The sequence below is a fragment of the Elaeis guineensis genome, chromosome 14, assembly GCF_000442705.2.
Source record: "Elaeis guineensis isolate ETL-2024a chromosome 14, EG11, whole genome shotgun sequence".
NCBI lineage: Eukaryota > Viridiplantae > Streptophyta > Magnoliopsida > Arecales > Arecaceae > Elaeis > Elaeis guineensis.
The window spans coordinates 56,258,921-56,319,390 of NC_026006.2; the positions used below are offsets into that span (position 1 = coordinate 56,258,921).

The 60,470-nt window shown below is 36.8% G+C and overlaps 3 protein-coding genes, 1 long non-coding RNA gene and 1 other non-coding gene across 6 annotated transcripts; 2 read left to right on the forward strand and 3 right to left on the reverse strand.

Annotated features, from left to right (window-relative positions):
• The first annotated feature begins 7,895 nt into the window (after positions 1-7,895).
• On the forward strand, positions 7,896-13,152 carry LOC105057708 (large ribosomal subunit protein uL1). Of its 2 annotated transcripts, none has more exons than XM_010940402.4 (6): positions 7,896-7,984; positions 8,239-8,303; positions 9,225-9,444; positions 9,895-10,060; positions 11,847-12,052; positions 12,843-13,152. In XM_010940402.4, exons 2-6 carry the CDS (start codon positions 8,299-8,301, stop codon positions 12,894-12,896), a joined length of 651 nt encoding a protein of 216 aa, XP_010938704.1. In that variant the 5' UTR covers positions 7,896-7,984; positions 8,239-8,298; the 3' UTR covers positions 12,897-13,152. The 2 variants fall into 2 exon arrangements, with proteins under 2 accessions (XP_010938704.1, XP_010938705.1); XM_010940403.4 differs by having other exon boundaries at positions 8,243-8,303.
• A 1,580-nt stretch (positions 13,153-14,732) lies between these two features.
• LOC105057709 (uncharacterized) lies at positions 14,733-28,395 on the reverse strand. Its single transcript, XR_834022.3, has 3 exons — positions 28,381-28,395; positions 15,420-15,760; positions 14,733-15,047 (listed from the first exon to the last, which is right to left on the reverse strand). It is a non-coding gene; the product is annotated as an uncharacterized lncRNA (long non-coding RNA).
• On the forward strand, positions 22,364-22,481 carry LOC114914810 (U6atac minor spliceosomal RNA). Its single transcript, XR_003802599.1, has one exon. It is a non-coding gene; the product is annotated as a U6atac minor spliceosomal RNA (small nuclear RNA).
• A 2,151-nt stretch (positions 28,396-30,546) lies between the features above and the next one.
• Positions 30,547-38,043, reverse strand: LOC105057710 (E3 ubiquitin-protein ligase MIEL1). Its single transcript, XM_019854658.3, has 12 exons — positions 37,875-38,043; positions 37,692-37,779; positions 37,521-37,559; positions 37,367-37,399; positions 37,164-37,241; positions 37,024-37,067; positions 36,879-36,919; positions 35,125-35,207; positions 34,962-35,053; positions 34,779-34,848; positions 31,827-31,868; positions 30,547-30,954 (listed from the first exon to the last, which is right to left on the reverse strand). The coding sequence occupies exons 1-12, from the start codon at positions 37,928-37,930 to the stop codon at positions 30,829-30,831; spliced, it is 792 nt and encodes a 263-aa protein (XP_019710217.1). The 5' UTR covers positions 37,931-38,043; the 3' UTR covers positions 30,547-30,828.
• A 1,530-nt stretch (positions 38,044-39,573) lies between these two features.
• On the reverse strand, positions 39,574-47,601 carry LOC105057712 (uncharacterized). The gene is made up of 5 exons (XM_073248775.1): positions 47,041-47,601; positions 45,638-45,697; positions 41,336-44,753; positions 40,109-40,290; positions 39,574-39,911 (listed from the first exon to the last, which is right to left on the reverse strand). Exons 1-3 carry the CDS (start codon positions 47,323-47,325, stop codon positions 44,727-44,729), a joined length of 372 nt encoding a protein of 123 aa, XP_073104876.1. The 5' UTR covers positions 47,326-47,601; the 3' UTR covers positions 39,574-39,911; positions 40,109-40,290; positions 41,336-44,726.
• Positions 47,602-60,470: the final 12,869 nt, after the last annotated feature.

A 60,470-nucleotide genomic window follows, 5' to 3' on the forward strand; every position in this document is an offset into this window, starting at 1 on the left:
ATGAGTGTCCAACACAAGATCCGACACAGAATCAGTCTATAAAATAAAAATAAAACAGTTAATATAAAACAATCAGTATAGTGTACAATATAAAACAAAAATATAACACAAATAACATGAAGTAATTTTCGTAATCTTACCAAAAGACGTACAGTAGAACTCTCGCCCTCGTATCCAGAAACTGCATACTGAGACTGTCCAATGACTCGCACCGTAATGCTAAAAAACCAAGCCATGTAGTCATCAGTATATGAACGGCCTCTCAAAATAGGATCACCATGAACAATGTGATCTCGACGTGCATCCCAAATATCGATGTATTGTGCATGTCTGATACGCCAGTCGATACGAGCTCTCCCTCGTCGATCAATACGATGAAGTCCCTGGCTGGTATCAAACTGCTCTGGGATGCCCTGAGTCTGACCAAACTGCCGCAGGACACGATCGGGAAGATGCCACTCTACCACATCAAAACAAATAAGTGGCACCCTAGCAGTCCATATGTCGTGTCCAACTGTACACATCTGCGGCAGTATAGCCAATATCCCATCTGTATATGGCTCCCACAAAAATTGATATAATATAGTTAAAATAAAAAAAAATTAATATAAAATTATAATAGATTATGAATACTGTAAATTGATATTTGTAAAAAATTTAAAATTTACCCGTCTAGATGTATCAACTAATGTATCCAACTGGCACCTATAAACCCGTGCCACTCTTGTCGATACGTGATGAACGTTGAATGCAACGTTCCATCTGTTTCACAATGTACTAATATTAAATAAATTTAAAATAATAAAATTTAAATTAAAAAAAAAAATTTCGATACCTGTATCCTAATGGTCCGTCTAGTCTGAATGGAACATCAGGATCCTGCTGCTCTGATGGCATCTCGAGCAACTGTCGTCGTAATGGACTGATAGTCGGCATACGCTCCCATACCCAAATCTGCAAAATTTAAAAATTAAATAAATGATATATCGAATGTAAAATATAATTAAATATTAAAAATTAAAAATTTTAATTCATGTACCTGTAATAATACAAGATAATCGCCAATCTCGCTCTGATCAGCATAGGAACCCCGACACATAGCTCGATATAGACAAGCTAGTACTGCACTGCCCCAACTGAGTCGACGAGCGAAGTCTAAATCTTCTAATAATGGCAAAAACATCAACTTCATCTTATTCGATGAAGTATCAGGTAATAGGACACCACCTAACAATCGCAGCACCTGACCCCTAACATACTGCTGCACCATCTCCTCTGGTGCATCATCCGCAATATGAAAATGACGATAACGATCATCCAAACACTCAATCCTGAGTCGTGAATGATCAAAAAAATATGCGTCGGGCTCAAACCCTAACAATCGCAAGCACAAAGCCTGCCACTCCAGAATGGTAAGTGTGGGATCAACTCCGGTAACTGGATCTCCATCAACTGGTAGTCCAGTAAGGATGCTGACATCCTGTAAACTGATGGTCGCCTCACCAAATGGAAGATGAAATGTGTGTGTCTCTGGACGCCATCTCTCAAGCAAAGCAGTAATAAGACCAACATCCATCTGTATACGACCGATCCGATATACTCCATAAAATCTCAGATATCGTAAATAATCTAACACTCTATCTGGGATGTCCTCTGTCCTCCAGAAATCTGCATCGGATCGTCGTAGACGAAGATGTCTGGACTCCTGCAATAAAATATAATAATTAGATAACGTACATGATTTTTAAAATAAAAATTTAAAAAGTAAATAAGATTGTAATGCTTACGCCGCCATCTAAAATAGTCTGTGATCGATGGTGCTCCTGCAATGTAAGAATGCTGCTGTCTCGGGGACCGGGATATCGTGGATCGTAAGCCATAATACGCTGTCTCAAGCAATATTATCACAGATGTATTAAAAAAAAAAGACAATATATTTTAATTTTTTTTTTAAATACAATATTATCACACAATACAACTTAAACACAAAATTCAGTTCATCCCAACATATTAAACACGAAAATTCAAATACAATCCCACAGTAATTCATAAAACAATGACAACAATAAATTGTAGAAGCTTTCAATTTCTTCCACTGCTTGAAGTTAAAGTATGTTGAAATATCTTAGGACAGCGACGACGATCATGACCCTGTTCCCTACAAATACCACAGTGGTTCTTATTTCTTATTTACCTATCATCCATCTCATTTCGTAGTCTCGTTGACTTTGGTCTACCTTTCTGCTTCGGTCTCAAACGATGATGATCAGGCATACATTTGAACATACATGTATGCATCCAATAATCTTCATGTGGTAGTGGATTGAAATTACCGCTCCAAGCATTCATGTATGCTGTAATTGTATATGCATCATCCACAAAAGCACTAAAATGTACAGCAATTTCTTGACACACAGCTAAAACATGTGAACATGGATATTTGTACTTGCTCCACTTTCCACAAGAACATTTTCTTTCAGCTAATGTAACAGTATGAGAATTTCCTCCACCTCGTAATCCTCCGCTTGCTCTTCTCGTAAGCACTTCATATATACCTCTTTGAAGGTTGAATGCTGTTACTCGGTGCTGGTTAGCCTTAACTTGATCTTCAGCAATTTTAATTGCAACATGAGGAGTAAAAAGATTATTTTGATTCTCCTCTACATATCTCAAGGCTTGGGCATGCCTCGTATTGAAATATTTGACAAGACGATAAAATGTCAGTTGAACACAAACTGTAATTGACACATTTCTAGCTCCTCGTAAAATATTGTTAAAAACCTCCGACAAATTTGTAGTTAAAACACCATAGCGTAGGCCATCATCATGTGCCAATGTCCACTTCTCCTTTTCTATCTCGGACAACCAGCTCCAAGCTTCTTCATTCACTGTTCTAATCCTACCCATGATAAAATTGAATTTACGAACTTGATGAGCACTTCCTGCTTGCCATACTGCTCTTTTCAGCTGCACATTTTTAAAATGAGTGTTGAAATTACTGCAGATATGTCTTAAACAGTATCGATGATAAGCACGTGGTGGACTCCATCTAATAGACTCATCTGCGATGGCATTTAATATACCTGGATGCCTGTCAGAAATTAAGCATATTCCATTTCTATCTTTAACGATATGTGTTCTGAGCTGGAAAAGAAACCAACTCCAACTTGCAATATATTTAAAAATTTAAAATACAACTGGATCTAATTAGATAAAGATAAAAATAAAAATAAATTAATGAGATAAAAAAAACGAGCGTCGGAACCCGTGGGCCCCACCGTCATCACAGCCCATCGCATCGGAGCCATTGCCATGCGGGGCCCACCGTCAGGGCATGCGGCCCGACCAACCGTCTGGGCCCACTGCCGAGACGCGGGGCCCACCACCGGGAGAGGCGGGGGGCTGAGGACTGCCGTCGGGGCGCGGGGCCCGCCCTGGCCATCGGGGCGCGGGCCCACCGCCAGCCGGGGCTGGGGCCGGGCCCACCATCGGGATGCGGGGCTCGCCGTCGGGAAGCGCGGCCCGCCGCCGGCCGTCTGTGGCCGGCGGCCAAGGAGAAGGGAGAGAGAGAGGAAGAGAGAGAGGAGGGGGCCGGGGGCCAAGGACGGGACGTGGGACCCACCGCTGGGGCGCGCGGCCCGCCGCCGGCCGTCTGTGGCCTGCGGCCAAGGAGAAGGGAGAGAGAGAGGAAGAGAGAGAGAGGAAGAGAGAGAGGAGGGGGCCGGGGGCCACCGTCGGGATGCTGGACCCGCCACCGGGATGCGCTGCCCGCCGCCGGGACGCGCGGCCCGCCGCCGGCCACAGACGGCCGGCGGCCAAGGAGAAGGGAAAGAGAGAGGAAGAGAGAGAGAGGAAGAGAGAGAGGAGGGGGCCACCGCCGGGACGCGCGGCCCGCCGCCGGCCGTCTGGGCCGGCGGCCAAGGAGAAGAGAGAGAGAGGAAGAGAGAGAGAGGAGGGGGCCGGGGGCCATCGCCGGGACGCGCGGCCCGCCGCCGGGACGCGCGGCCCGCCGCCGGCCGACTGTGGGCGGCGGCCAAGGAGAAGGGAGAGAGAGAGGAAGAGGAAGAGAGAGAGGAGGGGGCCGGGGGCCACCGCCGGGACGCAGGACCCGCCGCCAGGGCGCGCGGCCCGCCGCCGGCCGTCTGTGGCCGGCGGCCAAGGAGAAGGGAGAGAGAGAGAGGAAGAGAGAGAGAGAGAGGAGGGGGCCGGGGGCCACCGCCGGGACGCGGGATCCGCCGCCGGGGCGCGCGGCCCGCCGCCAGCCGTTTGTGGCCGGCGGCCACGGAGAAGGGAGAGAGAGAGGAAGAGAGAGAGAGAGAGAGGAAGAGAGAGAGGAGGGGGCCGGGGGCCACCGTCGGGATGCGGGACCCGCCGTCGGGACGCGCGGCCCGCCGCCGGGACGCGCGGCCCGCCGCCGGGACGCGCGGCCCGCTGCCGGCATGAGAAAAAAAGAGAGAGGGGAAGAGGGAGAGAGAAAGAGGAAGAGGGAGAGAGAGGGGGGAAGAGCTCACCGCCGCCGAGACCTCGCCGCCGTGCCGTCGGAGAGACGCCGGAGAAGGGAGAAGGAGAAGAGAGAAGGGAGAAGGAGAAGAGGGAGAAGGGAGAAGGAGGGGAGAAGGAAGAAGAGGGGAAAAAAGGTTTGGGAGGAGAAAACGCCATTCTCTATGGCGTTTTCTCCTTTTTTTTTTTATTTCTTTAATTATGTATTTGTAATCTTTTAATAAATAAATTAAATTAAATAATAAAAATAATAATTTAAATGATAATTTTTTAAATAATAATGTTTAAATTAATTTAGTTATTTAAAATATTATTTTAAATTTTAATTATAATTTTAATTCTTATTTCTTAAAATTAAAAATTATAAACTTTGTTCTTCAATTACAATTACAATTTCTATTTTTTTTCAATTCTTTATCTTTTTATGAATTTTTTTAAGATATTTTTAAATTTTATTTGAAAATTTTTTAATTAAATTAATTTTAATTTTATAAATTACATTTAAAAAATATTTTTATTTCAATTAAACTTTAAATTTTTTTTTAATTTTTAATTTATAATTCTTATTTTTTGTGACTTTTTAAAAATTTTCACTTTTTAACTTTTTAACTTTTCCTCATTTTTTTAAACTTTTTAATGTATTTCTTTTTTTATCAAAATTTAATTCAAATTTAATTTTTTTAAGTCACATTTATAAAATACCCTAAAAAAGAAATTGTAATTAATTTAATTTAATTTTATTCTTTTATGATATATTTTTTCTAATCTAATTTAAAATTTTTATAATTTTAAATTTTAATTTTAGTTTTTTTTCATTTTTATCTTTTTGATATTCTATTACATATTTTTTTCTTTTATTTATAATATTTTTAAAAAATTTATATTTAAATTAATTTTGTTATTTAAAATATAATATTTAATTTCATTTACAATTATAATTCTTATTTCTTAAAATTAAAAATTATAAAGTTTGTTATTCAATTACAATTATAATTTCTATTTTTTTTCAATTCTTTATATTTTTATAAAAAAATTTTAGCCTATTTTTCAAATTTTTTTGAATCTTTTTTAAATTAATTATTTTTCATTTGAGAAAGTAATTTGAAATAATATTTTAATTTCAATTAATCTTTAAAATTTTATTTTTTTTAATTTTTACATTATAATTCTTTTTTTTGATTTTTTAAAAATTTTAAAATTTATAATTTTTTTAAAAATTTTTAGGACAAGTATTTCGAATGATGTTTTTCAATTAAATTTTAAATTTTTATTTCTTTCATATTTTTTTCTCTTTTTTTTATTTTCTATGATAATTTTTTTTTAATTTCTTAACATTTTTTTTACATCTTTTAAAAAATATTTTAAATAAACATTCTAAATTAATTTTTTTAATGAATTACAAATTCAAATCTTTATATTTTAAATTTCAATCAAAATTATAATTTTAATTTATTAATTAATTTTAAATTTTAAAAAACTAATTTTCTCATTTTTTGATGATTTTTTCTCTTTTTTTTTGTGGGAAAATTTGAAAACGCCATTCAAAATGGCGTTTTTAAAGACGCCATTCCAAATGGCGTTTCTTTTTTTTTTTTTTTTTTTTGGGACGATGCCACCGTGGAAATGGGGGGTGACGTGGAAGGGAAAAAAACGCCATTCAAAATGGCGTTTTTCCCTTTTGCATTAGTTTGGTAAATAAGTTTCGTTTTGATATATTTTGATATTTAAATTTTTTTTTATATTATTCTGGAAAAGAGCTCCACTTTCTATCCCTATACATCAAATCACTCATTCTAGCAGTTGGAATTATAAACTTAAAATATGACACCACTTTAAAAGTGATTTTCACATGTAAACATCAATCCTTTATATTCTAACTTTTTTTCTCCATTTCCAATCCACATTCTCAATCGTGCTTCAAGTACTGATTTTGTTTCCATATGATCCTCCATGAATATGATGGATTATATCCCAAACCAATTTCTTAAAAAAAAAAAAGAAAAAAAAAAAAGAAAAAGAAAAGTATATTACTTTATATACTTGAAACAAGAGATAAAAGTCTAGCGGCCAATCCTCTCATCGCCTGATCGTCGAGAACGAGCACCTGCAAGAGAAGTCCACACTGATCGGAGATGCCTCCAGCGGGGACCCTCCGACGGTCAAGTTAGAGAGGAGACTAGGCAACAGTAGAAAAGAATCAGGGGAACTCAGCGGGAGAGAGAGAGTCCAGGAGCTTTGAAAGAACCTCCTCAGCACTGTTGCCTTCTCCGTTTTATAGTAGAGTGCGGCGTGGTGCCGCCATTAATGGTGCAGACAACTGGGAGAGTTGTCAAATCGTCGGAGGCTGTCAGAGTCGCTGCGGACTGTCAAGTCACCGTGGGCTGTCAAATCGCTGGGATTAATCTATGTCCTTGTCAGGACAATGTCTCAGGGCGGCCATGCCGCATGCCCTTGTCAGAACAGCAGCCCACAGCAGTCGTACGGCGTTTGGGGGAACCGACCGACCATACGTCGGTGTTTGGTTGCGGGACGTCGGGTGAAGACTCGGGGACACCATCAGCTAGTCTGACGCATTGCGGGAGTCGGACGTCGGCCACCATCCCCATCTGACAATGAGTCGGTAGAGTCGGACTCCGCCGTTCGACTAGTCGGAAATAGAATGGATCTGTCCGACCGACATACCTTCGATCGATAGTGTCGGCAGTCGTCGATCGGTGCGATCGGTAGAGTCGGACGTCGGTCGGACAGGTCCGAAAATGAGTCAGCATAAAAAAGATCAGTCGATATGTCTCAACAGTCTCCATGCTTTTTTGTGCTAAGATACCAGTCTCCATGCTCTGACAATATAACTTTGTTAAAGGGGTGTAATTTCTTGAAGCTTGTATCCCCTCACTCCTCTTATGAGGAAGAGCTTCTTCCAACTTGCCTAATGGATCTCATTCTCTCATTGTCTTTACGTCTCCACCAAAACCTTCCCATTAAAGAATTTGCGGCTTATCAATTTAGCTTTCAGTCCAAACCTCACCTCACTATTAAATGGTTTGAGTCCATAGAAATTATATGATTCAATCAAACAATATATCAAATTCATAAACTTGATTTTGATTCTTCAGACTCTAATCCGATCATGGATCTAAACCTAATTGTTTAAATTGCATGATAGGAGCACAGCTTTCCATTAATTTAGACAGAAAGCAAAAGTTTATTTAGAGAGAGAACCTGGAATACCTAAAGTATTTTTCTTTCACTTTGTGGTATCAACCTGATGATGGATGACCAAATATTTCCAAGGAGGCGAAGTTTATACAAACAAAGCTATTGCACAGGAATTACACAATAAAAGACCATGTGGGAGATAACTGGTATTGAACAAAAGATATGAGCAATATGGTAATTTCGAGATGCAAACCTTCGTCTAGGGTTTAATACGCATGGCCAGAACCTCCAGGGGACGCTCTCTCTGTGACTGGTGCCCAAACCTAAAGTATACTTCTTCCCTTTCGCCTCTCCCGCTTTTAATTTTTTTCCCCTTTCCTAAAATCCTTGGAAACCCTCTAATCCTGCATTTTTTTCATATAATTTTTGATGGATCTTTACCAGATCTATGCGCCAATCTGATATCAAAGTTGTCAAAATTTTCGATCCATTTTGATTATTTTTGTGGATTTTTTTAATGAGGGTTTCTGGGATTTGAGCTGATGGATGCTTGTGTCTGTTCGATTTGTTTTTGTTTGGAAGGAAGGATAGAAGCTAATAGGGCAATTCCTTTGAGGAGTCGTCCAACAAAGGAGAAGAACCATGAGGTATTTGATCTTATCTGTGACCGTCATACGCTTTGCTGCTAACTTGCCTATGATCTTATCGGTGTTGTGATACGGGCTGTTTGTTATTCTTTCTCGATCTTTTTAGAAAAGAAAAATGCGAACTTGTTCGATAATCTTATACTATTGCTTTGATGTGCATATTCCCACATTTAGATTAAAATTTTAGTCATAATATTTTTTGACTTTACTGTCTATGTGAAATTTGATTTTGTGCGAGAAAACTCGGCTCTTTCTCCAATTGCATCTGTTCTTATTTTCTGGCATCGCTGATTTTTGTTACTGATCGAGTATAGCAGTGCACTATCTTTTTTGGCTGCATTTTTTCCCTTTTATTTTGATTTTTGCTAATTTATTCAGCTTTTGATTTTCTCAGCTTTGATTTGGACATAATATAAAATCCTTGCTGTATTGGAATTTTTAGTTGAAGTTGGGCCTTGGGGTGGATTTTTCTTGCTCTGAGTGGATATAATAATACAATGACCGTCACTACCTGGAGCATATGCTGTTATTAAATTAGTCACTATCATTGATAAAAACTACTTTTAGCAGATATTGTAGGTTAACAGCATTGTATCGATATTTGTAAGGGAGTGACTTGACTATTTAGTTTATATAGACAACTTTGCTTTAGAGACATGGTGATGTGAAACATTATTACATTTGAATTCCTATCAATGATAATTTGAATGTCTAGAACTATTTAAATGCTCTTTATAATTTGTGTAAAATTATTTTTTTTTTGTATGGACTTGACGTAATCATAACTTACAAAGATGTACCTTTGAGCTTGTACTAAAATCGCAATATACGTAGTTTTATGATTTTTGGTTAGAAGAGATAATATAACATGATGACCTGTTTGTAATGATTTTTGGTTGCATTGTCTTTATTCTTCTGTAGCAAGCTGCAGAGCGATGTGTTAAGAGAGGCTATCTCTCAGATTATGAATGATACTAAGGAGAAAAAGCGCAACTTCACTGAGACCATTGAGCTGCAGATTGGGCTAAAAAATTATGACCCACAAAAGGATAAGCGGTTTAGTGGTTCTGTGAAGTTGCCACATATTCCGCGTCCGAAGATGAAGGTTTGCATGCTTGGTGATGCTCAACATGTGGAAGAGGTACATTGATTTGCCCTTCCTTGAGAACTTTTATTTCTTCTTATGGGGACATGTTCTTACGTATGTAATGGAAAATTTTTTCTGTGCACAACCTATAAACTCTGGCTTTTCATTGATCTATTCAGTTAGCATTATCTGTGCGTCGGTGTCTACACAGTCATTGTTATCTCCTTGTTACATGTAGTATGGACAAAATAATAGACATGCTATGTCTCCATTTAGTGGTGTTCTCTCATTTGGAATGGAATGCGGAGCTCTTATTTTCTTGAAACCTTATCCAGATAACACCTTTATTACCACTTTAATTTGAACTTTGTGATTGCTTTGAGATGAGTCTGTTCCTGTTTTAAAATCCACCATTAATAGGACAGGAGAATTTCTTGAAACTTCCATTAAGCATGATCCACATAGTTTAGTAGATGTCTCAGAAGTAATTTCTAATATATGCAGGCTGAGAAAATTGGACTGGACTACATGGATGTTGAAGGGCTAAAGAAGATGAACAAGAATAAGAAGTTGGTCAAGAAGCTCGCAAAGAAATATCATGCATTTTTAGCATCTGAGGCTATTATTAAGCAGATTCCTCGACTTTTGGGCCCTGGTCTTAACAAGGCAGGCAAGCACTTTTCTTGCTATTTTTGCAGTGAATATTAAGTTGTTCCACATGCTATTCTCAAGTGATCATGCTGGATGATTGTACTAAAGAAATTGTTGATCTACAAAATTTTTCAAAACCTATTTTTGAAAAAAAAAATCCTTTCATAATCATTGCTAAGGTATCTGATGTAGCATAACTTACAAAATCTTATCTAATGAATCCTAAGAAGCTCTTTTGTGGAATTTCCTGATTAATATATCACCCCCAATGATTGTCATGATTTTAGATATCATCCTTTCTGCATGTGCATATTCTTTTACAGTTTACTGTATGGCTGGTGGTTTTGTGTTCGGTCACATATAATCTTTAAGCTCAATCTGCTAGACTGCTAAAGAACATTGTTTTGTCAGGCTAGCTTGCTTAAGCATTCTATTCCTGCTGCATCTCATTATGGTTTGGGCAATCATGCTTTGTTCAATCACTCTAGGATCTGTCATATTGTTCACGTGTCTTCCTAATTTATTCCATGCGTTCACTGCCTTTGTGTACATTATCACCAATCAAGGCTAGTAAAAGTATTGACAGATATAATGAAAACCAATTTTAGCATATTAAAAAAATTGAAATACATTAAAATTTGATTTGACTATAGTCCTCTATAACCATTATGAAAACTAATCTCACATGGACTTTCCAATTTCAAGACTTTTTAACAGCTGAAACATTTGGACTGTTGGACGTGAGACAGTAGAATAGTATTTGGAAACTCAATAGGGGTTTGCCTTGCTTATGTTGGCTAGAAGTTTTGTCATGTGGCTTAGCTTTTTGGTGGTTTTGCCAACTGATGTCTAAGTGGAACACATGGCACACTAACTCTTATTATTTTTCCACTAGGATGCTTCTACCAGAAAAGGTAGAAAAGGTATATACCACTTTCCCTGGGAGCCTCGCAGTAAAATGGAGTAACTTGTAGTGAAAAAAAGAAAAAAAGAAAAAAAAAAAGAGAGCATGCATATCCTGTTGATGATGAATCTGTCCATTCATGCTTCCTTCTTTTTTCCTCATTTTCTTTTAATTGAAGTAGTTATTAATTTATCTGATATGCTCAGCTCTTGCTCATGCTGTACCAGCTATTACCATTACAAAGACCTTTCTAGACTTCTAGTATTGGGAAATATAACCTGTTTGAATCCTTGCCCCTATATGGCTGAAGAAAATATTGGGATGTCCACTGGCATGCATGCACACAGTAGAAACACATGTTTTTGCATCTAATTAATATCTTCTTGCAGATGGCAAGTTTGTGGGCCTCATGAGCTCCATTTATCTGCAAGCGGCAAGATTTTGGGGTCTAAGACTGTTATGCTTAAATTACTTGTCCCATGATGCAAAAAGAGAAAAAGGGATATGAATGATATGTTTTTTTCATTGACCATGTTTACTTTCTATGTATGTATATTGGTTATCCATGTTACAAGCTGACATACATTATACCATTGAATATTTTAAGGCATTATAGTCTCCTATCATTTGATTGCTAGTTTTAGAATAATAGAAAATAATTAGAACAAAACATTTAATGCTTAATCTTTTATATAAGGCACCAAATAGTCGTGCTTTTATATATGCCTGGATATTCTTATTATCATCACCCTCTGCCTAGATGTTCTTGTTATCATTACCCTTAGCGTTGTTGATTCTTGTGAACTGTTTGCATGATTATCTGCTTTTTACTGTTTACACATTTATTAACCTTCTTTCCATTTCTTGCTACCAATTTTTGATGTATTGATTTGTGATGCAGGTAAATTTCCAACATTGGTTACACATCAGGAATCTTTAGAGGCCAAAGTCAACGAGACCAAAGCAATGGTGAAGTTTCAGCTGAAGAAAGTTCTTTGCATGGGTGTTGCTGTTGGGAATTGCGCAATGGAGGAGAAGCAAGTATTTCAAAATGTGCAACTCAGTGTCAACTTCCTGGTGTCTTTGTTGAAGAAGAATTGGCAGAATGTATGTCTATCTTATACTTTTAAGTTTTAACTATTCTTTCTGCTAGTTTAGCAAAATATGCATGCAACCTGCAGGCCTTGATTGTGTGAGAGAAGCAATAGTCAAAATTTTCTGCAATATTCAGAGCAGTAAAGTAATGATAAGCTATGCACTGTTTCAATACATTATTATGATTTATGATTCTCTAAATTTTTGTTTAGTAGGGCAAAAAAAGAAAATTTAGAAATGACAGGTGTTCTTGCTGCATCTGAATACTGAGTTACATACAGTATAATGTTTCCCTGTATCTGATTGTGCAGTCTAGAGCACCTCCGGTTCTTCCACGTTTTTGTTTTTTCTGTAATGAGTCATTTGGTGCTTGCTTTTCCATGTTTGTCACAAGAATGTATTAATTTTTGCGAATACAAGGCGTGCTTCCATGAGAGGTCTTGGTGATTTTTTTTTTTTTGATCAGCATTTTTTTGTGTGTGCATCTTATATGGTTAATGCAGTTACAGCCATTTTAGTTCTTGATTGCATATCTAATTTGCATTGGCTAGTGGCATGGTTCTAATGAATTATCTGCCAGTGAGCTCCTTCGTAAACCAGGACACATGTCCTTGATGAGTAGTTCTTGCAACTTTTTGAATGTGATTCTATTTTGTTATTCTGTTTCATGTGTTATTGCTTTGGAGTGTATGAGTGGTTGCTATGTTTTGAATGGTTTTTGCTCACTATTTCTTGTGATTCACTATTTTTCACATTTACCATGACCATTAATCCAGTTCTACCTTTGTTGTGTATAAAACAGGTGAGATGCTTGTACTTGAAGAGCACCATGGGAAAACCTTACCGCGTGTTCTAAGAAAACTCTTTGCAAATCTGATGGTTGATTAACAATGCTTGGGTTGACCTGCCAGATTTCTTTCTTTTATTATCATTATCATGCCAAATCTCCTCTCTCCCCCCCCTAGTTCTTTAGTTTGAACTTTCTTTAAATGTTCATCTGTTAAAATGAGAGTTGTAGGTCAAGTTTTTTTTTATTTTTTTGCTTATAAACTGAAAGTTCTGTTTTGGCCTCATATTTGAGAAACTTAGTTGATGGTTATGGTTCAAATTCAGATATTGTTATACCAGTTTGGTTTGCCACCATTATTAAATGATCGGTGAAATTCACCATACAGAGCCATTGTTTTCTACATGCATCTGGCCCTAGAATTTTCATGTTACAATATGTTGAGAGAAGCTTACATGCTTCATTCTGACAAAATTCTAATCCATAGAAGCCTAGAGTTGCGGAAGAGTGGGTTATGGGGGATTTGTGTACCAAGTAATATATTGCTGCTAGATTCCTTTTTATTCTGCCTTTTAAGCTTCGGGGCAGTAAATCTTCTACAAGAGATCATAGCTAGATATTACATACGGGTTATAGATGGCTTGGAACTAGAAAATCTGTGCTTGAGCCAAATGGATTTCAACAACTTGAGCTAAGTCTCAATCTGCCTTGAACTAGGAGGCATTGCAGCATTACCATATGTTAAAAACCTATGGTTTCTCTCATTCTCAGTTGTTGCCTGCAATTAGGCTTCTTTGCATGGGATCAATGAAGAAAAGAATATAGTTCCATGGATGGCGCGTAAAATGCACAAATCATTAACTAGATAAATGAATTCCTTTTCTTTTCTCCTGATTTTGTAAATATTTTGGTGCAGTCCTTGCGAACTGTGAATGCTTTTTCATTAACAAATGTGATGACCAGGAAAGCAGACGTGTATCTTCTTCTTGGCCATTGTAGTAGAGATTGATGAGAATTAGTGTCCTTTCTCCTTCATATATCGAAGATACATGCAGGCAACTTTTGTAAGCTTTAATGTACAGCTAGATGAGAATGGAAAGGAACTCTTTCTGATGCACCATATATCAAAGGTGCATTTAGACAACTTTAGTGAGTTTAAGTCTTATGGCGAGATAATTATCTACTGATTTTCTACAATGATTTTATTAATTTGAGATGTCTAACTAGCGAGAATGATATATGTGTATCACAACCCAATGATCTTTTAAACACTTTCTGACATAGCAGATATAAGATGTGTCTTTAGGCAGCTTTAGTGAGCTTAAGTCTTAGAGTGAGATGATTGTTTACTGATTTTCCACAACAATTTTTAGTAACTTGAGATGTCTGATTAGCGAGAATAACATAGATGTAGCACAACCCAATGATCTTCTAAACATATGCAAAGGAAGTATCTAATATACCCTTTGATCACAGGTTACAGCGAAACTAATACATGTGATTAGGATGCAAGAAAATACACTGTTCAGTGATGATAATATGCCCTTTGCTCACAGATTAGTGACTTGCATTTCAAAAGATTAGGTCGAACTGGAAGTTGCATCAACTTTCCTCCTCAAGTAATGATTTGTTTTTCAAAAGACTAGAATGAGTTGAAAGTTGCATAAACTCAACAATTAATGATTTGTTTTTCAAAAGGCTAGAATGAACTGAAAGTTGCATAAATTCAACAAGGCAGACATGAAGGCATTCTCTCCCCCTTTCTAGAGAGCATGTGTCCTCCATGGTCCATCCTGAACTCAAACTTACAAAAAATCATAAAGGACAGACTGCAGAAATACCAGCAAATTCAGATGTCAATTGTTGAGCCATTCAATACTATTGACAAAGAAGCAAACTCTCCAATGGAACAAAGGTTGGATTTTTTACATTCATGACAAGTAATCTGACATAGAAGATCTCTATGGTAGTAAACTACAGCGTACGTTCCAGGATGAAGGATACAAAAATAAGGCAGTGGCCCATAGGAACAAGGACATAAGAGAGCTGTAAGCACTTTACTGTTCTACATCTACTTATTTGTTTGCATGTGTGCCTTTCATTTGGTTGGACTGCTTAGATTAAAAGAACGGTCCAGGCGGTCCATGGGGGCCTGGAGGCCCACCAATCAAGGGTCCACAGCACTCTTGCAGCAAGCAGCAACAGCAAAGGAAGTAAAAGCTGCCAAAAAAAAAAAAGTTAGCGTCACAGAAGGACATCTTCAACCTACAGGGAGAAATTTCAGATCCATAGAAGTCATAATATTATGAGATAGATCTACATCAATGGCTGAGTCCAACAGTAAATGCCAATCACATAAACCATGTTTCCACTGCCAAATGATGGCCATATAACAAAAACAAAAATTTAAGGTAAGTAATTTTTTTTTTTTTAAATGCTTTGATGAAATCTAAATGCAGGAGAGGTTTTAGAGGGGAATAACAAAGACAGGAGATGGAAAGAGCCTAAAGTGAACTTTTCTGAATGACCTTGCATTAACAAGTCCCACCCCATCTAAGTATACCTCAGGTTCCAAGGTCTATCATAACTCACCATGAGCCTAGGAGGCCACAACAGCCAGGTCCTCCGAACGGTCCTCCAGGTCCAGGGCCCCAACCTGGGGGGCCACCAGGCAGAGGAAACCAACCAGGGCCACCAGGTCCTCCTGGACCACCAGGTCCCATCTTGATCTTCTAACAAGAAAAAAGACCACAAAGGAAGAAAGCAGGCAAACAAGGAGGGATGATGATGAATTGCTTTCAGGCTGCCCTGAGTGAATTTATAAAGCCGAGGAGTCGAGCAGATCAGCTTGCCTCACCTGCAAGCAAACTGCTACAGGCCTATCCATGACCCAACTATTCAACAACAACCAAATCCCAGCTGCTGGTCTCCAACTACATTTCAACAAAGTTTGGCATCATTGATTGGTAGCATCACAGGAACATGTATGGTGCAATACAGATGTCGATATATACATTAAGGGAAAAAGATAACAATATCCGGCCCGGAGTCATTATGTCTCAAAGAAGCCAAATAGCTATAAAACGATGGGTTTGGTTTACTAGAACCATCAACTACAATTGCAATATAAGAGCACCAAGCTCTACCCATTCACGAGGACTTTCGATTCTATATCCAAACATCACATGCCAAAAGATGTAGTCATCATCATAGATAATCGAGATATTGTGTCTGGAAAGATAGATAGATAGGACTACGCCTTGCCGGTTTTCTTCTTTCTTCGATAATAGAGCTATCTCCACGGCATTGATTGTACAAATTCGTAAAGAGGGCTGGATGAGTAGAATAAGGGAAAGCGGTTATATTTCAAAATAGGATAGGATAAGAGAATCCAAAGGACAAGAGAATAGGATAAAGTTAGACCTGTAACTATATCATCTCGAATTTCAAAATAGAATCCAATTATCTCCGCCAAACAAAAGTGAAAAGACCTCCAACTCAAAGTTCGATTGGATGATTTTTCATGTAGAACCCTAAAAGAAATTCAACCACTACTGATCGGTATATTTATTGCAATTATGCATGGATCAGATATCATGGTCAATTTAGAAGATTCTTCCGCAATGAACTCTGATAAGTGAGATTTCAAGCGATATATGACAGAAAAATTTTGTCATAATGGAAGTGGGGAGTGAAAATACCAATGCAGCCACAAGAAGAAGGCGCTCAAATGCGCTCACAATCTTATCATCACATCCTATTAGAGGATTCCAGGGGCCTTTCGGCACCAGAGCTATAGCTAGACCACAATACTGTTCCAAAGTTTTCTTTTAATCTTTTCTAAATGAAAAGAGAGAGGAGATATCCATGGCAGCCAACCATGGATGGACCCATACCCAATGTCCAGGCACCAGGGAACAATCTCAAAGTCTTCATCAGTAAACAATTTCTTGCCACCAATGATGCTTCTAGACACAAACCCAAACATCTCCAATGCGCTCGTTATGTTTTTTGTTGTGTTGTCAATTCCATTGTTTCTTGCATTTGGCATCGTAGATAAGGCAAAGCACTTTCTTTGAAACAAGCATCTAGTTCCATTCTTCCTTGTTTTTGTTAACAGAACTATACTCTCGCCCTGTACCACCGCATGCGATAAGCCAAACAAGCTTTAACCCAAGAAAAAGCTTCTGTCAGCAAGCTGATGTCCTCATCGAGCTTGAAACCGAGATTAGTGGTAGATCAATCGGAAAGGTTGAACCCACTTCCTTTTTGATATGGATGGAACCTTGTCAATTAATCAACCATTGACAAAGCTCCATCTCTTAGGGGGGAGATTTCTTTCCTTGGTCATTGATTGTTTGGAACCACGATGAATGGACCTCCTCTTTGACACCATCTTGTCATCCGACCAACAGCTTCGAGAACAGTTTTTTAGAACCTATGGATAAATATCATGAGAAAATTCTCATTGACTAATTTATCCATGTTCTTACGTTTTTCAAGATGAATAAGTTACTTTCCTATAGATAGCATTTACTCATGAAATGAAGAAAAATCTTACCCAGTCAAGGGATGTCTAAATCATTTTCCCATCAACTGAAAAAATAATCTTTCTAATTCATTCTTAATATATCTTTAACCTTATTATATAATATATTATTATAATATATTATAATAATATAATACTATAATAATAAGATAATAATTTAATATATTATAATATACTATAATATATTATTAATATAATATAATATTATATATTAATATAATAATAATATAACAGTATATTACTATATATTAAAATAATATATAATAATATAATATGTTTATATATAATTATATATACTAATATAGTACATTATATTATATAATATATATTATATTAATCTAAGATGTTAATATAATATATAATATATTATTATAATATATAATGATATAACAATATAAGATGCTATAATATATTATTATACATTATATTATCATAATATAATTATTATATTATATTATTATACATAATAACTAATCGAAGACCCGTGTGTTGCGCAGGGCCGAATGTAGAAAAATAAAACATATTGATTGCATCGTGTTAAATAGTTGCACTGAAAAAGTGTTCTTTCAATCTATTTGAGAAGCTGAGTTGGCAACACTCTAATACTTCCATCCATGTCTAATCCATTTTCAACTCTACGATCATATAACCCATAAGTACGTTACAATCCCTCAAATGACAAATCAAATATATCTAAACATGTACTATAACTATGCGAGCTAACATATTATTTTTTATTTTTAAAAATAATAACATGCTAATTTATTTTTTAAAAAATAATATTTTTATTATTTTTTAAAATAATATATTTTAAAATCTGAATCGATCTCCCGAATCAAATCAAACTTGATAAATTATCCACAAACAAAACATAGTACTCTATCGATTTTAAAGCAAAATCTCTGCATTTAACAGCCTCCGAGCAAAGGGGCGGGCTCGGTTCCGCCATCCACCCCTTGCTCGCCCATGGTGCCTTCATCACAACCTTTTCTCCCGGATCGGAGAGATAGAAAAGTCCGTAAATCCTCCACTTACACATTATCCTTTTTATATATCATTATTAATAAAATAATAATATTTTATTATTATTACTAAAATAATTTTTTATTATTAATCAAATAATAATAATTTATTATTAATCAATAACAATAATTTTTTATTCAAATTATTATTAATAATAAATTAATATTTTAAATTAATAATAATATTATTATTTTAAAAATAATTTTTTTAAAAATAATGTTTGATTATTATTTTTTGAAATAATTTTTTTAAAAATGATATTTTATTAATTTAAATAATATTAATTTTAAAATAATATCTTATTATTAATTTTTTGAAACAATTTTTTTAAAAATAGTATGTTATTATACAAATAGTATTTTTAGATTAATAATAAAAATATTATTTTTTAAAATATTTTTTATTATTATTTTAAAATTAATATTATTTTAAAATAATAATATTTAAATCATTATTAATAATAAAATAATAATATTTTTTTCTTTTTTCTCCCTTCTCAAATATATTTTTTCCTTTTTTTTCCTTCCCATCCCTTCCTCTTGCCGCCTCCCCCCACCCCCCGCCCCCACCGCATAAGGTCTAGGTCACTGCCGTCCGTGCCGACCCCACCACAGGCCCGCCCCATCGCTATCGTCGCATCCACCATCCGCATCGCACCAAGCTCCGTACGACCACCAAACTCCCTCCCCTCCCCCGACTCCATCACCACCAAACCCCCTCCCCTCCCTCGGTTCCAACACCACCAACCCCCCTCGCTTCACTTTGGAGCTTTCTAGCATCAGCACCAGCACCGATGATAATGGTCCCATCCTTTCCTCCTATCGCCTCCCCACAACCCCTGCCCTTGCCGTGCGAGGCTTACGTCGCGACCGTCCGCGCTGCCCCTATCACAGCCCCGCCCTATCGCCGTCCACACCACACCTGCCATCCATGTTGCACCTGCAGTTCACGCTGCATCTGACTTTGCACGACCACCAACCTCCATCCCCTCCCCCGGCTCCAGCACCACCAACCCCCCTCCTCTTCTCCAGCTCCGACACCACCAACCCCCCCTCACCTCACTTGAAAGCTTTCTAACACCGACTCCGCACGTGACCTGACGTAATTAATTTGCGCAAGGATTCTTAAATCCCGAAGCAAAAAACCACCGCCGAAATCGATGATAGATCAAAAGAAGATGAAGGCTGAAGGGGAGAAAGGTAGAGGTGATCGTTGGAGGTGTCTGACAATAGCATCGTCACGATCTTCATGGAGGATGCGAGAGAAGGAGCAAGAGCTCCTTAACCCAACCAATTAGAAGGCTTGAGCGATCGAATAAAGAAGCTTAGACGATGCGTGAGGTTTTGTAACCACATGCAACTCGCTCTTTCTTTGAAACCCTCCATGCAATCCATCTTTTTTAAGGTACACGTAGTACAACCAAACTCATCTGAGGAGCTGAGTTGGCAACACCACAATATCCCTCCATAGAGTATCATTATATATATATATATATATATATATATATATATATATATATATATATATATATATATGATATTTATATAATAAAAAATATTATAAAAAATATGGATAAATCTTAGTAACTTATTTAAAAAACTAATAATACAAAAAGATATGGATAACATATTCTTGAATCATTTTCTAATGCATAAAAAAAAATAAAAAAATTATTTTTACTTAAATATTGTTAAAAAAATTTTATCTAGAAAAATATAAATTCCTAAATAAATTTTTGACCTTCAAAAAAAACAAATCCTTAAGACTTCCTTCTTCCTGTTTGATCCTCTTGTGGATAAATTAGCTCTTTTTCTAAATAAAAGATGTCACCCGGAAGCTCATTTTCAAAATACAAAATGGAATGTTTGAGGAGATCTTTATGCCAAATTGCTCTTACCGACAATTCAAAATATTCTACTTGGGAGCATGCCTTAACCTCTCCCACATGACGGCCAACAAGAAATCTAATCTCAAATTCTTTCTATTTTGCTTTAATATTGCACGAACATCGATACCAACCTCCCACATACTCTCAATTGTCTGTTGCTTTATGTTAACATTGCATACTTACCTATACAGCAATTGCAGTAAACTAGCAGTCCAGCATGACAAAATGCCCAACTCCCAGAACTTATGTGGTCAAGTTCTAGTCGTAGCCAACATCTCCCAACCCAATAGCAGAAGACGACACACAAGAAAGCCTGGAATATTTCAGAGTAACTAAACACTCTACAGAGATATCTTTTAGACTCATGACTTTTTTGGGTAAGATTTAGACTAATGATTTTGTCAGACTACATGCAGAATTATTTTTTATTTGAAAGAGAGAGAATACATACTAGGAACTTTGAGCTTAAAAGATTCAGCAATCTTGTAACACTTGTATAAAAAGGACAGTGGATTGTTGCAAGTTTTTTTCCCTACCATCATTAGTGAATAAGGACATGCAATCACCAGTAACCTCTTAGTCACTTAATAGACTAATAGAAGCATGCTAATGATGAGATTTTGTCCAATTATATGCAAGAAGAAATACTTGACCTAGTATTGAATTGAAGGGACCACATGAGGTGCAGGAACAAGCATGTCCAAACCTCCTTGGCTATCAGTCCAAAATAGTATCGATCTAAAAGCTTTGACATGCCGTTCAAAACTTTGGATTGTAGGAATTGCAAATCTGTATGTATTTATTGACATGCAGGTAAGCAATACCCAGAGCAGCTTTGTAGAACAAGCAGCATCTCAAATTTCAGGTATGACATTGACTATCAGCATAGCCAACAACTGACAGCAGGCCTAGTAAGGAATTCAATCTGTTTCGCACAGCAATGCCAGTTGCATGACCAGCATCAACCTTATATTTTGCACTGCCAGGCTCTGCCACTCTCCCTATAGGTATTTGATGTTCCAAGCCTTCCATTTTACAGCCTTTAGTTTTCAAAAAATCTCTAGTTTTACTGCCCAGCACCTCTTAAGGAAAGAAGGAAACCTCATTTTCCTCGTTATTAATACCATATCCTGGGTAGTAAATGACAAGAATATAATTGCAAAATTTAAATATACATGCTACTCATGAACATGGCTACTTTATGTGAGTCATGCTGGCAGCTCGTCTATTTTCACTTCATGCGTACGCAAGGTTTGACATGGTTTTCAGCTTTGTGTGGTAGAGATTTCCGGAACATTCACAAAATAAATTATAGATGAGACTTCGGCTAATGATTAGTCGACATATAACTGTGTACAAATTATATTTTATGATGCAATTATGATACCGTACATGGTCTTGTAAAGTATAATGCAATACAGAGTAACATGAATTAGTAATGATGCGGCTATAATACCACACATAATCTTGTAAAGTATAATGCAATACAGTATAACATGGATTGTAATTTTGTACTATATTAGTACATAGTAGAGTATAGGGGTATCAAATTTGATCCAAACCCACTCAATCAGAATATGTAACCTGACATATGTAAATAGTTCAACAAATATGGCTCGTCTGTCTCATTGCTTTTGTTATATAATGACAGTTATACTCATTTCTTAATCCCAATAGCGAATCCTCATAGTCAAGAACAATATAATTTTCAACACATATTCTATGAAAAGTATCAAACCAAAATTTTGATATTAACCTCCAAAGGGCTTCCGCTCTTTCAAATGGTAGACCAGCATAATCTTCATTTTTCAGTACCATAAATTTATCGTCCAAGATAGAAAGATGTTGTGCCATACCATGTTCCGGTTTCATTTTATATTCCATAATTGATTGAAACATATCTCTGTCATGTTGACCTCTCAAAGCACTTCTTTATCCGTTTCGTTACAACCATTTTTCATCATAAAATAAACATATATATTAGATTTAGCAACTCATACAATCTAAACTCATAGGGTCAAAGAAAATAAACTTAAACTATTCCAACCAAAATCATGCTTTTTTTGTTTTTAATATGTGTTGAAAGAAGAGACAGTTGGCATCTCTCTTGATTGGACAGGAACAGCCTTTGGGCTTTCCTATTACACACAACGGTTAAGGCTCCATGCTCCGGCGGATCTTACCTGTTTTTTTTTTATTTATACAATTGACCAATAAAATCCCTTTAACTTCAAACCTTCATAACTTTTAGTGTAGTTATCCAAATTTGATGTTCTTTATATCGATGGAAAGCTTATTCAGAGAACTTTCAAATGGTATAAGTCTCATTATTTATTTCGTATTGTGCATAAAGAAAAACAACTCAAAAAACATGGATCCTAAAACGAAACCGAAACTTATTTGGATTATAACTTCGCTTGCACACATCCATTTGAGACGAAAATTTTCAGAATTAAATAACTACTCAAGGGCTACAACATAACACAATATTTGGATGACTTTACGTTGAGATGCCATGATGTGGTTCTTAAAAGCTTTAAAGTGAGAATTTTTCAAAAACATGGCAAACATGCACTTAATTAATCAACAAATACTACGAAAATCATCCATAGAAGCCATGGATTCAATCTATAGGCTCTAATACCAATGCCGAATATGAAACAAGTAAGTTTTAGGATTACCTCTTAATTGAAATTTGGACCGAAAATAACCATGATCAAACCACGTGCTTGCATGGGACTCGTGTGTGATTACACAGTTGAAAAACACTCAATTTTCACACCCCAAATGCTCAGTTTACCAAGATTGGAAGAGATTCCTGGATGGTTTTTTTGGGAAACAGTTAAGAGAGACACCCCCATTATTTTTGTTAGAGAGAGTCTTTTGTATCTCATGTGGGCATATCATCGACGGACCCCATCCAATTTCCAACAGAAAGTGATTCCCAAAGCAAAACTTTTAAAAAGACAACCACATCAAGCAATAGCAGTATAGATTCAAACATTTCAAATAGTTCTCCATAATATCACTAAGCATTGCTTCATGGCTCATGTGTTTAGGAAAAAAAATGTTAGCAAAGGGATAAAGGCTATCATGACGGAATCAAAAAGGTTATCCAAATATCTGCAAACTTTTCTCACTTTTTTTTTTTCATTTTTCTTTAGAGAAAGTTCAGAAAATAGCAAGCAATATAAAGAACAAAGCTAAGTCATGTCAAATATACAGATTAAAAAGTGAGGCCTCAGATCAGCATTATGGCACATTCATCCTTGCCAACAACAACCCAGGCTAGTAAAAGCTGGTGCGCAAATGTTGTTGGGGCTCATGGCTATGTCTATCATCAAAGGCAAAAACCATGAAAAGCGCAATTTGATCAAACAAGCTGATGTCATTTTTATCCCAAACACACGTATAAACCCACTAGCACAAACATAAAACTGAAGGCATACTGCACCATAAAATAGACAGGATTAAATTCCAATACTTCGGGGGAAAAAGCCTTCACCTATAATACAAACTAAGACTTAATTTCTTACCCATATAAAAGTCACTGATGAGATAACTCAGGTAAATTTCTGAAATAAATTGAGTTTGATGTGAAGAAAAAAATGGAAAATCAACTTTTCATTTAAAAAATCTCAAAATAAGGAACAGACACATCTCAAATGAAAATCTGTGAACTCACTACAATAATCATTATATTGGATTTCATGATAAACACATATCAGGATTAGGATTTTTAAAAAATAAAATAAAAATTGTAAAATTCAATTTATCCTGAAGGGGTAGATAGAAGCAATATGCATGTAGTTGTTATATTTTCATGTCTTTAAAAGATATGGCTCTTTTATTTTATGTGAGGGACTGCAACAATGTTTTCTAATATGAACTGTATGATCACTTTCATGTGGTCTCCACTTCTTTAACAACATCTTACATGCGATTGGCCTAGGAAACTGGTCCACTAAACCTTCAAAAATTGAATTTTCATCTCAAGAGGGCATCAAGTAGATTACATAGTCATATAATCAACTATAAGCATAATGATGAATGAAAATATATCAACAAAAAGTAATAGTTAAACTTGCCTGAAAGCAATGGTACCAATCAGGACTATAAATCCTGTGGGATGAAGGTGTCCCGATATCTCTATGGAACAGGATGTCCCATCCTGTCCCTGTAGTTGTTCTAGTCATGCATCCCAATAGATATCCTCCGTTTCTCTCCCCTTTTTCTTTCTTTTCTTTTCTTTTTTCTTTCCTTCATTCTTTTTTTTTTCTTTTTCTTCTACCTTTCTTTCTTTTCTTTTCTTTTTCTTTCTTTTTCTTATCCCTTCCTTTTTTTCTTTTTTTTTTCTTTTCTTTTTCTTTCTCTTTCCTTTCTTGCTTCGCTCATTTCTTGTCCTTTTTCCTTTTTTTCTTTCATTTTTCTTCTTCTTCTTTCATTTCACTTTTTACCTTTCATCTTCCTTTCATTCATTCCTCTTTATTCTTCTCTCTCCACGTGGATGGGTTTTGGAGTCTCGACCCCATCTCCGTTTCATTTTCTCATAGGAATGGGAATGGGATGGCCAAGACACCCCCGTCTTGTCAGGACATAAATTCTTGGAAGATAGCATGACTTTAGACAGAACATGGAAGGCAAAATAAGATATAAAAAGGCCATTGTGTCAGAACATTTCAAAGATATCCCTGTCAGAACATTTCAAAGATATCCCTGGTAGCACTTCTGATGACTGTTGAAATGACATAAGTAAATAGTTCAACAAGTATGACTTTTGAAAATAAACGAAATGACTCTTTGCAGAAAAATGAAACAAAATTTACTTAGGTCATATCAATGATCATAGATGAAAGTGATTCCCAAAGCAAAAATTTTAAAATGACAACCATATCAAGCAATAGTAGTATAGATTCAAAGATTTCAAATAGTTCTCCATCATATCACCAAGCATTGTTTCATGGCTCAGCTGTCTAGGGAAAAAAATGTTACAAAGGGATAAAGGATATCATGACTGAAATATACCGATTAAAAAGTGAGGCCCAGATTAGCATTATGGCACATTCGTCCTTGCCAACAACAACCCATGCAATAGTAAAACCTGGTGCATAAATGTTGTTGGGGCTCATGCCTATGTCTATCATCAAAGGTAAAAACCATGAAAAGTACAATTTGATCAACTAAGCTAATGTTATTTTTATTCCAGATAAACACGTATAAACACACTAGCACAAAAGTAAAACTGAAGACATACTGCATTGGAAAATAGATAGGATTAAATTCCAGACACTTCGGAGGAAAAAGCCTTCACCTATAATACAAATTAAGACTTAATTTCTTACCCATATAAAAGTCAGTGATGAGATAACTCAGGTAAATGCTTGAAATAAATCGACTTTGATGTGAAGAACAAAACATTTGTATCAAAAATCTCAAATAAGGATAGACACATCTGAAATTAAAATCAGTGAACTCACTACCATAATCATTATATCAGATTTCATGCTAAAACATTTATCAGGATTCAGATTTTAAAAAATAAAATAAAAATTGTCTAACTCAATTTGTTCTGAAGGGGTAGATAGCAGCGATATGCATGCTGTTGTTATATTTTCATGTATTTAAAAGATATGGCTATTTATTTTATGTGAGGGACTGCAACAATGTTTTCTAATATGAACTGTGTGATCGCTTTCATGCAGCCTCAACTTCTTTAACAAGATTGTTTACATGCAATTGGCCTAGGAAATTGGTCTAGGAAACCTTCAAAATTTGTATTTTCATCTCCAGAGGGCATTAAGTAGATTATGTTGCCATATAATCAACCATAAGCATCATGAAGAATGCAATTATATTGGTAAAAACTAATAATTAAGCTCGCCTAAAAACAACAGTAGAAATCACAACTTCAGACAAAACATGGAAGTTAAAAATACTGGAAAAGATATGAAAAAAAATGGTATTGTATGACAACATTTGAAAGATATCCTCGGTAACACTTTTGGTGACTGTTGAAATGACATAGGTAAATAGTTTGACAAAAAATATGGCTCTTGAAATGAAGGTAATGACTCTTTGTGGAAAAGGAAACAAAAATTTACATTAGGTGATATCAATAATCAAAGGTGAAAATGATTCCCAGAGCAAAAATTTGAAAAGACAACCATATAAAGAAATATCAGTATAGCAAAAATTTAAAAAGACATCCATATCAAGAAATATCAGTACAGATTCAAACATTTTAAATAGTTCTCCATCATATTACTAAGCATTGCTTCATTGCTCAGGGGTTTAAGATAGATAATGCTACCAAGGAAATAAAGGATATCATGACGGAATCAAAAAGGTTACCCAAGAACCTGCAAACTCTTCTCCATTTTTTTCTTTTTCCTTTTTCAAAGAAAGTACAGAAAATAACAGCAATATACAGAATAAAGCTAAGTCAAATATACAGATTAGAAAGTGAGGCCTCAGATTAGCAATATGGCAGATTCATCCTTGCAAACCACAACCCAGGCAATAGTATAACCTGGTGTGCAAATGTTGTTGGGCTCTTGCCTGTGTTGATCGTCAAAGGCAAAAACCATGAAAAGCACAAGTTGATCAAACAAGCTAATGTTATTTTTACCCAAAATAAACACATATAAATCCACTAGTACAAACATAAAACTGAAGGCATACTGCACTGTAAAAGAGATAGGACTAAATTCCAGACACTTTGAGGAGGAAAAGCCTTCACCTATAATACAAATGGAGAAAAGTCACCAATAAGATAACATAGGTAAGTGCTTGAAATAAATTGACATTGACATGAACAATGAAATGGAAAATCAACTTCGTATTAAAAACCTCAGAATAAACATAGACAAGTCTCAAATGAAAATCTAGGAACTCACTGCAATAATCATTATCTTGTACTTTTAGAAATATATAAGCAAAGTTCGCAATCTTGGTACAGAACCCCATATCAATACAATCTTGGTACGGTGTCGGTACACCTACTACGGGGCTCGGTTTGGTTTACCTAACTAGATAGGCTCCCCTTAGCGTGCATTGGTATGATATTGTATGCGCGATATCCGTTGATATAGATCAGTACAGTGCACTATACATATGAGGATTCAGATTAAAAAAATAAAAATAAAAATTACCTAAATTGATTTGTTCTATAGGTGTAGACAGCCGCCAATATGCATGAAACCAATAGAGCTATTTTATTTTATGTGAGGGACCACAAGAAAGTTTTCTAATATGAACCATGACTTTCACATGGTCTCCACCTCTTTAACACAACAGCTTACATGTAATTGGTCTCGGAAACCTTCAAAAATTGTATTTTCATGTTGCGAGGGCATTAGGCAGATGCCAAATTCCAGTGAGTACTCTGATTGAAAAAAATATGGAGTTGAATAAAATAAAAGACGGTTCTACTAGTTATCTCACCATCTCAATAAGATTCCCAAATCCATAGATCAGCACAGTAAGGCGTATAAAGCAGAGGAAATGAATCATAGTTCACTCTATTCTGGTTAAAGTTGATCATGGATTCCATTATTAATATGGTAAAGATCGGAACCTAGCAATGGCTTCAAATATAACATCACTATAATGTATTTTGCTGCTCTATGTTTCTTGAACTAATGAGGCAACACAGGAATGATGTTTATGCCACCTAACAAAACAGAGTTGAGTAATGACCAACTTGATTATTACAAGCAACGTTTTTGACCTCGTCAATACAGCTCTGAAAGTACGATGGACGCATAGATTGATATCTATGATCGTATCCTTAGATGAAACTATCTCCATACTCACACACTATCTTAATGAAAAATAATAGATGAGAAGGCTAGCATTAGAAAATATCAAGCAAGAGTCGTCAGCGATCTAAAAGTGTGGATTGTTCTACTGCGGACTAAATTGTTAATTTTTTCTACAGATTAATAAATCGGTATAGAATCAAGAAAGATGAACTCCGACGCATCCCTGATAAATTTCCAACGCAAGAAATGGAAAGGAACGATTTTTTGTTGGAAAAAAAAAAAATCATATGTACACTTCCGAATACGAGCGAGTAGAGGGAGACAGCTTACAGTCGATTTCACTTTAAGGTCTCCAATCTTTACCGCTGAAGAGAGAACTAGGGAGGATCACTTCTCGTTCGCCTCCTCTTTGGGCTTGGGATCCATATACCAGTGAACGGCAGCAACATTAGGGATGGCAAAATCATTTCGATCCGTTGAATATATATTCTATCTAAATTTGATTAAATTTAAAAAATAAAATTTGACAGAATTTAAATTTAAATTTGGATAAAATTTGAAAACTATAAGAGTGTGGATAGTGCTATTTTCTATTCAAATTCGAACACGAATCTACCGGTATGGATAATATTCGAATATATATATTTATAATTCTATTTTGATAATTTTATTTTGATTGATAATATGTATAAAATTATTTTGATTATTTATATGTTCCATGTTGAATTGTAATTTTATTTTTATGTTTGATTTTTATAAATTTGGACTTATAAATTATGTTTTATGTTGAATTGATAATTTTGTATTGGTTGATAATATGCATAAAATTATTTTGATTGTTTATTTTTTTTTGATATGGGATAGGTACAGTGCGGGTATGGGTTGGATATGGAAAAATAAATTATCCGTGGGTATCTCCGAACTCATTGGATATGGAGATGGATATCTCTTTTCTTATCCGATCGGATATTGGGTAGGATTTGGGTATAAGGTATTAAGTTCGGATTTGAGGATAAATAGTATAATATCCGATCCAAATCCTACCCACTGCCATCTCTATGGAGCACCTATTGCTGAAAAGAGAACTAGGGAGGATCACTTCTCGTTTGCCTCCTTTTTGGGCTCAGGATCCATGTCAGCAAGCGGCAGTGGCACCGGCAAATGAAAACGAGCCCAAACTCTATTAGGACTGCAAATGGTCCCTACCCTATTAGATCCAACTTGATAAGTATTTGAAGACTTGTGGGTTGGATTGGGATCAGAAATTAGATCCGATCTAAAATCAGGATAGATTTTAGCTCCCATGTTTTCAATCTGATCTGACCAGATAGCGCACATATGACTCAGGTTTGATTTGGGTCAATAAAAATGGAGCTCCAACCCAACCCAAATCCGATCCTGCTCTCTGCCCAATCCAAAAATCATACAGATCTCCTTCTCTTTTATTGCAAATATCTTTCCCAAATGGACTGCCATTGCAACTAATTCATCTTTAGTCATCTTAGCAACCCCATCTCTTCTTAGTTTTCACTTAAGTATATTTGAATATTCATAATTATTTGCTTTGTTGAGTATGTATGTACGTACGTAAGTTTTGATTACTTGAATATAGTTATAAGTTTCTAATTAAAAAACAAAATTTTATATTCAATGACATGAATATGATTATATATATATCAAGGTTTTTAGTTTTGATTAAAATTTTTAATCATTTAATATTTAATCATCAATTGTTATCTTTTATATATAAAAAGAATAACTAGGCGCCTGACTCAAATTATAAATCTAAGACCATATGATCCTAACCCAAACTCGAGTATTTTAAGCCGGGATCATGTTATAACCCGACCTACTTAGCTAATAAGATTGGGTCTGAATCCAAAATCATGACCGGGATATGAAATCTAATTGGATTAGGATTAAAAATACTCTGACCCAACCGACCTATGTGCAGCCCTAATCAGAAAATGCTACTGATGCAAATATTTTTATTAATGTTATTAAAAATATTAATTAATAAATATTTTAGAAAGGAGTTGAACTTTTGACATTGGTAGAAGCCCAAACGCTATGGACTTTGGATGTAAAGATTGTTAGAACCCACGGTCAGTCCATATGAGCTTGTACAAGTGGGCAAACTCCAAGATGACTTGGAATTCAGAATGGGGCCATTGGGGATGGGCTGAGGCCTAGAGCAATATGACTTGACCTAGCCTGGTCCAAAATATTTTTCAAAAGCTACGCAAGCAAAATGCTGATAAATTTTGAAGCAAGTTGAAAAGCAAGAACAGATAAAATAAGAAGGAATATTTTGGGCAGCATTGCACCATAGTTCATGAAAACATTGAAGCCAACTGGACCAGACCTGGTCCATATCTAGCCTAACTCAACCCAACCAAATCTACCTTCAGGTACAACATAACTTACAACACCCAGCTTCACTCTTTTCAAAGAGCACCGGCAATCTTGTGATCCAACCAAAAAAAAAAAAAAAGGTCATTGGCAAATTTGGAACATAAATTCTTTTAGAATGAACCAGGTGGAGTTCAACATACAGGAAATTATTGGATTCACCGGCCGATCCATTTGGGTCACACTAAGACAACACCATGCATATAAAAATCAACATAACAACATATCTGATGAAATAATACAACTACAGCAAATCGAAAACATTAAGAACCAGCTTTTTCTTGGCAACAGCACTAGGTGTGGTGGAGCACATGTGAAGGTGTTCAGCTGCCCATGAATGCAGATGTTTTGAGAAACTGAATCCGATCACCGAGGAAGCACTGGAGGAGCAACCACTCGAGTGTTGTAGGACTGGCAGTGACCGCACTTCCGGCCAATGACATGAAAGAAGACTTCAGTCGTATCATTGCAGTCATTGCAGAGGATCCACACCTATAAAATCAACAGATGTTCAAGCTTCTTGTTGTGGAAATCATGAAAATATAATAGCCAAAGGGAAACAAGACTTCATGGCCAAATTTCAGAATTAAGCTCCATCTGGTGGGTCTGGATACGGATAAATTTGGCCACAGCTACGGACCATGAGACCTGAAGAGCTCAGAGATGATAGTTTCTAGCCCAAGTGCCTGGATAAGACCCCAATGGCAGCCATCTGTTTTAATTTGCTTCTACCTAAATAACTTGTTGAATCAGTTTCAACTGGGTCCAGAGCAAGATCAATAGGATTGTCACGTCAGATTCATACTAGCACTGACCTATTTCTACTACACCCATCTAGCAAACATTGCACTTAAACAAACTGCAATACCAGTACACCTGTTTCTTAGAAGCTTTGACAAGCAAAAATATCCAAAAATCTTACTGTTTTTGTGAAATTCTTCCCATGGTAACAAGGTAGGATGGACCAGAAATATGCCTTGGATGATGATAGTAAATGGTCTGGTTTAGGAATTCACTGCTAATTGATGGGCAAGGCATCAATGCCATGCACACAGTTGAGTCAGAACTCACCGGTTCTTGGAGCGTGATTTCATCATTGAACTTGGGAAGATCATCAGAACCTCCATAAAGAACAATGTGGATGTAACTGAGATTGATGTTGACAAAATAGACTGAATCATTGTCCAAGGCATATTAACTTTTTTCTGAAGAATGGAAGGGTTTAAAAACTCAAGAACATAATTTTTTCTAGACAACTGTGTGATTGATAGGGACCATTGTGTTAAACATGCCTATCAATTAAGAAAACCCGACAGACACCTAGAAAAGAAGTAACAGATAAAGGAAATAATGAAGGCAAGGACCTTCTTGTGCCGATAATTCTCAGGCATGAGTGTTGCTTCAATCTGCGGAAGTAGAAAATTAGTCAGTATGCTGATGTAGTTGAAATTAACTAACAATGCGCGTGAACATGTAAATTTAAGAGGAAACTTATGTAAATTTAAGAGGAAACTTAGATCTGACTCATTCACTTGGTGCATCAGGTCTGGTTCTATCTTCAGTTGGATCTGAGTTGAGAAGGTTGGACCTAGACCTTTGAACAATTCTATCAAGTCTACTTAGGTACAGCAGGTGGTTTAATTCTGAAAGTTTTGTATCTGTTCAGATTCTGATTCAGATCTCTGAGCTTGCCTTCTAAGAGTAGTACTCTTATTAAAATTGATGTATTGAGAACTTGTCATTCTGATAAGCAGGATTTTTGCTTCCTTTTTTTTCTTGACCATGTAATATGTTAGCTAGCAGAGGTCATGGCACTTTTTCCATCCACTGTAGCAAATTAATGTGACCTTTTTTGATTCAATTCATTCCACTGTATCAATGAGTAATACTCTTTTCTCTTTTTTATTTTCTTTTTATTTTCAAGGAATTCAGTGCAATTGCCACCTTCTGGTCCAAACTGCAATAGTTGCCGCCATATGCACTGAGAGGGTTCACTAAGGGAACCTAGTTTTTCTCATCGCACATTCAAATTTTTGTGTTAATAATTTATTCTTCTTGAGTTGGCTCTACCTTTTGCATCATAGTTTGACGTTCACTGCACCTATGAAAATTTTCACACCAAGTCAAAACCCATTTTGATTGCTCATCAAGACCCATTCCCAACCGGTGTCCATGAGCCATCTAACAATCTTCCTTAACAGTCATGTCCTTACAAAGGCACCATGACCTAGATATTGCTGATACACAATTCATCTCTACTTTTTACTTCATTCAATTCCTTGTCCAAACCAAGATTATAAATCTCGTGGGATAGGACTATCCCGGTTTTTCAATAGAACGGGATGCGTCACTGTCCCGTCCTGTCCCTACACTTGAGATAGAGGATGTCTCAAGGCATTCCGATCGGAATGTTGAGATGTTAGCGGGATGGCCTATCCCAACATATGGGATGGTACGCCGTCCCGATGTCCCATGGGATGTCCTGCTGGAATCTGAATCCTTGATCCAAATTATACACCACAATCACCCTTGTTCAACAAAGTTCCCTTTTACTTTTGCTCCACAAAATTCTCTCTTATTTGCTAGAGGCATGCCCAAAGTGTTTCATTTCTTTTCCTCTTTCATATCAAAAACTTTGTACCTTGGTATTCACCTGCTTCATTCTTCCACTTCGTTAACATCTAACAGACTAAGACTTTCACTCAAATGACCTAATATTGTCTACTTGAATAGAACAACAAGAACAAGATTAACACAACAAGAGTGCCTTTACTTGACATCTTTGCAGTAAGAGCTGTGACACCTTTTACAAGGGCTGTAAATTTTTGTGCTACTACCAAACTGGCACGAGTAATGCATGTTAAAGAAAAATATACAAATAACCAAAAATGCAAATAGACATGTATTCTCAAAATAGAATAGGAAAAAATTAAAAAAGGCAAAAACTTTATAGTACAAAAAAGTATTAATTAAAATAAAAACATAAACATAATATAATGAAACAAAAATGAACAAAATTTAAAATAAGATAAACATATTAAAAGATAAATAAATTATTCTAATTTTCCATGTTGGCTGCTCTTTCCTCTAGATGCCCATAAAAATGGCGCTCTCTCCTAGAAATATTACTGAATAGATTTATAAAAGGTGACATTATCTTCTTTCTAGTGGAGGTCATTAACAAATTATGAGATAACACTCTGACCACCATTTCCTCAGCTTCATTTAATAGGGCTTAGAAGTAGGTCTGGTTTGTTTGGAAAGAACTCAAAGAAGAGAAGGCTGGATATTTAGGGCCTGATTGTTTAAAAAATAAAGATGGGGATAGATTTGTTTTCAATTGATAATCTCTTTTGGAGCATAAAGGTAGTTTAAAATTAACTGTAGAGGTTTTTTGGTTATAAAAGTAGAGAGATGAAATAATACGGGGAAGTTTCCGCTTTCGCTCCTCTCTCTCTCCCTTACACTAAGCCTAGGGAATGAACAATTCGGGTCATGGACTTTGTAACTAACTCGTTTAATTTGCATACACCCTGCCTAAACCCCATGTAAACCAACTTGCTAGCTTGCATGTCCAAGTGCTTGGGCTTAGGTGAGCTACTTGGATTTTAAGTAGGGCGCTAAAGGCATACCTTTGCTTTAAGTGGTTAAATAAGCATCTTAAACAAGCACTTAAGGACAATGCTTACATTATTCATGTTTATTCTCATCATTTCATGGAATATCCAGATGCTCAGCTCCGCCAATATTTCTCTTTAAGAGTTCTTCAGTCAATGTCACTCTTAATCATCCTGTAGCAACCTGTTTCTTCATATGGATAATGGTCCAACTTCCCTCTTTGCCAGTACCAAGAGTGCACAAGGAATGCTATTGATCATACTTGAGCAATCAGTATCACAGTTTAGTGGTCGATTCCATCTTCTCTTCCTTGTATTCTTTTCCTTTCAAACACCAGACCTCCATCACATCTTATGTTTACAATAGAAGGGACAAAAGTCATTCTTCTGTTTCTTTTCTAATGCTGTGTATGCTGCTCAATTAGGAAGGTCAAATTTTACATACGTGGCACAAGGAGCTATGGAGATGCGTTGGTGAGAGCTTTCAACATCTAATGACAAATTTGCAGAAATTTTTAATATACAATATCTTTTTTTGTTTTTGATATGGAAAGATCTATGATCCCTTAAAAATCTAAATATCTAAATGTGTTTTATTAAATATTTGAAAAATGGTCTATGACTGCAACTTTAAGTGATGTATAACAGAAGAAAAAAGGATGCCATGTAGACATGCACAGTAGTTGAGTTCATCCGCACCTCCTCATCTAATTTCCTCCAAGTTCTTGACATGTCAATCACTGACTTGGAGCATATTGGACATGAGTATCTGCATGCCATAATTAAGTGAAAAGAATAAAGATGATAATTGCACATACAAATGCTAAATTCAGAAACAAAGTGCCAAAGTGAAATTAGAAATCAAATGGCATCGAGAATTACTTATCATGCTTTATCATCTCGTGAAGACAGTGTGAATGCATTGTATGCCCACAATTCAGAACCGTTGTTTCTTTCAAGGAATCAAAAAGATACTGCAGGATAACAACTAGCATCAGGAGATTAAAAAATTCATAAGACAAGAGAAGCATTTTCCAGTATAGACCTCATAACAGATGGAGCAATGGTGCCTCATTGAGTTTTCCACACATGCATGCTTATCACGCAAATCAATAGAGTAGCAGGATCCTGTATTTTACCAGGATAGTCAGCAGACAGATTGTATAACTTGAAAGGAGTCAACATATAACAAAGCAATAACTATAAAGATGTGGCTTTTATAGATAGACATATGTTTATAGCCAGCAAGAATCAAACATTGAGCTAGGTGGTAAAAGTAAATGCATATACTGTCATTCTGAAATTCATTCTTTTAAATAAGAAATACTGGCCAACTTTTGAGCTGAACTTCGTCAAACTTGCTTTTTGATGTTCTAGCATTGATTGACTCAGTCAAAACATTTAGCTAGCATATCATGATTCGCACGCCAATAGAAAGGTAGAGCTATAAATCTGATTTTCTTCATCCAGCTACTTTTTTTTTTTTTTTGTGGGGTGGGTGGGGGGTTCTGGTTGCTTTTCTGGAACAAGCTACTTTCTCTATACAAGAACAGTTTATCTTAACTAGAATCAAAAATTGAAGAAACTTTTCAATGGTAATAAACTTGATAAATATAATGAACAAAAGAAACATAATGCCGGCAAAATTTTCAGCCACATCCTCTTAATGATTATTTATTTTTTGCAGAATTGTGAGAGTGGAATAAGGTCTTTGGTTGGTTGACAAAATAAAGTTCTGTTTTTGCAGACTAATGGTGAGGTAAACTTCATATTTGCAGTCTTTTCTGAGTAGCTTAGTAAGAAGACTTCAGTGGCATTGTGAACCATTATGGTTCTATTAATTGGTCTTCCTTGCTACACAAATAAGTGAATGGACTGGAAAAGGACAACTTACATGGATGCTTAGCAAATTTAAGGCCGATCAGCAAATTGAATGAAGTTAAAGTCTGTGCCACAAGAATAAGAGCATATGAGTGTTCATCACTAAAAAGAAATGCCTATATTTGTGATTGGAGTGAGTGGCCATGGTAAGAAATCATGGCACCTACTAAAGGGCTGAACGGACTAAACAGAAGCACAAGGAGCCCAAACCTATAAGGACTGGCAATCAAGCACCCTAGACGCAGGTATAAAGCAGGCCAAGAAGAGCAGAAGACCTGATTAGAGAAGGACTATAATCCCTTTAAGAACTCAAGAAGAGCAAGGATGTTGAAGTGTATCGAAAAGAAAGGAGGGGTGGAGCTATTTCGTTGGTAGATCTATGCATATGGAATTGGCACCACTCAGTTTCCCTTCTTTATGTCATTGATAAGCATTCACTGGTACTGTGCTTACTACAGTATGGCTACAATAATCTCCAAATCACTACTAGTGTATAACTGTATATACATGCTACAGTAGTATTTACCACTGAAGAAGTGCTTAGCAAATCCTGAAGTATGACCAAGTATATCAACTATTTAATCACTCCCAGTTCCTACTGGCAGACAATACCAGAATTTCCATCAAAAGTCCACATCAAACTCAGGAGACAGATATTTTCCTTCAGAAAAATATAAAATCAAGTTAGTAGAACAAAATATTTTCCTTTACAAGTCAATTGTTCTTACCATGAGCAAACATGCCCAATGTAAGCTTGTACTCTCTCAGAATACAGTCGAAAATAGAAAATTATAAGACTTATCGCATCACAAATCAGACCAAAATGCGAAATGAATAAATAGTATGCTCCTGCTCATAAAACTCCATAAGAGAAATCAGATTAAATTTAGATATGTGATTAGGAGGAACTGCACATACCACACTTCTGACAATGGAAAAAGTTCTCTTTCCCACCAACTCTGTTTACATATATCATGATTTGGATCAGTCTACTAGCTTCATAATCACATTAATTAGTACATTAAAATTTAAAAATTGGAAAGGAAGTAAAGAAATCACTAACCTACAGATACCACAGTCATTGCAATGATACTGTCTTTTCTCAATCTGCAAACAACAAATTATTAAAAAAAAAAATCCTTATCACATCTCCGCCAATCAAAAGCTTCTGCCTCGAACAATAATATCATCCAATAGACTCACATCATCATCATAGAATTTGCACACTCCACAGAAATACTGCCCCATATTTACCCCGCAGTTCGAGCACACTTGTGCAACCTAAAAAGGAAGAATGCCCGCCCAAATCTTATTAAACTCAACTACCAAAAAAAAAAAAAAAAAGAAAAAGAAAAAAAAGACAACAACAGTAACACTGCAAATTTGAGCTAACTATTGACACTTACTGGCTGCTCAGTGTCACAGATCACACAAATTACCTGCAATTTTTTTAAAAAAAACAAAATAAAATCTAAATGGGTCATTCCAGAAACATATATATCAGAAATCAAACAAAAAAAAAATTCAAAAAAAAAAAAAAAGAAGTCGAACAAAACTCACCCTCTGAACATCGTGACGGCAGATCTCGTGGCGATCATTCTGAGTGCACAAATAAAGCAAGAAATCATTGGAGCTCATACAAGTGCATCGATACTAACTAAAACTTATGTTTAATGATCTAAACATTAAAAAATAATTTTGTAAACAAGAGAAGGAATCGATTTGGGTTACCGTGGACTCGTTGTGGCAGTGGCGGCAGGGGAAGATCTCGTTGCAGCATGGGGCGCGAATCTTGCACCTCCTCCTGTAGTGCTTGCATCTGATCCAAAATTCGAAATCAAAAGCATTAACGAAGAAGCAAGAAAAATAACTCAAAGAATGTCAAAGATACTAAAGAAGAGAAGAGAAGAAAACCCGTAGCCCATCCTCCCGAATTCCACCCGACCGTTGTTCTCACCGGAAGACTCCATTTGTGAAGCCCACAGAAGAAGAGAGCACCCTGAGAGCACATATATAGTAAGACAACAATATTACGTATAGATTGTATTGAATAATGGGAGAAGATGAAATAGAAAACAGGGTTGGGGACCGGGTCGTTATCCGTGATAAGGAGTGAATGCAGAAAAAAAAAAGAAGGGGGATAAGCGGTGCTGGTATAGAGAATAAGAAAAATTCCCACTGGCTGGGATTAATTAAAGGAAGTAAAAAAGAGGAGAATTACCGGCAGGAGTGAAATTGGAAAGAAAGAAGCCGGAAGCAATAATTTTAAATCCCGGTCTTTGTTTTTTTTTAAAAAAAATTAGAGTAGGCTTTTGTTTTATGATACTTTCTGAGTAACAGTTTAGGAAGGGAAGTCCCTCCGGATTGGACAAAAAAAAGTGGCAGGTTGCTTCGAAAGGGGCAAACGAACCGGCTCCTTAAAAGTAGCATTTTTCTTAAATATAAGGACCGAACAAGGTTTGTGACGTGGGTTCCTTCCATTGGCTAAATTTTAGTTAGGAGTTGAATCCATTAATACTTGGGCCCATGGAGTTGGAGGTGATGATTTCTTCCAAGTCACCGAGTGAGGACCACCAATCTAAATCGCTCTCTCCAGATTATATACACCGTCTGATCTTCGAATCTGGTGCAAAAGTCTAGTCAGAGATTATGGAGGAGGGCACGACAAGAATCCGATCATACTGTTGGATATGTTATCCTGTTTTAAAAGTGGAAGATACACTTACTGATGTTAAATGTCGCACTAAATGCATTCCTAATAAACAAATAGTTGGGCTTTCTTTGTCAAGAGCGTAAAGAAAGTTGCTCTCATAAGTTATGACGTTAACCATCGTGCCTTACGGTTGGAAAAATAAGATAGAAACAAGAATGAGATGCTCCAATCTCCGGATCTCAACCCCAGTATCCGAGAAAACTGGACAAGACCCTTCCATGCAGTTGCATATAATGAAATGACCCAAACCTAATCAAAAAATTACTAGCACTGTGAAAATTGCTAAATAGAAGAGGTGATTCTTGGATAGAAACAGAATAGAAGAAACAATGGCAGTCAGCCAATAAATCCAGTTCTTTATACTACTATGCTGTCCAAGTTCAGCTCTTGGAAACCTAATCAAATCCGGATTCAATATCATACATGGACCTGCTTGTTTAGAGCCTAAACCAGTTCAAATACCTGCTTGGCAAGTTTTTAAGTCTATACAAACACGTCTGCAATTAGATGCAGTGAGTACCAAAAGATAAAATTAAACATGACGAAGACAGCAGCAGATGTTCCTTGATAGATGTTGACCTAATCATCAGATTCATCCTACTGTCCATTTCCAAGTTAACCAATCAAATCCATACTACAAGTATGGGAATAATTGTTCACTGACGTGAAAGAGCCTCACAGAATAATAGTGCCCTTAATACTTGATCAGAATTACAGCGAATAAGGTGGGTGTGTAACTCTCTACTTCCCAAAAAAAAAAAAAAGATTACAACTTACGGATTTTAAGGCTCTGAAAATTGAAGCCGCCATGCCATGCATAATCCTGGCGACTTGTACCATGTAAAAATAACTCATCGGACTACAGATTGAACCCGTTGTCATTTTTAAGGCTCATAGGTCTTCACCATGAAACAAGAGCAATAACCATTTGATGTGACTGGAAAGTTTAAGGCTTGAATTACGTCAACTTTCAGCATACAATCAATACAAAAACACTATCAACAGACCAAAAAATGGGGCCAAAGTCTTGCGTGTTCTTAGTGTGCAGGAGAAGACAATATTAGATTACTATCATCAAAATGGTCCTGCAACACATGCAGTTACATATACTTCCATAATAAGCCGTTTGATTCTTCCCAACTCAAATTGCAAGATACTGCTCATATTCTTTGAGCAACCTTCTCATAGAAATCATGGAGCCAATCTCTGGTCATGTTGCTCACCACAAAGTTTGCTATCTGCAGGAAAACAACAAGCATGAGGAACCCTAGCAGGAAGAATGCAGGCATGCAAGCAAGCGAACATGCACCCACAAACAGTGATGGGTTGGAAGTGAATTCATTTGCCTGGAAGTGGAAGTAAATTAACTGGAAATTCATTTAAACCAAATTTAAGGAAAAAGTTCCAATGACTGAAGTCCAAGCACAAGAATGACCTGGCTTCCGATGAGTATTCAAATGTCTCCAATACATCATTGCCAGAATGAATTAGAGCAGCAGCTCAGCCATCACCATCTAGCCTGCCACATGACATGGCACAGATTGCATCTGATAGACATTTATTGATTGTCCGTAATGCCCCTGCATTAGCTCCAACTCTCTTGTGGATTTCTACGGACTGCAAAGTTTTGAGTGGAGAAACAAGCTAGATGATAAGAAAGTTATCAGACAGCGACAGGAAAAATTTAAACTTCTTCTATGACAGAGCAGAACAAGGAAAATGACAACATCAACAAAGTCATGAAGTGCAGGTTGACAGAAATATTGTCAATATCAATAAGACACTGGCAGGTACAACAGCCATATGCCCATATGCAGTCACCAACGGTTTACATCATACTTCATAAATGAGCATAGAGTAGCATGGGACATCTACACCATCAGCATGGGTGCTCATACTAAGCTGCCCAGCTAGATGCAAAACTGTTACATTGTATTCCCATGTGCATGTGCATACAGAAGTATGGCAGCCTACATGGCCTTGTTTGTGCAGTCTTTGTCAACTAGAGAAAGCTTATGATAGAATACCAAAAGAGATATTAGCGGGACTGAGGAATGGTGCATCTGAACACGGTCACTCATAAGCCAAGAGCTCCATGCTCTTGGCACAGACAAATTTGCAATATGATCATCAGGTGCAAACATGTTTCTATATATGAAATCTTCGTATCTGTAAAAATTTTTCCCACAACGACATACCCATTTGTCATACCGCTACTCATGTCCATTGTGTGTCAACAGGTATTACAGCGTAAGCCAAAAGATCCATCTAATCAATGGCACTAGGATAAGATTAAACAAAAAGCTGAAAATATGGGACAGATACATACAGGATAAGGGCAAAGATGGGTCTTGGCACAAGGACAATATTGGTCCATTGTGACATAGATGACAATATTGGCACAAGGGATGCATGATGGTTTTATGTATGCATTTTTAAAATTTTACAGCGGAATATACATAGATTAAACAATTTAATCTACAATACATGCATAGATCAAATCTAAAACTATCATACAGGATCCATGACATGAACTAATATGTATGTATGTAATCTGAAATCTAAAATTCAGCAAGTATAGATCATATCTATATGCAATTAGATCATATCTAATTTATATTTAGATCATATCTAAATATGAATCAAAATCAAAACTTCATACCTGAGTGCGGGTAGCAGATCACCGCATCCGAAATCCGTGGTAGTTGGTTCTTCATGATGCTTGGCAGCCGTACACGTGTCCGGCCTCTACAGGTATCCACACGAAGTCCATGTGCTGATCGATGACCCCGGAAATGCTAGCTCGCGAAGACACCATATTTTGGCTGATCTAAAAGGAACATGAAGAGGATGAAGAATAAAAAGACCCCCTCCTTTTCTTCCTGGATCTACACATCAACTCTCTACAATAGAGATCAAGAGAAGAACTCTTTCTTTTCAATTCTCCCACGCATAAGAGAGAACCTTTCTCTCTTCCTTTCACACCTTTAAGAAGAACTTTTCTTCTCTAATTTTTTATGATGAAAATCAGATCTAATCTGATTTCTCATGCTGAAAATCATATGAAATCTTGAGCTCTAGAAGAACTCAAAAGAAAGATCCAAGAGAAGAATCGTTCTTCTCTCTTCTTCTCCCTTTTTCTCTTTGATCTATAACTCTAGGAAGCCCCAAACACCCAACCAGATTTTTTTAGTATTTCTTCTCTAAATTCTCATGTTAAAAATCAGATCTAATCTGACTTTAATCTTAGAGAAAAATAGAGAAAAAATCTGAAAGAAGAACTTCTGCGCACAAAAAAAAAGACCCTTCTTCTTCCTTCTCTTTCTCTCGTTGGGAAAAACTTTTCTTCTCCAATTTTCTCCTGTATGACCAACAGAGGAGCCTCTCTTTGATGCCCAAAAATCAACAAAGAAACTCCCACAAAAACACTTCAAGATGGGAAGAAGATGAAGTGTGAGCGTGTGGAGTTGGATGCCCCCCTCCTATTTTCTTGGCGACATGAAGAGAAAGGGAACGTCTCCTTTTCATGCGAGAGAAGAGAGGGGCGCTGCTCCTTTTGGGCGTGAGGAATTTCTCAACGTGAAGAGGCGTGGGGCGTGTAGGATTTATATCACATGGGTTTAGATTTTATGTTGGTTAAACCCTATTCTAAATAAGATTCAAGATCTTGATCAAACTCTAACTAATTCTTGGACCCATTCCTAACCAATTTAGGAATTAGTTATTACAAACTAACTAATTAGGTCCTAGTCCAATTATGAATCCAATTAGGCCCCAATCCAATTGGGAATTGATTAGATTAAAACCCCATTGATCCAAGGATTATTTTTAAATAGAGATCAGGGACTTCATTTGATATTAGAACTTGATCCAATCAAGCCTATTATTCAATAGGGTTAGATCCAATCCAAGCCTATATAAAACTAATTGAATCATATTCAATTTAGAATTTGTTTTGCATCCCTGAGATCAATTGGAACAAGCCCTGTTATCCAATAGGGATGCATCCAATCAATCCAAAACCAATCTAATTGAATCCAATTCAATTAGATCTAATCCAATCCCCATTGCTCAATCAAATTGAGCCAATTAACAATCATATTGTTAATTAATTGTTCCTCTAATTTACCAACCATTAGGAAATAATTTATTGCAACCTTTGCAAAAGATTAATCATTAATCATATTGATAATTAAATCCTTTAACGATTCATAATCGTTGATCAGCCATTTGATCAGACGGTACTTCTATGTGTGTGACCCCATATGTTCGAACCTAAGTTGGTAGCATAAAAATAATTCCTGTACTAATTGATTTTACCGTCTAGCAATAGTTTCCGACGTCCGGATAAACCGAATGTATACCCAACAACACTCTAGAACTCATGTGGATATAGTTACCGTATAATTCATCCTTTTGACACTCGATGCTCAAGAACGACTTTGGATTAAACTGTCAACCCAGGATGAGTGGTCTACATTGTATCTTAACCTCAAAAATCCTGTGACTCCTCACTAGGACTACTTTGACCAAAGTTTTGCTAAATTGAAATACAGTGATGCATCATCTCTAATTTTACTTGGAGCGATCAATCCCATCTTGATTCGCACTTAGACTTCACAAGTACTTGACTATACCCAAAAACCTTCCGTCATTGAATTAGAAATTCGGATAGTCCGGCATCAAAACACGGTGAGTTGCTTGCAAATCAGCAAGACAATCTCAGATCAGAGAGACACATATACCCATATCCCATCAGAGCAACCCTTGACAGCAGAGTGCTCCAGAAATGATCATGCTCAGTGAAATGTACTCCTACAAATCATCCATATGCCATACTCGTGTCACCACATGTCTTGGTTAAGAGGACAACCAACCAATATGGCATACAACGACCTACACTCGATACAATTATCGTCTTTGTAACAATTGTATCATTTGATCGCGAGCATAATTTAAGAACCTCATGATAAATCCTCCTTTATCATTTTGAAAGTAGATCTAAGGACTTCATCATAACATATGAGTTCTATTTAGGAAGATGTATTCGTTATGATGAATCTTGCCAGATAACATTTATCATTTTATAATTCATATACATGTATGGAGGACAATCATCTACAACCTAGATGATTGACTTTAGGACACAATTCTCAACACTTGGCATAGACAAATTTGCAATATAATCATCAAGTGCAAACATGTTTTTACATATGAAATCTTCGTATCTGTAAAAATTTTTCCTACAGCGACATACCCATTTGTCATACCGCTACTCATGTCCATTGTGTGTCAACAGGTATTACAGCGTAAGCCAAAAGATCCATATAATTAATGGCACTAGGATAAGATTAAACAAAAAGCTAAAAATATGGGACAGATACATACAGGATAAGGACAAAGGTGGGTCTTGGCACAAGGACAATATTGGTCCATTGTGACATAGATGTCATGGGATCTAAAAATGAAAACAGCATCTCTACACACTGGGGTAAGACTACGTACATCTAACCTCCTCAAACCCCACAATGGCAAGAACCTTGTGCACTGAGATGCCCTTTTTAGGTACACAGGATAAGGGTCAAAAGATTAGTAGAAGAAAAACAGACTGCATGGAATTGCAACATAATTAAAATGAAAATGGAATTCTGGCCCTAGCCCATTTTACGGCCTGGACATATCATGATGTGATTAGTTTTGTTATATCTATTATCTAAAAGAAAAGAGAAGTCAGTATAAAAAGATGAATCTAGTATAATTAGAGCAGTGTGGATAAAGTGGATGATACTTGAATGACAGTAAATGACCATGCATGCATTGGTGACTCAAACAAAAACTATAAAACAGCAATGTAGTATAGTTATGTTGGTGAAGCAAAATGATGAATATGATCAAGATAAGAAAGTTTCATAAAAGAGGAGGGAAAAGCCTCAGTTAAGATGGATGGGACTGGAGCAAACAGTTTTATGAAATCTTGAGTAACATTGGAGTAACAGGAATCCTTGAAAGGGGCTAATCCAGTAGACCCAAGCAGTTGGTCCAAGTTATGATGGTTATAAGAACAAACCTTTGGAGAATACCTGCCAATAAATAAAATAAAAAAATTTACCCACCATTTTTAGTTCCAGCGGTATTTGCCAGCTAAAATTCTCTCCTGATATTTTGTGAGAAATCAATGCATGTAAACAAGAAGAAAATAAAAGATGCAGCATAACAATTTACAATCAGAGCACCAACGGAGAGACAATGTTATCATATGTAATGCTCATAAAGTTATCACAAAATGCTGTAAAGATTCATCTCATCAAGAAAGCTATTCAAATAAAAGGATATCTAAAATTTTTTATAAGAAAATCTTTCTATTATTTAAATTTCAATCTATTATTCTGCCATTTTAAATTCAAAAGAACTGCCCAAAAGCTAAAGGCAACCAAAAGCTTTAAATAGTTTTCTAAACCTTTGGACCATGGGAATCTATGTTCATTGGCTTCAGGCACTCGTCACTTTTTCGGGGAATACATTATCTACTTGCTGACCGTTATTAGATGCTAAAATTAACTTGAGAAGCTCAACTTTCACCTTAATTCTCCAGTTAGATGCAATTAGTTTGTTTAGATAAAAATGATGGTTGATGTACATTTGTCATGTCGGAATTGTTGTTTTGTAATATGGTAGCCTACAAATGATTGCATTACTTTCTGGAAGTGACCGAGCTATCTAAATACTATAGAATTCCATGCCACGCATAAATTTAGTTGGTTTCATTATTCATTACCAAACAACTTCATCCAACATATAAATATCCAAATGGAACACTTTAGACTAGCATTGGATATAATTGTTTTCTATTAATAACACAAAGATAGTGATAATTACACCATTCAAACTCATGGTATAATTCTAAGTTGCATAGTGAAATAATCAGGAACTTCGAACTGAAAATTATTATTAGAAAAAAAAAAACCTGCCGCAAGTAATCCTCAAGAGTTGTTGCCTTCGAATGAAAAACAACCTCAAAAGTTGCCTAAAGGAGTAGAAGTGAGAAAGAGGATGTCAATATAAATATTCCATCAACTAGAAGCTATGGCCATCATACTAAAGCACTACAGCATATAAGAATGGCAGACTGAAAAATAAACAAAATCATAGAGATCTGAGCTAGCCCGGCTAGCTATTGTTCACGCAAATATCACACTTTGAAGTGGAAATATGTGTACACAGTTTCAGCCATTAGTTTTTGCAGAAATCATCAATCTCAAGGACTCATTTGACACTGCCATTTGAAAGGTACAAATCTCAAAAGTCTAATCTAATTAATATCCCATATATATATATATATATATATATATATATATATATATATATATATATATATATATATATATATATAAAAGATCGATCGGATTCGGTCAAATCAAAATTGGACAATAAAAATCCTACATCGATGATCTAAGCCATTAGATGTGATCTACTATTTCAAAACTGTTTGCACACCAAAAATCATATGATTTGAAAATCCCTAGCCTATACATCAAATGATCAAAAAATATATCTAATTTAATTTTATTTAGGTTGTCCAACTTTTGATTACTTGATGCATAGACTAGGAATCTCCAAATCATATAATTTTTTGTGTGTCAGTAGTTTTGAGATAGTAAATCACATTCAAGAACTTGGATCATTGACGTAGGATCCCTATTATTAAGTTTTGACCTGACTGGATCTGGATCTAAATCCAATCGATTTGATTATAGCCCGGCTCTCTCTCTCTCTCTCTCTCTCTCTATATATATATATATATATATATATATATATATACAAGTGTATATGCATATGTATATGTATCCAATAAAAACTAGTGAGACATCTAAGCCACCAACACATCATTTGGTTTATCTGGCAGGTATCACTCCGTTTATTACCACCTAGTGGTATTTTCCCTTTCTACACCATTTTTAAAATATTGAGCTATATAAAAATTTGATAAATGTAGCCTTCAGATCAAAAGACTTGATATCTCGGGAAAGCCGTTCCACATTTATTCCTTCACGAGCTAGTACCCTGTTTACGGCAAATATTTTCATTCTAAAGTTCCACGCTAAATAAACAAAAATAATCGGAAAAAAAAAACCAGAAGTGATGATCATAATATGTAGAAAATTGATCTAAATAACCGATCCCTTCCCACACAAGCAATAGCAGTACAGTTCAAAAAAGGTAAAAGAAAAAAAAAACAAAAACAAAACGAATGGCATTGCAAACAAAACTGTTCAAATTTAGTCGGACACCTGCTAAGCTCGACCTAGATTCCAGTTGCAAAATTCCACGGAAGCTTTCAAGAACACAAGACAATAGAGCGATAGAGACCTGGGGGCGGAGATGGACTGGGAAGGGGCTTCGGCCCGGAGGGTTTGGATCTTGAGATTCTTCGATAGCGACTCCAACTGGTGCAGATTCCTCGGCAAATCCAAAGAAAAAATCCATCCAGAAAACCATGAACGGCGAGACGGAAGTGGAGAGAGAGTGAGAGAGAGGGAGAAAGGAGGGGAGGACATGGAGGAGGAGGAACCGGGCGGATGGGACAGCTTGCTCGAGGAGCTTGGTGGAGTGGAGGAGGTCCGTCCATCCGCTTATGTCTGCCGCGATCACCATTTTTGTCCTCCTCCTCCGACTCGATCGGATCCATTTTGGAATCCCCAATCCGGGATTTTTAAGTTCGCGAACGGCGCTAGGCGCACAGCGCGCACAGATGCGCGCGCAGCGGCCGGCGCGATGCTCGCCACGCACGGCTGCGCACAGCCGTCCATCATGCGATGGACGGCTTGTGCGATGCACCGCACGGTACGGTGCATCGCGTGCACAGCGGAGGATCCACGCCCAAACGAACGAGAGGGAAAAAGGCGGTCGATGGCGGTGGAAATTTCGGCGAGAGGAAGGCAACTCGAACGAATACGTGAAATAAAGTAATGACTTCAGTGAAAGTTGCAGGAACCACGAATTGCGCCCGCGTCAGATCACACGGTGGATAACACGCCATGTAAGCCCTGTTCACTTGCACGTGGTGCATGTAATTATTTCTCAGGAATTACAGTGAATATAGGAGGTACAAATTCTTCTCTCCCTCTATTTCTCGGAAATTGCAGTGTGTACAGGAGATACGTTTTCATATCACAAGAGCTCCCTCCTTCGAACTTTGGCGAGGTTATGATGGTGTATATATATATATATATATATATACACACACACACACACACATTTACACACACACACACACATATATATATATATATATATATATATATATATATATATATTACACACTATGTATATGTATATATGTATATATATATATATATATATATATATATATATGTATATGTGTATATGTGTGTGTATATATACATACATATATATGTGTGTATGTATGTATGTATGTATATGTATGTATGTAATAGTTCTTTTGTAATGAGTGCCAATGTGCCATTAGCTTGATCAAATTATTTAAAATCTATACTAGATATTAAAAGGGAGTTCAGAGATTCTCCTGAGCGACACATGTCGTCTCTTAGAGGAGACATGTTGTTCAAGGGAGAGCTCTGAATTCTTCTTTACAGTTCAGCTGTAAAAACAAGAGAAAAAGATAAATAGGAGTCCAAGAGGAAAGTTACAAAGAGGGTATTGAGTACACAAGCATCGATATCCTGCGGGGGGGGGGGGGGGGGGGACAGAAAAAAATACGAGTTGCTTGCTATCCGAGCACAGGCTGGTGATATATAAAGCCATGATTTAAAAGATAACTACTATGAATTGAGCATTAGCCCAGTGGTCATATCTCTCTACTTACAATATGGGTTTAAGATTCAAGCTCTAATGATCTCTCTCAAAATTTCAATACAAAATCTGACATGAGCTTTCTTAGAATGCAAATCCTGATTCGGGTTTTGTTAGTGCATTAAATCAATCTCGAGATACGTGATATCGTCATATGAGGATTCCAGCATACCAATTTATCTGTTGGCAGATTCAGCTCGGTATTTTACTGAGATGAATAAAAGGCATCCTTATGTATTCTATCTGGACGGTCTCAGCTGACAAAAAAAATGTTCAAATCGGGTATCTACCAACCTGAGCCATGATACCTTTATTTGGCATGAATGTTATGGTATTCTATTTCACCCCGGTCATCTACCGAGGTGAGTTATTATTGTGATGGACTTAACTATTTCCTCAACCAGGCCACAGCTGGCCACGATCTCATGTCTAGCTCATATACACAGCCGTACGCCAGCTTATTTATAGGTAGCTCTCTAACCGCTTAACAAACTTCTCTAACGACCTAACAAACTCTGGAACGGCCTCCTCAACCGCTCCATAAATAGAGGATCAGAGATCCTTCATCGGTAAGTTTTATCTTCGAAATTAGAAAAAACTCTGTCAGTAGAAATTAAGTCAGACTCTTGGCTCCTACCTAGTTTTCCTCCAGTTAAATTTAATTTCTCTCGCTCTTCCACTCTTTTCCATCCCTATTCTCAAGACTCGAACTGACTTAAGTATCGAAAGGTCAAGAACCGGATGATCCTCATCCAGTTCTTGACTAATTTTGCAGATTGAAGGAGTTTTCGCTAGATCGTAAGGATTGCTCCAGCCCAATCTCATCCAAGTCGATTTACTCTACTTCAAATTTCGAGCACTGCGACAACAGATTGGCGCTAGAAGGAGGGTATCACCCTTCATGGACTGTGGGGCTCTTTTCGTCTAAACACTATTCTGTGGAAATACACAGACAGTCTGTGGGAGTACACAGATTCTTCCTTGACTGGGAGACAATGTTGTGGTGTAGAAGAAAGGACATCATTAGTCCCACATTAGTTGAAATCAAAGGAGAATCTAGCTTATATAGGAAGGACCATCCTTCTCATGTGAGGCACCTTTTAAAGGATAAAATCGTGAGCCTCTAAATGATCAAGACCCATTGAAGCCCAAAGATGGTCATAAGCAAAAGTGGGCAATACCTCACATATCGAGCCATGAGCCTTTGACTGCAATATTAGCACTAGAAAGAGGGCACACATGCTAATCTAGATTTCAGTCTGGTGAATCTCCATAGGGCACATATACCAATCTAGATTCTGATCTGGTAAAACCCCTAAGGGCATACAAATTAATCCGGATTTCAATCTGATAAAGCCTCGTAGGGCATATGTATCAATCCGAATTTCTGTCCGATATAGCTCCGAAGGGCATGAATACCAATCCAAATTTCAATCCAGTAAAGCCTCGTAAGACACATGTATCAATCTAGATTTTAATCCGATAAAGCTTCGAAGGGCATGAATATCAATCCGGATTCCAATCCAATAAAGTCCCGAAGGACGTACATATGGATTCAGATTTCAATCCGATAAATCTCGAAGGGCATGAATATCAATCCAAATTTTAATCCGGTAAAACCCTATAGAGCATATGTATGAATCTGAATTTCAATCAGGTAAAGCCCCGAAGGGCATAAATATCAATTCAGATTTCAATTTGGTGAAGCTCCGAAGGGCACAGATGTTAATCTGGATTCTAGTCTGGTAAAGCCCCGAAAGGCATTAATATTTATCCAGATTTTGATTCGATAGAGCCTCGAAGTGCATAAATATTCATCCGAATTTCAGTCTGAAGAAGCCCTGAAAGATTTGATCCCCCCATTGACCGACGAGTCTTGTGCTGAATACGAGACCGAAGGATTTATATTGATCTCTAAAGTGAGATTATCTTTGGGGTCTCCTAAAAATATCGATCTTCAGATCGAATTTCAAAACTTGATCCATCCGTGGTCATGCAAATAAAGGTACATCCAGCCCTTCGTTTTTAATTAATTGATGTTGGATGAATTTAAGATTACCAATTTTCGATTCTGTTGAATTAGATATCAATTTTTGGTTCTGTTGATTTACAAAGATATATATGATTTTTTTATCCCAACAAGCGATAAAATCTGCTAGACTGCATAACTCAAGTATGCCTGAGAAAATATCTTTTGCATTGATATTTAAAGAATATACAAAAACAAGAACCCATATCGGGTTTACATGTCTTAAAGAAGAAAAAAGAAGACCTATATTAGGTCGGTACATTCTGAGAAGAAAGAAAAATTTTTATTAAATGATCACCAACGTGTCTGAGCTCTCCTTAATTGGTTCCTTCTTGGGTTGCTCTGACTTTTCAGTATCGATAATAGCAGGCTCCACGACTGGGGTAGGCTTTGATTTTTTGCCGGCCTCGAGGACTTCATTCTTCATTAAGGGTACCATAGATATGGGCTCCGCAGCGATGGCTTCAATTGCATTCACCTCGATAGGAGATCGATCAGACTCCTTCGCTGGCTCCTCCACTGCTTCTAGGGGCACTTTAAGTCCCTTCACACCCATCTTGATGGTCACCTTTGGAGTGACCCTAAAAATGTCTACCTTCGGATACAGCTTCTTGATCAAGTTTTGGCACTGGCTGAAGGTATAGTCATATGCACCCTCAGAGCTCTCAAAGACTTCATCCTCGAACTTCTCAAAAGTCTTATACAATTTCACTGCCTTGGCCGTCTTGTCTTGCTCTTTTTTAATTTATCTTTTCAAGGCCTCTAAGGCCTTCTCATGAGCCTCATTGGCCTTTTCTACCTCTCTAAGTCTTGACTCCAGTTCTTTATTCTTCTCTGCAATATGTATAGCAAAAATCTTCTTCTCTGGCTTGTTAACTTTTTGCTGAAGGTTCAGTAAGTTCTGATTTTTTTCTTTCAAGGCCTTCAACTTCTCCTCGAGTTGATGTTTGAGTCCGATGACGAGTTCGGACTTCTTTTTCTTCTCTTCTTAGAGAATGATTAGATTGGCGTCCCTAGCCTCTTTATTCTTCAGTAGATAGATCATCTTCTCATACATGACTTTGAAGTTAATGACGACCTATAGGACAAAAGATTCAGTTCAATTATTCGCCAAAGTGAAAAAAAAAAGAGAAATGCTCACATGCATGAGTTGTTCAAATCCATGGTTGATGATCTCTTCTGGCTTATTCTTTCGATGCACCTCTAGATTGACAGTCGGCATTACAGATTCAAGGAGATCTCTGCCTAGTCGAAGTCGCTCTAGGAGTGACATTCTAGTCACAGTGTCCCCCTCGACCAAGTTTGATGGGGCCTTAGAGATTGTAGTCGGTTTGTATCGGGCTCTTTGAAAGATGGTGCAGGCCGGGCATTATTATTCTTGATCCTCACCACGACTGGTTGGCGAGGTGGTTCCAATGACATTGCCCAAGGAGAATTTTGCGGTCTTCGAAAGGTTTCACTTCTTCCCAAGTTGGTCGGAAAAGGAGTTGCTGATAATGATCCAAACGGCACCGGGGTAGGAAGATCCACACCTTTAACTCTTTTGGGTGCGGGGATAGTGGCAGATGATTTCGATTGATCCTTCCTCTTCCTATCCTCCACTTTCATCGGGTTGAACCTCATTTCTGCATTAGACATATATTTCAGAATAATGAAGACAAAAAAGGAAGAAAAAAGGTAAAATACTTCGGTCTTATTCCGAGGAGAGTACAGACTGATACGATGTCATACAACGTCTAATCATTTATCAGAGAAAAAAGCTTGGGTGTTTTGGTGGTGATTAGAATTGAATAAGCCACCTCATCCCTGGAAAGAATTTTATCATGAAAATTATGTTTGATAATCGGATGCCCCCAGAAAGTCCTAAAATCTCATGGAATGGAAGTCCAAACAAAGAAAAAATAGCCTTTCCAGGCATAAATGGAAAAGAAAAGGCTAGATCCAAATTTGCAACTCTTTTGAGGTAAGAAATACCACCAACCCTTCTCACTCGGATGCCTTTTCAAAAGGATTAATGACCTAAACAAAGAGATTCTAAGATCTATATGAAGAAAATTACACATGATAATGAATACCATAATCATCCTAATTGTATTTAGAGTTATTTGAGTGGGGTGGATCTTATAAAAATCAAAGACATTACAGAAAAAGGGGTGCAATGAAAACAACAGGCCGGATTGAAGAGACTCATCATAGAAGGCTATGCAGCCTTTGGAAGGTTCAGATATCCAACCTTTCAGATCTGATACTATCATTTCATATTCATCGGGTATGTCATATTTGTTCCTAAAAATCGTGAGGTTCTCCTTGATCAAAATAGATCTTTCTATTTTTGGATCGAGGTAGTTTGTAAGACCATACGTAGAAGATTCTGTGCTGTGATCCGAGCTCTCCTCACCTAAAAAATTAATTTTAGGGTCCTCCCAGGATGGATTTCCTACCTCTATGGCCAAAAGGGGTTGAGTCGACCTAACCTGTGGGTCATCTATAGTCTCTTTTCTTTTTCTACTTCTCTTAGACATGTTTCTCAGAAAAAAATATGAAGAAAAAACAAAAAGACTCAAAAGAGAAAGAAAAGCTATCCTACGGCTGAAAGCGAACAAGACTGAAAGAGAGTGAATGAGGGAGGACTGATACATAAAGGAACAGATGAAATTCTTCCAAGAGATGAAAAGTGGGCTCCTCTCCTTCTACTTCAGTGAGGCTCTTCACTGTCTCCGACAACCGTTTGATGCTGAAAAACTTCTGAAAATATTTCGATAGCATCTTCATATGATAAAAGGAAAAATGAACAGTGACAGGGGGTAAAAGTCTTTTATAGGTGAACCAACGGTCTAGATTAACTGATCTCCTTGTCGATTTGTGACACCGGTGTTAATCCAATGCTTGATTAGACGGCGGTTAGATGCACCTTCCCCCAAATTCTATCACGACGGACTGATCCGTGCCCAAGCTGATAAGCCAGTCAGATGTTGATAGTTGTCGCACTCTTATTTGATATTTTTAAATCACTCATCCAAGCAATGATGAGGGAAGATCTGGTGGATAATCTTTTGAAAGGTCAAATCCCTTCATTTTCAAACAAACAATTAATTTTTATGCTCTCGAGATGCGATACATTTATTCCAGACGATGACGACATCAGTCCAAAAAATTTTGAGATAAAACACGGACATAAGATCTTCTGATCGATGAAAAACTGAGTCAAAAATCAAATATAGAGATAAGATCTTCTAATCGATGAAAATCGAAATGAAAATTTAAAGTACGGAGATAAAATCTTTTGATCGGTGAAAAATCGGACTAAAAGCCAAATATGGAGATAAGATCTCCTAACCGGTGAAAATGGAATAAAAATTTAAATATGGAGATAAGATCTTCCGATCGATAAAAAATTCAACCAAAAGTCAAATATGGAGATAAGATCTCCTAACCAGTGAAAACTAGATCAAAAATTCAAGTACAAAGATAAGATCTCCTGGTCAATATAAAGTCGAGCAAAAAATTAAATAAGGAGATAAGATCTCCTGATCGATGAAAGCCAGATCGAAGATTCAAGAACGGAAATAAGATCTTCTAGTCGGTAAATGACCAAATCAAGAGGCAAATACGGAGAATAGATCTCCTGGACAGTAGATAATCAAGCCAGATTAGGTTGATTCAGAAATAAGATGTCACGGTCGGTAAAATCCAGTCTTTATGATAAACGCTTATCAAATTGGTGAAAATTCTACTTTGTGAAGATACTATTACTTCCTGATCCGATTAAAAAATTATTACATCGGATATAGGAAGTGAGGGGCAAAGTGTTAGTGCATTAAACTAGCCTCGAGACATGTGACATCATCATATGAGATCAAAGAGATATCAATTTTCAAGCGTTGGATCCCAGCATATCAATTTATCTGTTAGTAGATTCAGCTCAATATTTTATTGAGATGAATAAAAAACATCCTTATGTATTCTATCCGAATGGTCTCAGCTGATAAAGAAATGTTCAGGTTAGGTATCTACCGACCTGAACTATGATATCTTTATTTGGGATAAATATTATGGCATTTCTATTTTACCCTGATCATCTACCGAGGTGAGCTATTATTGTGATGGACTTAACTGTTCTGCAAATGCTACAGTAGTTTCCTCAACCAGACCACAGCTGGTCACGATCTCATGTCTAGCTCATATGCACAGCTGTATGCCAGCTCATTTATGGGTGGCTCTCTAACCACCTAACAAACTTCTCTAACGGCCTAATAAATTCTGGAATGGCCTCCTCAACCCTTCTAAAAAGAGAGGGTTAGGGATCCTCCATCGGTAAGTTTTGCTCTTCAAATTAGGAAAAACTCTGTCAGTAGAAAATTAAGTCAGACTTTTGACTTCTATCCAATTCTTCTTTAGTTCAATTTAATTTCTCTCGTTCTTCCACTCTTTTCCACCTTTGTTTTCAAGGCTCAAACTGACTTAAGCATCAGAGGATCAAGAATCGAAAGATTCCCATCTGGTTTCTTGACTGATTTTGCAAATTGAAAGAGTTTTCATCAGATCGTAAGGATTGCTCCAGTCCAATCTCATCCAAGTCGATTCACTCTGCTTCAGATTTCTAGTCCTATGATAACAAGCCTCAACCACACCAAACATTTATGTATGAGAATTATTCACATATAGCGAAAAAGAAAAAGCCATTATAATGTTCATAGGTTGTTATAATAGTTAACCAAGGGGCTATTAAGTTATATGTTACAGTGGATGTTGTGGTCATGGGTCGAATGGCTCAGATGATTGACTTATGCTTCCGCCTCCATATAAGTAAGGTATTGTCCGCTTTGACTCATGACCATCTTTAGAATTTAGTGGGCCTTTATGCTTCAATGGGCCTTGATCATTTAGAGCCTCACGGTTTTGTCCTTTAAAAGGCGCCTCACGTTGGGAGAGAAGGTTCCAATCCATATAAGCCATATTCCCTCTTGACTCATAACCGATGTACAGACGGGCCAATGTTGTGGTCATAAGTCGAATGGCTCAGATGGTTGGCTTATGCCTCCGCCTCCACATACGTGAGATATTGTCTGCTTTGACTCATGATCATTTTTAGACTTCAATAGGCCTTTAGGTTTCAATAGATCTTAATTATTTAGAGCCTCATAGTTTTGTGACATGGGACTAAAGAAGCCCTCTCTACATCACAACAGTGAAAAATAATAATTAATATTTGATTATTATTTTGTTATAACGGCTTTTTATTTCCAAAATAGTCTCGATATAAATAGAAAACAGAGTTAAAATAGGAAGCTAAAAAGCAAGAAAAAAAAAAAAAAAAACTAAAGTAGGAAAGCTGTGTAAGTTTTTTGAAGAGAGGAAAGCCCAATAAGTTAGCCGATTTGGGTCTTACCAAAAAAAAAAAAAAGTTAGCCGATTTGGGATGGTAAAAAGAAGAGAGAGAAATGAGTCATAATTCTATGCCGACTCTATTTTCCGATAATAATTTTTTCTCTCTTTATCTCACAAGAATCACGTCTACTGCAGGCACCAAAAACAAATAACAATCACTATTTTAAATTCAAAAAAACAAAATCTTAGCACGCGCACTTTTGGGCAATTAATGCTTTAATTACTATTATAGACGATATCGTTAGCAACCATTTTGATGGGGTCTCCTGTGATAGAATAACGGCGTTATCAAACGACGTCCGCAAAAAGCTTGAAGAGCACCAGACGTGCACCCGAAAAGGTTATAATTAGGAAAAAAATTTAAAAAAAAAACGGAGAGGAAAGATCTGCAACAGCCAAGCCTCAACCACATCCAACAAGAATCTCCTAAAATTCCATTCAGTTTTTTTGTCGTCTCAACCCTTTTTTGGTAAACAGTAGTCACAACCTTTCATTCCCCAAAGTAGCATCACCCTCGTCATTCTAAGCTGTCAAAAGACTCCATTAAAACACCACTCACCTTCAACCCTCCCTTCCATCAATTCTCTCCTCTCCTCTCTCTCTTCTTCCTTCGTTCTCCAACCAAATTCCTCCCTCTCTCTCTCTCTCTCTCTCTCTCTGGTGCAATGGGCTGTGGTGGTTCAAAGCAGCAAGACGTGGCCACCGGCAACACGGTGAGCACCGGCAAGCTTTCCCAAAAGGAAGCAGCTGCGTCGAAGAGCGAAGCATCTTCGACAACAACGACAGACGTTAGCTCGGTCGACGGCGGCTCGAAGTCCATCGTAGAGAAAGCGGAGGTGGCAGAGATCGATGGTGGCTTGCAGGGTAACGAGAAGGCTACTACTTTGAATGTGGTGGAGGTCACTGAAGAGGAGCAGGTGATAACAAATGAGACGCCGAATGAATACTTATCGCCAAGGAAGGATGCAGAGATAGTTGAAGCAGAGGCAGGAGGTGAAGAGGTTGACCACCTTTCGCTGAGCAAGGATCATGATGCTAGTGTGGTTGAAGAGGATGGGATGGAGAAAGAGTTGAAAGAAATTGAGACAAAGGCACAGGGGGAAGAGAAAGAGGAGGTTGGCCTCAAGAATGATGATGATGGTATGCATGCTTGAAAACTTTTTTAATTTGCGTGTATGTGTGTGTGTGTGTGTGTGTGTGTTTGTGTATTAAAACTAATGAGAACAGTTAATCTGAAGCTACCGAGCTTGTCGAAAAAATGTCATGCCACCAAGCCAGGCCATTTAGACCAAACACAAACAATTAAAATGCTGATGTTTTGTTTTGCATCATGCTGTCTTTTTTTCCTTTCTTGGCTTACATAGAATACCATGCTTAGATTCGATGATCTTAGTCAATGTTCTCCACCAAAAAGAAGAGGAGCTTCTCTATTAGACATTATTACAGGACCTCACCATTGATTAAAAGCCTCTAGCACTTGGATTCCCCCGAAAAGCTTTGTATACGTTTTTTTAGTTTCATCATGTTCATTGTTTGGGAGGTTGGACTCTAATGAATGGAACCTAGTTTAATATTGTAGCTTTTTCATTATAAAATTAATAACTTATTAAGATGTTTTTTTTTTTTGAGCAATTTGTTTTCTTTTTCCAGGGGATTCAATTGGCAAACGTTCCAATGATTTTGAAGAAACATTATCTGTCGAAGAAACGGATGAAGGTGAAGTGGTTATTGCGGAAAAGAAGATTGTGGGAGAGGGTGAGCTTGTGAGTGGCTCATCGGCTCAATAAAAAATCAGATTGCTTTATGTAACAAAGATATCCTGTTTCTCCTGAGTTGTTTTCTTGCCATTCTTTTGCATGCCATTGGTAATGAACTCAAAGATTCATACAGTGACAATTGATCTATGTCTTAGTATAATTCCTAGACATAAGGAAACAAATTTAGCCGTTATTTGGCTGGCGAACTAATCACCGGTCCTTTGTGTGACTTATTTTAAATGTGTCATGAGTATTTCTTTTAACAGGCGACTGCCTTTTATTCACTTTTCTAATAAATAAGATTTGTTTGATTGATGGATGGCTTGCATTGTTATTCTGATTAATTTCTAGAAAACTAAAGATCTCTGCACAAAAGATGCCCGTGAGAGGTAATATAGATGGCTTTTTCTTTCTTTAAGTGCTTTTTTTTTTTTTGATAGAACTTTCTTTCTTTAAGTACCTTGTTTCTTTCTTTATTTCTTCAAGTGCTTTAACCCAAGGTGCCCACTCTCATTGCTTTTAAAGGTTTATATACACACATTTAATTTGATATGCAGAGTCATATGGAACAACCTCTTGACTTTGTATTTCATATGGAGCGAATTAAATAATTTGATTGGCAAAATTCAATCTGCCAAATTTTCCTTCAAACACACACACAAGAGAGAGAGAGAGAGAGAGAGAGAGAGAGAATCTATGGATTGAAGTGGGTTTCAAGATCTCCTCAAGCGGGGTTCTGCAGATTATTTTGAAAAAAGTGCTGGAACTGTGCCAAGTGGGTTAAAGCCTGCCCGACCTGATCATTATGTTTTACTTGAAATGCTTCTAGTCATATTATTAATTCTTGCAATATTAGTCAGTAAAACTATAGTCATTGGTATTGTTATTGAAGGTCAAAGGTTATAAAATCTTCTGCAAAACCAATTTCATTGAAGAGATCTTGATACCTCAATGTGTTTTTCAGATGTGAAGTAGACGTCATATGAGGAGATCATTTCAATTCATAGAAATCATTTAACTGAAATGGGATATTGGAATGTAAGCTAATTGGCACTTCAGTTTACCCCATTGTCAAGTAAACTCCAGACCATGGACCCATTTCAGATAATTCTAAAAGGTATATAAGATCAGGGGAGACAAATTAATTGGCTCACAATAAGCTACACTGATGCTTTTTTGAGCGAAATAACCATACGTGTACCAGTGGTACATTATGCAACTTTCATTTTCAGAATGCTACTCTAGATTAGGCTATTTTGCAAGAAATGAATGATTTGTTAGAAGTAAACAGCAGCTGTTTATGGTGAGGATTAGCAAGTTTATTACTGACAGAAGATCAAACACTGGTTACTTCATGTTTGTGGTTTAGTGTCATGATAAGGAAGAGGGTGTAGTTGCATAAATATACAGCACCGGGGTTCGTCCAATAGATAAACTTTTTGATTATTGTCTACAAAACAGATTATTTGGTAGCCACGCGATTGCACACATTTCTATTAAATTATACCATGAAAGAACCAGGTATACAAGTTTGAAATGTGAAAAATTGATGCATACATCAGGTTAAGGAATCAAATTATTGTTATGTTCGCCAGACCCTTGAGAAAAATACAGATGACAGGGTTATCTTAATCTTGGAAGATATCAATTACAGGCTCCAGTTTGATGGCAACTGCTGAAGTATTTCGAGTGATAGTTAAGCCATATTCAAAATCTAATCAGTGTGTAGTATGTCTACTGGTCTGGCTATACTACTTTTCTTATTGTAATCATGTATGTGCTGAATTATGAATGAAGATTGGCCTTTTGCATTTGAAGATATTGCCTTACATTTTAACAAGAGAAAAAAATCTTCACAGCCTGATATAAAGGTGCTACTTGTTTAATGGATTTAGCGATTCGATGGCGTGTTTTGGTTATCATGTATTGAATGCATCTGAATGTCTTCGAAAGTTCAAAATACCCTTTCAAGTTTGTACATTGAATAGAATTCGTTGGAAGGACTCCCCTTGGTTGCACTAGGAAGTGTTAGTTTGTAACAGTTTGAAGTTAAAGAAATGGTGGACAAAGGAAAAAAATATACGGACCATGAATGGCTGAGTTTGCTGTTCTTGTGAACTTTTTCCAACATGATGGAGATCCATGGTGCCCCTTTGCATCACATGTCACATTGTGAGTAAGTTTAGAATCTCTTAATTTATGAGGTAGGTGTTATATAATAGAAATTGCATGATACCATGGAATAGTGCATACTTTGATCATCTCTACATTTTTGACGGTAGTGAAAAGTATTTGGCAAAGAAACAGCCATATAGCTTATTAATTTTCTTCAGCCTGACCAAGTGGATGGGTGCAAGGGCCATTTTAGCACCCTTTGAAGCATGCATCACTTGCATGGTACGATAGTCATGTTTTTTTTCCTAGTGTGATGATTGTTAAATTTTTCTCATTTGATTCGATTAGTCATTAATAAGACAATAAGACACAAAATTTAAGGTACTGTGGATTATCAGGTGCATGAAAGTTACTATTAACTGATCAACATTCTTGTTTTGCATCGACTAATAATTCATGCATCAAATCTAATAATCATCTGTTTCTTTGGTAGTATTTTTTCCCTTTCAACTTTTTGCAGGTTTACCCATTTCTTCAACCTCTTTTTTTTTTCACCTTGTGGTATCATACTTGAATCCTAAAGTCGTAGTTAGAATCAGGAGCATATTTGGGATCGTCTTGTCATATCCATGTAAACTTTGGGCTATTATGAGTAATTGAACTTTCTTACCATTTTG

Coding starts and splice junctions, on each gene's coding strand:
- LOC105057712 (XM_073248775.1), bottom strand. CDS start 47,325: ATGGTGATCGCGGCAGACATAAGCGGATGGACGGACCTCCTCCACTCC. Junction 45,698..47,040: donor CAGTCCATCTCCGCCCCCAG/GTCTCTATCGCT, acceptor CTACTCCTTTAG/GCAACTTTTGAGGTTGTTTT. Junction 44,754..45,637: donor TTGAGGATTACTTGCGGCAG/GTTTTTTTTTTT, acceptor ATTTATTGGCAG/GTATTCTCCAAAGGTTTGTT.
- LOC105057708 (XM_010940402.4), top strand. Junction 9,445..9,894: donor ATGCTCAACATGTGGAAGAG/GTACATTGATTT, acceptor TAATATATGCAG/GCTGAGAAAATTGGACTGGA. Junction 10,061..11,846: donor CCCTGGTCTTAACAAGGCAG/GCAAGCACTTTT, acceptor TTTGTGATGCAG/GTAAATTTCCAACATTGGTT.
- LOC105057710 (XM_019854658.3), bottom strand. CDS start 37,930: ATGGAGTCTTCCGGTGAGAACAACGGTCGGGTGGAATTCGGGAGGATG. Junction 37,780..37,874: donor TTCGGGAGGATGGGCTACGG/GTTTTCTTCTCT, acceptor ATTTTGGATCAG/ATGCAAGCACTACAGGAGGA. Junction 30,955..31,826: donor AGAATTATCGGCACAAGAAG/GTCCTTGCCTTC, acceptor TTGATTTTATAG/GTGTGGATCCTCTGCAATGA.